Consider the following 72,089-nt stretch of genomic DNA (forward strand, 5'->3'; position numbering starts at 1 on the left):
CACAATTTTTAGCAACCAATAATGCTGCTGTTACTCATTATCCGAGGCCGCAACTTTGGCATATCAGGTATATTGGTTGAACATCGATGTACAAAATACTGAATGTATAGAAGCTGAGGTCTGATCTCATATTGTGGTCTGCGCTCCAAAAAGAATTGTTTTGCACAGCCAATGTTGCCTTTTCTCTTTACTGTTTTGCTCTGCACAGTTTCTCTCTGGACAACTACTGTATTGTATTTATTGGATCCAATGTATATTTAATTGAAATGCATTCAATACAAGTCCTACATGTTGAAAATAAGCATGGGCGAATTTTGCGAATCTCGCGTTCGCGAATTTTGCGGATTTGCGAACTCGCAATCCGCAAAATCCGTGAATTCTCGCGAATTTGCGGATTTTTTTTTGTGTTTGCGCGGGTTTCTGCCAGTTCGCAAGGGTTTTGTACACTTTCGCAAATTGCGAACTTACCTGTCGGGTCGTAAGTTTCGCGAACTTGTTGTTTCTACGTGTCCAGCCTGTTTGGGACACTCTTCTTCATCACTGCCACTCTCTGTCACCACTGCCACTCTCTGACTACTCATGCCACCCTCTGGCCCACCCATGCCACCCTCTGTTTCATCACAGCACCCTCTGGTTGTCCAGTCAGTGTACATTATTGTGGCAACGCAAGCACACCTTCCCTGCCTCAAGTGACCTGAATTAATTTGGGGCTGATTAATGTGTCACAGAATATTTTTTTAGCTGGCACCTGCTTCCTTAGTGCTTCCTGATTAGTGATCTTTTGCACTTGCTAAGTGCTTTCATTGTTGCAAAATTAGTTACAACACCTGCCCTGCCCCAACTGACAATAATGAATTAGGGGCTGATTAATGGATTTGAACTTCCAGCCTGGCTCCTGCTTGTCTCCCTTAGCTGTAATTCAGGACCTTTGTGGCATATGTGTAACTATTCTGAGGTTCAGAGCAGGGTCACATAATAGTTGCAACTGGCAACTGAACTCTGGAGGGGCCCCTCAGGAAGCACTACAGGAAATGGCTACTAATGATGAGCCTGAACTTTTGAACCTGGTAAGTAGTTTCAGTTTTGCTAAGATCGTATTTCTGCAATTTTGCACTTATTCTCGGGGCGCGAAGTTGTACTGGGAAGCCGCGAACTCACGCGAACAGTGCGAGCAGTGCGAGCAAATCCTCTGCTCGCGGATTTGCGGATTTTGCGGGAGATTCGCGAATCTCGCGGATTGCGAATTTACCGAAAATCCGCAAAATCCGCGAGCGAAACGGATTTTCCGCCCATGCTTAGTTGAAAAGCATTTCTTTTGCACCGGTTTCCTAGGGCCATAGAAAGTATGTCCGCCATGCTGAGTAGTGCACTACAGATGAACATTTAAAGTATAAGGAGCCCTCAAGAGGGGCTATCGCCTTACACCGCTTCTAACCAATGTGCTGTACACCTGCACAGGATCGTAACATGAATTTCGGACCCCATTCATTAGGCCGAGCATTCAAGACCTCTTTTATGTACTTTAGTATATATACAGTACTGGATAGTGGTATTGATCATAGGGAAGGCGCCCCTGGAAATATTCACTAATTGTTTTTTTGGTGCTAGTATTTCTGCTGTTCTAAAATGAGGAGAGAATCACCCACCTCTGCTAATTTCTGCAGTCTCGGATGCAACACAAATATACATAAAGTTCCCTAGCACACGACAATAGTATAATGTAACAGTAGTATATTAAGTCTTTAATCTTTTTTTAGTTCTTTGTCTTTATCCTTCTTTAATCTCAGATTGTGCGACTGTTCCAAAGCCCAAATGCCAACACATGCTTCGTCGTCTCTGTATTTTAGTACATACGACTTTTTCATGGCTACTTAAGAGATAGATCACAGACACTATTATTGTATTTAAACCATTAGCATGGCTGTAAGACATTGCACCCTAGTGCCTCCACCGTGACACTTAATATTCCTTAAGGTGCCCATCATCATATTGTCTGTTCATCTTCAGCAGGTTATTTTATGCTACACAATCTCAATATTTTAGTTGTAGTCTTTCTATGCAATTTATTCACAAGAAAATCTCCCATGTATTATGTGTGATGATAGTGCTATATTGTGACTATTCATCATTCAACCTGTAAACACAAGGTGCTGATCCTATCCAAGATTTAATCCTTCACGCGTGAGTGCCCTGCCACCCAAACATGTTCTAAAAGTGGGAAAGTAACGCACGAACCTCAGTAGGCTTGTTTTTAGTGCTTACTGTGAAGTAAGAGGAACAACAAGAGAAACAACATGAAACTGGATGGATTTGTGAGACACCTTAATGACAATGAGTTCAATATTAAGTTTACTTACAAAAACAGCAAAGATAAGATCTCATTCCCGGACACAGAACTGTACATTAGACATGGCAAAATACACAGCCGATTATATCGGAAGGCCAAATCATACAATGCTGTACTGCACACTTTAAGTGCTCACTCCTCACATCAAATTAAAGCATTCCCATATGGAGAGCCAGGAGAAATTGCAGCCATGACCCTGAGTTTGAGGAGTGTGCCAAGGATATGCTGGCACGTTTCAGAAGGAGAGGGTATGATGGTCAGTTGTTGAATTCAGCAAGATCACGGATTGGTAAAATTAAGAGACTAGAAACTTTAAAAGAAGTAACTTAACTACACAAAAAGAATAAGGATATCAAGATAAGGATGATAACTAATTACAACACATTGTCAAAAGTACTTCTCAGGAGTCTGAACAGACACTGGCACATTTTAAGGGTTAAATACTACAAAGAGGGGGCCCAAGGGAAAAATATTTATAGACCAACCAAATTTGAATCCCCAAATGCCCAACAAAAGATGGTGGTCTCACAATGTGCATCTGTATCGGGAGTATAATTAGTATATTGCTGTACCTTATGTCGGTCTCTAAATCAGAACAGTGAAAAGAACGTGAAAAACAAAGACACTATGGAGAAAGCGGCTATTATCAGCAGAACTCTAGGATATTTTGTTATCCCATCATTGCACACAGCTGCGTGCCCAGTGTCATCATCTGGGTTATACTAAACAACTCTGTTGCGCTCTCTCATCAGCAATCGAGAGAAGCTCCGGCAGTAGTTGTGTCCTCTTGTAGTAGGTCACAAGGGAGAGAAGCAAGATGGGAAAAATAGTTTGTTCCAAACTTACAGTGGAAAGGCAGTGCATAAAGTGAAAGGTGTGAATTAAAATCAGATATACTCCTGAAGTTCCTAATATATCTATTGGCTCAATCTATGTTCAACTGAGTATTCCAAATTAAAATCAGAACGTGCAGATAAAGGACAGTTATAACTTATTCACTTTCTATGTGGTCAACATGTTTCAGCCTTTATGGACAATGTTCCTCTGGCTTTTGTCAGGACCTAGATAAATGTAATGTCACTGCAACTTCGAATAAAGAATACATACATACTTCATATCCAGTTACGAACTCTTGGAACAAGTATGGAAATTGATGAAAATCTAAAGAAAAATAAATACAAATACAAAAAAATAATAAAATAATCTCCGCAATCATCATTGTTTATGCCAAAATGTCTCTTAATAAAGACATATCATTAAAGAATGAAAAAATGAAATGCTTACCGATACTTGTTCAGATATGAGTCTCACCTCTCTCAGATCCCGCTCGAGTGTATATATATATGAGGACCCGCTCTGAAAAGTAATATGTCTTATATGCAGACTCTCTCTAGTGTTACAGGCTTTAAAAATTCAGCCTTCTCTCTTTTGTGATCCAATCCGCCTCAAGACAATCGTCCTTCAACCTAAAACACGCGTGGGAGGCAGCAGTCCGCCTATGCGTTTGTTTGTACTTGATAAGTAACATAGACCTAATCTTTAGGCATATCTACATAAAAAACATGATGTTTCCAATAAATCTTGTCTAAGGGTTGTAAGACAACAAGCTTTGTTATCTACACACATAGTATATTCCGTGTGCAAAAAGATGTCATGTTGTGTTAAACCAGTCTCTTATCTTAAGTATAGCTCGCCTGGTGTAAGTGCGGCTGCATAAAAACACACAACTGAAACATTAGATTAGGTTCATCTCGAAGCCGGAAATGCGCAAGCCGGAAAACATAACTTCATCGGGTTCAGTATATCTGAGCTACGAAGTATCAGCTGGTATCTATAAGCTCTGTATAGCCATATAGCAGAAAAACAATGCTTAAGCCCCAAGGTGGGTTTGAGTCTTAAACAACAAACAAATGCTAATAGCGTCTCACGCACTCATTCAACACAGTGCCCGATCTCTCATGGGTCAGCGCTGAAGTCTTAAACAGTAAGCATATAATCCTAACGTATTACCCACTCATTCGACACACTACCAGATATCTCATGGGGCAACGCTTACCTATCCGTCGGTACCTCTGCGCCAAGACTCTTGCGGGGTGGAGGTGGCTCAGCAGAGAGGCCGACATGTTTAAAAGGGGTCTATAACAGGTGTCCCTCGTTAGTCTGCAATGTGGCGCGTGGAAGTGACATCACCATCTAAGAACTCCCATTTTGACTCGAGACTTTTAGGATATGTGTTTTTTTTTTATATTGTTAAGTCTATTTTGATTATCGTCATTGTGAAACATATAATGAATAAAATAGTGAAAAAATAGTGAAAAAAGTGTAGACAGAGTGTAGTCATTTATATACGGATCTTTAAATAAATGACTGCCCTTCACTGTAAACAATTCCAAATGGTGAAATAAATCGAGTATTCTGATATAAAAAGTCCCATTTTGGCCGGAGATTCATGGGATGTGTAGTTTGAGTATCTATTTATTAGGTATTAACAGTGAGACATACATCAGACTCCATACACAAAGTGTGCTTTTTTTCTATAGCGCTTTCTAAGTAAATAATTTACCTTCACTGTAAGCACTTCAAATGAGGAAAAGGAAATAACGAAGGTGTCTAGTGAACTGCAAATCAGTTTCATACATGCTAATCTATCAAAACGGCTGTCCTGTCTGTCTGTGTTGAATCTACTCCGAGGGTTCATATCATATCTCTGCTAGTAGCAATTATATTTGGGACAGTAGTTACCGATCTAATGTAGCGACTACTTATTGTCATCAATATGCTATCTATCTGGGTACAGTCTACTTAGAATATTAACTCCATATGGCTGTAAAGGCGAATATGTTATATGTTCATCGTATTATTTTGGAAAGGTGTTTAGGTCTTATAGGTAGTTAGAAACAGCCTCAACTCGGTTGTATATATAAGTTAACAACATTAGGCTCGAATCTCGCTGTGATAATCACGTGCTCGTAGTTAAAAGGTACTGGGACTTCAAAAACGCAAGTCACGTGGAGGTGTACAACAGAGAGACTGCAGAAGGCATGTTTTCCTGCTTAGTCCACCACAAGGCCATTTTTTTCATTGCCGAGGTGCTGGTCACCTTGTCGTCGAACGACCCGTGAATCTGTTTCTATTGGATGTCCAGCTGCTCCTGAAGAGGATGCATCCTCAATCTGCAGTGTGGAATTAGAGGAATGCATGAAGAAATCACCCCCAGAAGATATTTGTAGCGGCGTACTGAGAGACACCTTCTTCTTTGTGAGTCTAGCGCCATGGTCTGCAATTTTTCCTGCCTCTCCAAGGTTGGGAAAACTTTCTTGAGATCTGAGTTCAGAATGGCTCCCAGGAAGCGTGCTGTCCTGGACGGGACCAGAGACGACTTCTCCTTTTTTAAAGTGAGACCTAAATTCAAAAACAGGTTGGTACATGTGTCAACAGCATCCCTCGCGGCCTCCCTGGATGGAGTCTTCAGTAACCAATCATCCAGGTAAGGAAAAACCTGAAAGTGATTCTTCCGTAGAAACGCTGCTACTGGTGCCAGCACCTTTGGGAATATTCTCGGGGCTGAGCGAAGACCAAAGGGTAAAACCCTGAATTGAAAGTGGCTCTTGGCTACTGTAAATCGTAGGAACCTTCTGTGTGCTGGGTGAATCGGAACATGAAAGTACGCATCTTCGAGATCGAGCGTGGCCATGAAATCCCCCGGATTGATAAGACGTAGAATGTCTTGAAGAGAGACCATCCGGAAAGACAGGGAGATGAGATAGGTGTTGAACCCCCTGAGATGTAAAATGGGGCGCCATTTCTCTAGCGTCTCCTTACCAGGAAGAACCTGGAATAGAATCCCTCTCCTCTTTCGACGGAGGGGACCGGCTCAGTAGCACCCTTAAGGAGCATTTGATGAACTTCGAGCCGCAGAAGACGCAGATGTTTTAATGGAATGGAAGCAGGGGGCTTGGATGGAGGGATTTGCGTGAACTCCAAAGTATGGCCCTTTCAAATGATGTTTAGCACCCAACGGTCTGATGTTATCTTGGACCAATTCTGAAGGTATTGTGACACCCTGCCTCCTAATGATGATCTTTCGGAGGTGGGCACAGTAGGAAGAGCCAGGAGGCCGCTATTGTCTCTTGGACGTATCACGTCCTTGGCGAGCCTGCTTCCCTCTGTTATTAGGTCTTGAGAAATTCGAGGACTGCCCTGCCTTTGCTGATAAGGTTGGCGGTACTGTTGTGAACCTGAGCCATATGATGAGTACCTTTGCTGCTGATAAGAGCCTCTATAGTTGGTGCTTTTGCCTCTGGAACCTCTAAAAGGAGCTTTACGGTACTGAAGCGTACCCAGAGAACTTGCTAAGCCCAAGCTACCGCGTTCACAAGAGAAATAAGGATTGGCAGGAGAATGGATGCTTTTCGAAGGCTGGGTGCTACGGTGCAGATGGGTTTCCCCGCATCTCTTAAAATAATGCTTGACAACAAAATGCACAATATTCGATTGGTTCAGGCTGCAGATGAGTTGCTACTGTCTCTAGGCAGTAGGAAGGAGAAGGGGCCAGCTGACTAGGACAATGTGATGATCCATTATCTAAAGGTCTTACAAGTTCTCCTTACAGCATCCCTTACTACTACAGGCTTATGTCTAGGAGGACACGGTAGAGTCAACACACTACAAAAAGAAAAAAAATACACATAAATAGAAAAAGAAAATGTGTTGATTATTTTCTAGCTAAGGCTCGGTAAGGAACTTTGCCAAATCTCCTAGGATGAGATAATAACAACAATAATCACTTGCAAAAAAATATATATATAAAAAGGTGTAAGGCGAGCATAACACGATAAAATATAATTGAGAGGCACTTGTGGTGGGGGCTGGGAAGAGTAGGGGTACTTACTTCCGGAAACTTCCGGATTGTGAGTACAAGAGTTTCTCATGGGAGGGGGGGAGGTTTGGGGGGTCGCTGGGGGGTGAAGGGACGCAATAAAAAGAAAAAAAAATATCCATTCTCGATTGAGCTCCAATCAAAGTACATTTGGGAGTTTTTCCCTATTTCTATGTGGCAGACAAACATGGAATTGTACAAACTGGCAGTTTTCCCTTGTAACATCTATTCCCAGGGATATGAGTAGGCTCAAGATTCTATCCTGGAACGTTAATGGTCTCCGCACCAAACCCTGTGTAAATAAAATTTTGCAGTATCTATGGGACGCTGATGCGGGAATCATTATACTCCAGGAGACACATTTAACTGAGAGTGAAATGCTTGAGCTAATTAAGAAGAACAGGTGGATAGAAACATCAGTCTCTACATCTCAATCGCTGAATATAAGGGGCGTGTCTATTCTGTTCAAAAAACCTATGAACATGAAAATTTTACAGCAGAAGGCAGACTCCGGAGGTAGATGGGCCATTGCAGCAGTTGAGATAGGTGGTACTGTTTTAACATTAGTAGGCTATTACGGGCCTAACTGCGATGACCCTACTACACTAGAATCATTATTTTTACACCTCCTAAGAGTTCCAGAGCCAGTTATAATAACTGGCGATTTTAACATCATTCTGAACCCTTTATTGGACTAGTCCCCTTTCTAGCAGACAGCAGGCCTTTTCTAAATCTAGAAACTGCTTATTAGGTTGTATGAACCAATACGGATACGTCGACATCTGGAGGGTTAGAGAGGGGCAGAGGCAAGGCTTCTCGTTCAGAAACCTCAAATATCGATCAAGGATAGATTTTATCCTAACTAGCCGAGCCTTGGTTGACTCCGTCAAGAGTGTAGACTATATTCCTTCGCACCTCTCCGACCATTCTGCTATGAAGCCGGAACTTGAGTGGGGAGATAAGCCTCCCATCCGATTGTGGTCCTTTGATAGATCTCTTCTTACCTCTACGGAAGATATAGAGTTTATACAATCAGAAACACGCGAGTTTTTCATTACCAATACTGGCACTGCACCAACTGGCATAGTTTGGGATGCTTTTAAGTGTTCATTAAGAGGAATTATTAAGAACAGGACTGCATATAGAAGAAGGCAGTATATGGAAGAGGTGTCTTCTATTGAGACTAGTATGTCAGCAGTTCAGTTAGATATCGATATCTGCAGGGCTGACGACAGCCATGATTTATCTTTGAAACTTGCAGAATTAGATGAACTGAAGAATAAATTGTCATCGTGTCTTGCAGAGATGGGAGGCGAGCAAACTTTCTCATTTTCAATACGGGGAAGGGGCTGGCAGATTGTTGGCCTGGAAAGTTAAATCTGACCGGGTCCGAAATAACATCGACTCGGTTACATCAGATAGAGGCACCTTCACAAGAGACGCAGAAATTAGGGAAACTTTCAAAGACTTTTTCCAATCAATATATCAGGAAGATCTTAGTGTTACATCGAACGATATTATGAGCTGGTTAGAGGATATTTCCCTACCATCCTTGTCATCTGAACAGAGCAGTTTCCTGGAAAAGGAAATAACTAAGGCTGAAGTAGAGCAGGCCATAAAGGGAGCTAAGGGATGCAAGGCCGCAGGAACCGATGGTTTACCGAATGAAATTTACAAAAACCTGATATCAGAGGTGTCTCCAGTTCTGACGGCCTTATTCAACCAAATATTGAGGGAAGGAGATGCCCCCCCCTGCCTCCTGGGATAACGCCTCAATAACACTCATCTTGAAGCCAGGAAAGCCTCCATCTGACTGCGGCTCGTATCGGCCAAAATCAATTCTAAATGCCGAGTACAAAATTTTTGCTACCATACTGGCCAAAAGGCTTGGCCAGGTAGCTCCTGACATTTTGCATCCCAACCAAAAAGGTTTTGTAAAGGGGAGACAGCTATATGAGCTCACTTACAATCTAGTAGGAGCCATAGACGTGGCCACAAAGGAAGCTTTGCCCTTATCGGTTCTCACGTTGGACGCTACCAAGGCCTTCGACAGGGTGAACTGGTTATACCTGTCGGAGGCCCTGCAAAAATTCAACGTCAGGGACAAATTTCGTAGAGCAATTAACCTGCTTTACGGAAGCCCTTCAGCCTCAATTTTGATTAATGGGGGCCTATCTGAGCCATTTTGGGTAACTAGGGGAACGAGACAGGGGTGTCCCCTGTCTCCTTTGCTATTCGACTTATACATAGAGCCATTTGCGCAAAACTTAAGAGATAACACACTGATAAAACCTTTTGTTTTCGGCGATTAGGAAAAAAAAGTGGCACTCTATGCGGATGACATTATGATTTTTTCGACAGATATCAACACTGCGTACCCAGAGGTCATAGACTTAACTCTTAAATTTGGAAAAGTTTCAGGTTACGAGGTGAATGCCTCCAAAACAGAGACAATGTCATGGAATGTCAACTCAATTACTTATAATGAAACATCAGGAGCTCACCTACGGTACCTGGGGATTAATATAGTTAAAGATATAAATCTGATAGCCTCTTCAAATTTTGTTAAAGTAGCTGCGCAGTGCCGAAAACTGATGAGAGACTGGTCACACCTTCCGCTTACCATTCTGGGTAAGGTAAATCTTGTAAAAATGTCTATTCTGCCAAAGGTTTCTTTTTTATTTAATTCAATTCCGCTTTTTTTTATCCCAAATTAATTACTAAACTGCAGAGCACGATTTCTACTTTCATTTGGAACAACAAGAATCCAAGAATCTCTTGGAAAAAGATAAGGCGTCGCAGGGAGAAGGACGGGCTAGCGGGTCCAGATCTCCAGGTTTACGCATGGGCATTTCTGCTTCCACATGCACAAATGTTATTAAAAACACCAACAGAAACAGGCGTAGGTCATATGTTTTCCACTTTCCTGAACTGTGAGTGTGTTGGACAGGGCAGCTTTTTGTTTAAATTTGGAGACCCCAAATTTAAAAAAAAAAAAAAAAATTGAAGGTACTACAGGGGATGGCCAATACGTGGCATAAAGTGAGGCACACGGTCAAACTAGGTTATTACTCAAGTAGAGCCCCTATATGGGATTTACCCGCGCCCCCAGCCTGGGCGGAAGATGTACTAACACTACCACTTAAAGAGGCTGAAATTATTTCCTGGGGCGACCTGTTTATGGATGGATCTCTACTCCCTTGGGATTATTTGGTCAACAAATTTGGGCCTAGACTTTCAAGATTCAAATATATACAAATATCAAGCTGGGCTCAGGTATACGCACACAGCCTTCGCGGAACAGCAGCTTACCCATAGGGGGATGTAGCAAATTAGAGACGTGTCTGCTGGACAATCGCCCTGCAAAGAAGGAGATCTCGCTTTGGTACAATAAGATCTTAGAGGAAGCAGACGGAAAATGTTGCCTCCCAACGCTACTGTGGGCTGACTCAATGCCAGGCATAGACGTAGAAGAACTTTGGTTAACTTCATGCAGGGTGATGTGGGACTTGGTCAAACCAGCCTGGCTCCGAAGGAACCATCTATTTACAATGCATAGGGCCTACTACTCCCCGCAGAGGCTGTCAAAATTCTCCCTGACAGGCCCGGTCTCTTGCCCAAGATGTGGACTAGAGGCAGCATCTGACATTCACATGTTTTACGAATGTCCGCAAATTACTTCATTTTGGGATTCCATAAGTAGCAAACTGTCCTCGCTATTGGACTGTCACATCTCTATTGATCTCGCCCTTGTCATCTTCGGACTGAGCGGTAAATCCCGCAGCGCTGCCTCCAACCTGGTGTTTTATTCCATTCTGGCGGCGCGTAGGGAAATTTGCAGGCACTGGAAGGACGTCTTGCCGCCCACCTTCTACGAATGGCGTTCTTCAATCCTCCAGATCTCAAAACTCGATCTGGCAAGGGGTGGGAACCAGGGTAGGAGAGCTTTTTGGAAACAGCTGGAGCAGTCACGTCGAGCCTGGGGTTTTTTTTTTCCCCAGGTCCTATGATTAATGCAGACATGGCTCACCCTTGGTTCTACGGCAGGATGCCGTGGCGCCCTTGGGGCCCTGGCACCTCGGGCACTATCGACCAACAAAATTGCCCTTACGCTTGAGTTTTCATGGCTTGCTAGTAGGTACTGCTGGGACTTGGCCGCCACCCTCCCCTATGCTATCGCTGCCAGCTGACGCTGAGACAGTACAGAGGCGCAGCCTGATTTCCTGCTCTGTGGCAGTTATTGTTTTGATAGATTGGAGCCATGTATGCAAATGAGGATAACAAAAAAAAAAAAAGGATTGGCTCCCACGAGAGACTCCAGGTTTTTATGGATGTGGACATTGTGTGGCTTGTAAATGGGCGAGTAATGGCAAAAAAGAATTCATGGGCCCAGGAGATAAATGGTATAAGATATATTGGTTCAAATACCATGATAGTGACTGTAATCTATCTCTTATGTAGCCTTGAAAAAGTTGTATGCACTAAAATACAGAGACGACAAAACACGTGTTGGCATTTGGGCTTTGGAACAGTCACACAATCTGAGATTAAAGAAGGATGAAGACAAAGAACTAAAAAAGATTGAAGACTCGCATTTATTTTGCGTCAAGATTTCATTTTCACAATACCTTACTGTACTACTGTTACATTATACTATTGTTGTGTGCTAGGGAACTTTATGTATACTTTTGTATATATGTTTGTACTTTGTGGGCTCTGGAGAGCTGCCCTAGGACTTCTCTGCTTCTGCCTAGGGACTTTTTTCTGTTCAACTGCCTCTAATTAACTATCTTGATAGAAAACGACCAGTAGAGGTCAGTAAAATACCAGAATTGCTTTCTGCTAAGGGACTTTCTCTTTTTTATTCTTCTGGCAACTGCCTCTATTTCACTTTTTTGACGGATAATGACCAGCAGAGGACAGTAAAATACCAGAATCACTTTAGCATTCTTCAGATTCCATAACAGAAAACAACAAGGGTACCCAGTCAGTCAGCAGAGGACCTCGGGTAACTTACGTTATATCTAACAACAGTGGTCCCATGCAAGTTTAGAATAAAGGAATAAACATATAGACACAGTCGAACTATATTTGTTTTAGAGTGATTTGTCCAGCCGGACAGTGATCTCAGAAATTTTTACTATATATAATGAAAAACAGCAATTCTCTTACATTCAGCAAAGAGTGAGACACAAGCCTGTGCCTGCACGCTTACAATTCGGCAAGGTGAAAGGAAAGGGAGAGAAAGAATCTTAGGCAAAAAGTGAGCGATTTCTGTAAAATATAACAATGACAGAAATTCAACCACACCATAAACAGCATATCTCAATGAATATACACATTCATATATGGTGCGACAAGAGGTCGACGACGTTTCGCTGGGGGTCGCGTAACTAGTTAGCATGGAGGAGTCTCGTTCGTTATCGGAATTAACCAGACAAATCGCTCCACCAACTAAGAACGGCCATGCACCACAACCTCACCCGGCCCGGACACGGAAAGGATTGACAGATTGATAGCTCTTTCTCGATTCTGTGGGTGGTGGTGCATGGCCGTTCTTAGTTGGTGGAGCGATTTGTCTGGTTAATTCCGATAACGAACGAGACTCCTCCATGCTAACTAGTTACGCGACCCCCAGCGAAACGTCGTCGACCTCTTGTCGCACCATATATGAATGTGTATATTCATTGAGATATGCTGTTTATGGTGTGGTTGAATTTCTGTCATTGTTATATTTTACAGAAATCACTCACTTTTTGCCTAAGATTCTTTCTCTCCCTTTCCTTTCACCTTGCCGAATTGTAAGTGTGAAGGCACAGGCTTGTGTCTCACTCTTTGCTGAATGTAAGAGAATTGCTGTTTTTCATTATATATAGTAAAAATTTCTGAGATCACTGTCCGGCTGGACAAATCACTCTAAAACAAATATAGTTCGACTGTGTCTATATGTTTATTCCTTTATTCTAAACTTGCATGGGACCACTGTTCTTCAGATTCCAGTCCATAGAAATTGTCCCACGAGCACCGGTAGACAATAATTTTTTCAAATCTTGTTTTTTCAGTGATGTGACCACGAAGGCCCTGATTTTATATTAGAAACAGAGCTTTGGACTATAACATTTCCCTCTGAAAGGCACTATTTCTCTTTATGTGTTCCCATACCTTGCATATCACGCATTTTGGTGCTTACTTTCCCTCCATGTTAAAGAACAGTAGATGTTTTAGCACTCAGGCTAATGAGCTGCATAGCTAAATACATATAACGTCCCAAAGGCGAGATGGATTGCATTGCAAATGCTTGTTTTATCTCCATTTCCGATCCTGATTGTTGAGGCAACCAACAAATTAACATTCCCTTATCAGATATACAACCTTAGAAAAACTCTACACATATCTTTGTTCTCATCCCATCAAAGCTGTTGATTGTAAACAAAAAAAACAGTTCTAGGAACCTTGGCAATGCTTCTTTCGAAATAAATTGTCCTGCACGCCTGAATCATTAATCTGTGTGTAGTTCAAATCAAACTAGTACCTTAATAAAAGAAGCAATGCTAACTAGATACACTGATCACAATAGGTAAATTTTATGTTATTTGTTAAACTTACAACCATCAGCTGTATCTTAAGCTGCCTATGGGTCAGATAAAGATCTGTTTGTCAGGCACAGTGAGATTGAGGCAAAGAAGGGTGGAGCATATAAGGGGGCGACTCTGATTCATAGAAGCATCATTTCTTTCAACTATGCAGAAAATGTGCAGAGTAGAGTAGTGTTTTTGTAACAAATTTCAGAAAACTGAGACGGAGGGGAAAGCCAAGTGGGTTCATACCATTCATATGACTTCTCTGGCCAAGAATTGTTATATTGTTTTGGGTTGTTCAGGTGGGAGTCTTTTGTGTCCCTCATTTCCCATCCTCTTCCTCCAACCCCTAAACACCTCGGCCAACTAAATACCAGAACATACAGGAATATAGTTAAGAATCTTTTGCTAAATATGGACACGAACTTCATGGTTGGCCTAGTTTGGGACCTTTGGAGAGGCCATGGATCAACGTATTACAGTTTATCCAATGGACTCCCTTGATCGTCATCCCCAAACACGGATGAGCCTTCCGCTTAATGTCCTATTCCAAGGATAGTGCCAGGAAAACAATAGAAATGATGAGACTATGGTGGCTTCACGTAAATCATGAATATTATATTGTGCGGGTCATTCTGTATTTTTGTGCAGATTTGCGTAGTCTTTGGGCATCCAGCGCAATGTGTGGTACTTGACATTCAGCCATCCATCCCAGTTGTACTCAGGTGACAGCAGCTTGGTGGGCTTTGTGTGCAGCAGGTAATGATTGAGATGACTCTCCTCCTGAAAGACTGCCTCAATCCCTTTCTCTTTGTCCCTCCGGATGCCCTCCTGGCAGGCCCTTGCAAGCTTTAAGATCTCAGAGACTGTTCCAGCAAAGGTGGCTGCATGATAGTAGTAGTCGCTCTTGCTGGGGTCAACAAAGGCAGCAGATGCAGGATTGGTTTCAAATGACTGCATGAACTTGGGCCAGAGATAGTGGTAGGAGTGGACCTGGGCCACCAAGTCACTCAAAGTTTCAACCCCGTAGCGAGATGTGAACTCTTGGTCCACGTCCATGCAGAAGAGGAAGTTAACCTCACGCTTAGCACGTGGGACCACCAACTCAGCAATATCTCTCATGCGCATCATGCTAATGTCTTGCCAGCGGGCATGTTTCTTGACTTTAATCACTTCCATAGACCTGTTGGGCAGCAAGTAGATTTTGGGAACCAGGGAGGGGTCATCTACCATCACATAGTAGACAACAGGATATCCTGGCATGAAGTAAAGCTCTGCAGTTTCCAGAAAGTGCCCAAGATATCTTTGGATGTACCTGGATAGGAGAGATAAGGATAATAATTAATTGAGGGCTAACCAGCAACGGTGACAGAGAGAGATGAATGTGGCAAGACAGGAGATATACAATTAAAAGATTTTTCCCAATCACATACGTGCCCACCCATGCACCTATTTTCAGTACTAATCCAAACCTCTTTGCCTTTCACTCCCAAAGCACAAAGTTCCACTAAGTTTGCATGAAGTGTGGTCACAGCACTGCCAGTACATCACGCGCCATCAGCTACATGCTTGACCCGACCATCTATGTTGTAACCCATGACAATGCCTACGGATGTTTAAGGTTAAGGTGAAATGTACTGTGGGAGACTACCATCCACAAAGCTCACCTGAAGAAACAGTGAAGTTAACCAGTACCTGGGTACTAGGTAAGAGCACTTTCTTCAAGGAGGCTTCCAACCATGATCCAACAAACAAACACAATTCATGTACAGTCAAAGCCAAGAATGCAGGTGAAACTGAAGACTCATACTGGCCCGGCATTCCCGTTCACAAATCCTAAAATGGGAAAACTATCCTATACTTGGAGTTCAAGAAGATTTACTATTGCAAGTGTTGGCTGGGAATGGGTGTGTTATTTGCCACATCTGGTAAATACTCTCACTGTGGGCGTGATAAAATTCTCCTAAGTTTAAGTTTAAAGTTTAAAGTATTTATTGAGCGCAACATACACCTGAACGGTTTCTTGGCGCTAAAGTGGAAGACAGCCCACTGAGCGGGGACAGTCACTGAGACAGGGCTGGAGAATAGACTATGGACTAGGGAAGAGCCTGAGGGAATAGAAAGGTCTTCAAAGCTTTACGGAAAGCGGAGTAGTCAGTGAGAGACCTAAGATAAAAGGGGAGAGAATTCCAAAACATGGGGGCAAGGATGGAAAATTTTGAGCCACCCTGTTTTTTTTTCCGGTAACGGGGCACATCTAGGAGAAGTTGGGCCGAGGAGCGAAGGTCTCTGCCAGGGACATAAGCCTTGATGGCCGATGATTTAAATGAGGGGGCCAGGCCAGTCCTGGCCTGGAACACCATGCAGCCTAGCTTAAATAGGGCACGCTCCCGCACCGGGAGCCAGTGAAGAGTTTTCAGGAGGGGGGAAGAGTGGTGGAATTTAGGGAGACCAAAGGCAAGACGAGCAGCCTGGTTTTGCACTAATTGCAATTTACGGAGGCTGTACTGTCATCATTGCGGAGGGAAAAAGGAAGCGTAACTTTCCAAAGCATTTTTACAACATTGATTTCCACAAGTCCTTCCTTTTTACAGAACTTTTGCCTGGTAAATAACAACAGTTTATTTATTGGAAAAATCTGTCACGTGGAAATAGCGGCGGTACGATAATTATCACACAGCTTGGAATTCTGATCCCTTTAGCATGTCCTTCAAGAAGATTCATAGTATCAAGTACAGGGCATCATCATGGGTTCAGAGTTTTTTAGCTGTCCAGAAAGGAGGTGCTTCTAAGGGACTAAAGTGCTGTGTGACTTTCTTGTAGTATCTACACCTGGGTTCTCCAAATAGTAGCCGTGAGCTATTGGTAGCACTCCAGTTGCCTGTGAGCAGCTTTCCTGTGGGCAGCTTAGGGAGCTAAATTAGAAGCTTTTGCTTGGTTGAATTAATATGTTTTTTCAACAATCTTTTATTGATAAACAAAACAGTAGGCTTCACAAATCATTCTGCAGTGGTATAATGATGTTATAACATGTGTATTGGCCTTGGTGCCACCCAACACCATTCGTTACATAGACCAGACTTATAGACTAAGCGCTTCTACGGTCATTCGATTCGATTTGCATGGTACACCTGGTTTTCTTTTACCATACGAGTAACCATTTGCATGTCCCATAAGCTGTAACCCCTGTAGGCTCTACAATTGCCCGGTTGAATTAATATATGTATGCCAAAACTGAAAAGCATTTATTTCAAGATGAAAATGTGTGTATTTTCTGAACCCATAAGTTGATGTTTGGAGAAAAATGGTTGACTTTCCAAAATATATTTGCAACTTATATTTGAGTGATAGAAATCAAACTGTGTTGGGGAGACTTATTTCAAATATTATTAAGTAGGTGCTATCAGCATTGCAGCTATGGCTGTTATGTGTTACACAAGGAGAATCACTCCACATTTACAAAGCTTTTGTTGACATCATTTCTAATATATGTGCCTGTGTCAGGCTCCGTCTTCTCTACTTCTTCGGGGCTGTGCTGAAGACCTATAACCTCCCCTACACAACTCCCCCAGAGCCTGAAGTATACACACAGGCGACTAGGACAGTCCCGCAGGGGAGGGAAAGGAAGGGGACAGCGGGGAGGGAGATCTGAAACGAGATCGACAGACCATTAGTAGGTACCCTCCCACACCCATAGACACATTCCTAAACCCTTTCTTTTCCTTCTGTACACTGTATGGAATTACCCCACCTGTAAAGGAAAATACGTTGGACCTGAATCCTAGGGGAAGAGATTCGGGGTGTTGCTAGAGTGTGGTCACCAGCGTCTAAGATATATACAATAACAAACATATAATTCACATTCCCCAATGGATGAAAGAATCATACACACAATACTCATGCATGCCTAACAGTGTTTGTTTTCAATCTTGTTGGCACAACACACCCTCAGGCTTGAACCCCCTGTCTCTCTTCTCCTGTGTTGGGATGAAAATAAGGTATGCAAAAATGGCAGACTTCACATCAGTCTCTGTATTCACAAGGGATATCAACACAATGGAACCAGTAGATTCCTTGGTTCACGAACAGCTAATGCTTCTTAGAAGTTCCAGTCTTTGACTTTGCACAATACAATAATGAAAAATAGTTCGAGCCCCGACTTCCTACTTCATGAAGTTCAACACCCGATAGTGATTTGGCTCAGGTACCTCCCTGCAATGAGACGAACGTTAAGCATCTCCTCCAACAGGGAGTTTGCTAGCCATAGAACGAAATTCCCCACGAGCAGTCACGGGTGAAATCTCCGCTCAATGCAAGTGCGGGAAGTGTCCGACCCAGAACGGGTCACTGGTGATCTCCGCAAATAAGAACAAAGCTGTATCTTACCCGACCGGCTCAATACCAACCATCTTCGTATCCTAGCAGGAATAATCGGCGAAGTCGGCCTCTTTTGTATGCCCTTTACTTCCGCGTCTTGCGTGATCTACGTCAACCACGCAACGTGATCCCGGACATGCCGGGAAATGTAGTCTTCGGTGCCTTTGTTGTCGTTTGTTGCCGTTCTCGGGACATGAAGAGCCTACAGAGAGCCGCGGATACTATAAACATGACAGCCTGATGCACTGAGGTGATTACTGCTGGTAATCTTGAATACGGTGTCCATAGAGTAATATTGTCTCATGTGGTTACTAATACAGCTCAAATAATATTAGTAGCTTGGGAGTATTTTTATTGAAAATAAGTAACTCATATTTGAGAAAAGCTTTGAGACTCCTGATCTAGACACATCAAGAACAACTTTCACTATAGTGGTGAGCCTACGGGGTCATGAGTTTACAAATTACCTCCACTGTGGGTTTAATCGGCCCTTTTCACAACATATATTAGTCAATGTGTAGTAAACTACTCCACAGCAAGAGTTCAGAAAGAGTAGTTTATTTGATAACAGATTACACAGCTGATCATCTGCCCTGCACTTCTGTGTTCAGAGACAGTTGGCTCACCCAGTTGAAGCATAACACTCTAAGTGGAACCAGATGCAATGACATCACAGAACTAATGACAGCACTGACACAGAGAGAGATAGTTAATGCAGTGTAACATCCATTTGAACTAACTAATGCAGTGTAAATAGAATATAACACAATGAACTTCCCTCAGAGCCACCTAACCAACGTAGGTGGCCTTGTAATCCACCAGTGAGTTTCGCTCATGTTGCCAATATGAATACCCATTGGATTCTGCCAATCCACACTGCTCAATACCTTGTTACAACTGATCTCTCAGGTGTTGGAAAGATGCTTAGACTATGAACTCAAACAACATTATGTGGCATGTGCTGTAATAGTCTCATGTCTTGTATACACATCACAATTATTCATAAAGGACCAGTGCTTAATTTGTGCTTATGACTGTCTGCCACATGGTAGTTGTGTCTGCCAATTTTGGTACAAGCACAACAACTTCTGTTTATTAATTAAATTTACATTTCCAATTAGTAGTTTTTGCCTCGATAGCCATTCTTTTGGCTTTGGGAGGCTGTAATTGTATAAATGGTCACACCCTTCAGAGAGTGATAATTAGTAGTGTGTTGGTGCTGTCATTGGCAGTGCTGCCAGGGGCAATGAATGGTGCAAGCTCTAGTGTCCTCCTGTCGAGAGCCCCGACACTATGTTGTTTACACATTAAGCACTGTAAAGGACACCGCCAACCTGGTGGCTACAATATATTGGTACAGATATTTGTACAAGGTCAATAGTGTTTGCAATTTACTATGTTCATTTATTATATTTAATGTTAAAAAGAGGAAAGGACTTAATTAAAAACAGTTTTATTCAACAATAACCACAAAACATCAATTCCAAATTCAAGGACAATTAATCACATAATCACAGTTAAAATTAATAAACCAAAAAAAACGATTTTAACTGGGATTATGTGATTAATTGTCCTTGAATTTGGAATTAATTGTTTGTGATTATTGTTGAATACAAATGTTTTTAATTAAGTCCTTTCCTGTTTTTAATATTAAATACAATAAATGAACTTAGTAAATTGCAAACACTATTGACCTTGTATGAATATCTGTGTCAATATACTGTAGCAGCCAGTTCCTCTGAATAATTGTGGTAGGTATGCAGTTGAATTGAAAATGTGTGATTAGGTGTGCACATAAGTTTATAAACAAATCCCAGAGGACATCTTCTTTGTCATTTTCAGTTTTACCCTAGTCCTTTGGGCGATCAAGGGTTCCTCTCTTTTTTTTTTAAATAGTCTCACTTCTTCCTCCTTTTCCTAGGAAGAGGATCATTCCACGAATTCCCGCTCCCTACCTTATTATATCCCTGTTTCATGGCGCTCCTAATAATGTCCGTATACAGACAACCTACTATTAAACTCAGTTTTTGCTAATGATTTAGCCCTTTATGATGCATTGTCAGTCCTTGCCTTTCCAGCAACCAAAACACTTGTTTTTAGATTTTTGGGTATAAGCAGGTAGCAAGTTGAACAAAAGCAGATAAAGCCCATGTAGTGCTGTACATGGATCTTACAGTAGATGATTCCATGTGTGTGGGCCATGCAGGATAGTGTTCATCTCTTAACCATTTTCACGACCTTCTTGACGGCATACGAGAATGCAGTGGTAAGTGGACGGAGACCATCCGAAAAAGGAAAATCTGCTGCTATCTTTATTGGTCTGGTCAATAATGAGCCTTCCAAAAATGCTTTATTGTTTTATGTCTTGAGTTATTTTTTAATATCCTATTTTAATTGGTTTATTTAATCTTGGGGTGAGGAGCATAAAATCCCCATGCAGGCTATAAGTTTTGCTTGGATCGAGGAAGATGGACCCTAGAGAGGTGATGACAGGCCCTCCCTGCAGGTTGGAAATTGAGGGCACGGCTCTGGATGGGGACAGGAGAGAGAGCGGGAGGAATGTATTGCCCTTCCTGAATGATATGTGGTATTGGGCAGCAATGGGCGGATGAATAATGCTACTTTTTCAGACTTGAGATTTTTTCATGTTTTTTCATGTTTTGTCTTGTTTCATGTTTGACATTTCACTCAAATATGCCTCAGTTCTAAAATGTCTTTCATTTCTTTCAACGTTAGTTTATGTTAAGGCAATTTTATCTTTATCTGCAGATACATTTTGAGATTTGTTTTCTATTCACCTCTACTAGAGTGGTCTTAAATGTCAGATTCTTATTGCTAAACACTGAAAATCATATTGTTTTTGTCAGGTTGCGGCAGGTTCTCTACGCCTTCCATGTGGAATATCAAGGGTTGGAAGATCACCTTGTTAGTAGGAAGCCCATGTCTTGTGTGAGATTGTGGGTAAGGTGACCATGAGGAAGATAAGAGAATGGGAGGTCTTGGACTGGTGGCTCAGGTGTTTACACATGACAATAATGAATCCACATTAGAAAGGAGTATCAGACTTACACTGTGAGATGAGGGATGCTTTTTTTGGAGGCAAGAGTTATAATTCATAGTTCATATCCGTGTACAATCCAAGGGTTAATAGTTTGAAGGAGAGAACTAACAGAATGCAAAAGGAAAAGTTACTTTCTTTTGACTGTCGTTTTCTAAAAAAGGTTTGAAAAATGTAGAATAATTCCTGGCTGCAATGCCAATCCTTGGCAAACACACACATTTTTGTGAACATTTCCAATGAATTAAAATGTCTTTCTTTTAAGTTTTTACAGCGTTTTCTTTAAGAGGGGCTACAGAAAAGACAAAGTAAGCTTGTACCAAGAGTTGTCAGGAAAAATGTAACACTGCTTCTTTCATTTCCCCTCTAATGTGACATGATTGTACTTTGGTTTGGAGAGGTCAGCCTCAAGATATTTTTTTTACCAGTTTCTTTAGTTCAGTAACAAATATGCAATATATATGTGTAACTACATTGCAAGCGACTTCTCTGGAGTCAAAAGATCAGCAGTCTCTACATTGGCAGTACATTTACAGCTCAGGTACGTTCTGCGCCATAAGGGGTTATGGAAATATTTTCCTGACCTCCTGGCTCTGATAGGGGTTCCAAAAGGTATCCCCTTAGTGACAAAAAACAGATGTTCCTGCTGGGTTCTCAGACTGCTGTGCTAGGCTTGCAACTACATCGAGGTCCGCTTGACAACAGTGAACCCTGGTTAAGGAACGGTAAACTCATGGCGCGCTTCATCGCCAGGGCTGCCAATCATGGCAAGATTCATGGGCCTGTATAAGACCTTTCTGTGGGGTTGCAAACCCAGAACCACAGGCCACAAAGACTTAAAACATGCCTGTGAATATTGCTTTGGTTAATGGTCCAATGCCATGAAGATTGCAGAAAATACAATAAGATCCAGAAACGCTAAAAGAAATTAAGAAAGAAAAACTGGGCCTGGCCAGTGGGGGTTGGACGCACAGCCTTCACTGTGCAAGCCCAAATGCAGTGCGTCTTGGAGATTGGCCGCCCCTGGCAAGCTGAGCTCTGGTGGGCTCACACGTCAAATTCAATGGTAATGGCCTTATCCTTGATGTGACAGATTACAAATGAGATTACATGAAGATTACCCTTAACACTATGTTGTGTATGGCAAATGCCAATATGATTCATCATGCAGTTACATGTTTAGTTTTCTGCTGGTTTGTCGAGCTGAGTGCAGTGGAGGAATTTCAGTGTTCATGCAGATCTGACATCAGAGAGGTCAAAATGCTTTTTTTGCTAATAACTAGAATTAATTGTCAGATTTAGACAAAAGTAGAGATACCAGAATTGTGATAAATGTATAAATTGTACATACCCCTGGCTTTTGATCACATGGGATGCTTGCTATTTATGACAAGCTGTAGTTGCACAGCTCTAAAGGCAATGTGCAATAGTGGTTACTCACAGGGTAGGTGTACACAGGCCAGGCCTGAGGCAGTCCAGGCAGTCACCTTTTGCTGGATCATGCAAAACAGGTGGGAGACTATAACATGATAAGGAGACATAATCATTTACCACCAACTTCATAAATCCTCACAACCACCAGTGAAACACTCTTACCTTTCAATTTACATACCACAATTGCTGGGAAATTAGGGTTAACGTTGGTCAAAGTACCTTGAAAAACCTCTTAAATCCACTGTCAAAACTACATTGAAAGATCAGTTTTGTTTACAAAATAAAAGCAAAAAACACCCTGAAATTCTCCAATTATGGTTAACTAAGCAAACCGCAACTCACACACCTTCCATGCTAACCATAACTCACATACCACAGCACAATATTTCTAACAATAACTAAGAGGACTTTTTTCCACATGTTTAAATTACCAGCTCATACACTAAGAGATCATGCAGCATCCACATGCACGTCATTGATGATGGTTTGGTAAGATATCATGTTATGTCACTAATGAGATCACTTATGTCCTTTGTGGGGTCATCTGTTCATCCTGATGTAGAAACTCTCTATGCATTGGGTGGGATGTATTGACTCCTGATGTAGTCCCTTGCAATAGATTTGCATACATCCTCTGAAATTCCTCTGATAAGTAGGGAGCAATAGATTGGTTTGGGTCCTAGAAATTTCCCACAAATTTCATTTATTGAGGATTTGTCAAGGATTTCTCCCACCTCAGTGAGAATTACATAACTCAACAAGTTAGTCCTCCATTTTGTTTTCATATATTAGCAGACCCCTTCTACTCTTTACTGCCCGGAATACCGAGAACTCGAAAATGTCCTGAGAGTAGAGGTTATTCTTAGACCGAATGAAAAGAATTTGTATGGAAATGAAAGGAAAATCCCAGGAAACTGAAGAGATATTTAGCTGTTTGAAAGAAATCCCTGTCTTGAGGAGATTTTCAGCAACAGTGCATAGCCGCAGAAGATCTCATGTCTTAGATATACTAGCACACACAATGGCAGGGCAATTGCTGGACACTCTCTGCACAGATTGTAAGGGGAAGGGTAGTACCTTACATTGGTAGTTCAAAGAAAACATCTGCAAATGGAACCAGATGTCTCAAAGGTCAGAAGTGACCATGGAATCTCTCTGTTTTAGAAAGCGGTCAATAAACTCTAAGATCCCTATTTGATTTTTTTCGACACTGTACTGGTTTAATAACCGAGATCTAAAATGAGTCTCTTCTTGACCTTAAATACACTCCTTTTCCTTGATCTTCATGCACATTTCCTGTATCATACGCTTCATCTGTTGTGATGGAAACCCAGTGATGGTATGTCGGCTGAAACCTGAATTAATTACTGGAGCCCAGAAGAATCACGGTTTTAAACAATCCTTCATCTAATACTATGTCTCTACACATTCTAGAAGAACAGGGAACTGGAGATCATGCAGGACTGGGTCCTGGAGGCAACTACATGGATTTTGTGGCAAAGGAGATTGTTGCTTGACCTCTCCCTCTTCCTTGGGTATGCCCTCTAAACAGGAAGCTTTTCATTTTGGGAATGATCTTCACGCGCCTGGGAAGTAATCCAAGAGTTATGAATATTGAAAGGGCCTAATTTTGGACAAATATGACTGAGCTTCAATGGAGAGTGGTAGCTGAGGAAATAATTTGAGAGTACAGAAATGTGGAGCATTCCAACACTGTGGTGAATCACTTTCTGATAAGTGACTGAGTGCCTCGGTCTAAATGTATTCTGGGGTGGATTAAGAAATTGTGCAACAATTTTAGATTTGGGAGCTGGAAGGAATCTGTACACACTCATTGGTGAGGGTCATATGGCACACTTATCCCCACCGCCTGCCTGTCCCATCCACCTACCTTCAGTTCTGGCCAAACCACCTACCCATGCATCTGGCATTGCAGTTCACCAGTCCTCACCAAATACATGTGCAGCTGACCCAAATGCATACATTTGCACTTGACCCTCAGGGTCTGTCTCCTGTCCTGGCCCCAAACACTCACCTGTGCACCTCAAGAGGTGTTTAAAACTAGCTGTACTGCAACACTTACTTGCCCACTGCAAAGACAGACAATCCGATGACTGTCCCCCGTGCCCGATAGAACTCATCTTCTTGCGCCCGGTTAAAGTTCCCATGCCACACAATGGGGGCGCCCCAGGAAGACACACTAGGCTCATTTGGGAAGCAGCTGCCAAGGAAGCAAGTGAGAAAGAATGAGAAAAGCAAGAGTCAGAATTATGCTAAATCACTGTAGTGATATCACACAATGAAGCTTGGAGTCTGTAGTGATATTAAATTGTGAGATCACAAACCTGTAACGATCTTACAAACAGGCCAGGAGATTAAAAGAACAAACTATCAAGTTGTTGCTCAAGAGATTTTTTTAAATACACTTTTTATTGACTTTCATAAAGTGCAGTCTAAACCTGCGGTCAACACCGTCATAGTAAAACGTATGAATATCCCACCTTTCCTAGTGCCAAATCTCATGACAAACCACCACATCCTGCAACCCCTCCCAGAGGCGTGTCCTCCCTGCGGACACCTGGGGCTCAGACAGTTGCATGTCACTGACTAGGGACGAGGAACTTTGCTTGCATTGTACTAGTTCAGTCCCTCTATATCTCGCCCAAGCCCCTCAGACCTTCCAATGCGCCTCATCCCTGGTGGTCCAGTGGCAGAGCTTTGCTCTTCTGCTGGTCTGCTCTGACTGCCTTCTCTAGCCTTAGCCTGTCTGTGTGTGCCTCGTTTTTGTGCCTTTTCTGTTACCTCTTTACCCTCTGTACCTTTTTTCTCTTTGTGCCTTTATTGTGCCTTTTCTCTTTTTTCCCCCTTGAGCTTTTCTTGTGTCTATTTTCCCTTTCTCTGCCTCCTTATTCACTGCCCGGGTTTCCGCTTCACTCCCTTTCCTGCTGCCCTCATGGCCCCTACCCCCCCCCCTGTGTCTTCCCGCCTCCCAGCTACTCTCCCTCCCCCGACCCCTACTTAATGGCTTGCGCTGCGCGACAGGGTGAGCAAGACCTCTGACCTCCTGGTCAGGGAAACTGTTCTCCCCTCGCTCAGCTCCACCATTGCGCCGCTGCCCCCAGCACCTTCTGCCTTCTAGGTAAAGTGTTCGAGGACCTCCTCCACCTGCAGGCTCCTGCCTGCACTACATCCCTGGTGGTCCAGTGGGAGAGCCTTGCTCTTCTGCTGGTTCACTCTGCCAGCCTTCTGTAGCTTTTGCTTGTCTGTGTGTGCCTCGGTATTGTGCCTTTTCCTGTTGCCTTTTTTCCCTCTGTGCCTTTTTTTAGGTCGAGCCTAGACAGTGCATGCTCTGTCTGGAAGACCTCTTGTAGTCTAATGGACTTATGTCCCGCCTGCTGCCTTTTCATAGCTTAAATGCATTGTCCCTCTTCTTTGCTGCTTCCTAATTGATTCGAGTAGCGAAACCTCATATCCGTTTTTCATAGCACAGCACAGACCAACTACAGCTACCTTCCACTTGAAATCTTAATCTGTTTTCCAGGAGCACTCTTTTGCCTGTTTTCTGCGCGCCACATCTTAACCCCTTAAGTGCTGCCGTCGGCCAACGGTCGTCGCGAGCACTACCTTGCCAGTGCTGCGCACGACCTTTGGCCGACGGGCCAGCATTCGTTCTTAGAACGTTCAGCACTGGGCGCTGAACGTTCGACGCTCCTATGAGGCTAAACTGCAGCCGCTTTACTTTACGGCAGTTGTGTTTAGTGCAATCGGATTTTGTTTTATTCACAAACCTATTGTATGGGGGGAGGGGCATGGCGGTTTGTGTGCATTCCTCCTACTGCTGCGAGGTGGAATGGGCGAAGCCGCAGCTCTTGGTTAATGCGCTGCTCACAGCTTAGTTCATCCCTCCAGTTTGGGGACGTGCTCCTGCTTGAGATGTGCCTTTAGATCGCTCCATTCTCCAAGCTGCTCCTATTGAACATTTGCAGGAGTTAATCTCCTACATTTTTGTAGATAAAGACATTTTTCTACTGTCTATCCGATCCACGCCAAGTGACTTGGGAAACTGGATTCCCTGGAGTGCCAGGCTCTGGGTGCAAAGTGGGGCCCCGTGTGCAGAGTGGCTTTGCACTGCTTTGCGGCTTCTTCCGTGGCCCTTTTAGTTATTTGCAGCTTTTCGTGTTGGGGTATTGTTGGTTAAAGAGACTCCTTTTTTCAGGTAAAGGCAGGTCTCAAGAAATGTGTAGAGTTAACAAATGCTGATGTATTAATATTCAATGTTTTATAGCGAGCTTTGCCTGCTTTTAAGAGGTGCTGCATTATATTGGCCAGGGTGATGTTGTAAGCCCCATATAAAATTCAACGTCATGGTGTTATTTATGTAAGTTTATGTAACTCAGTCATCACTGTCCCCTTCATTCCCAGGACGCAGCCTGTGATCTTAAGCACCGGCTTCTTGCTGCGCAGTGTTTCTGGTGCAAAATGTTCCTTTTGAAATGTATACATTTAAATGGTAGAAAACTGGGCAAAGGTTAAGGCCCTCTTGCTTTTAGGGAGGGTGCTGGGTCATGGTGCTGAGGGGGTCTCACAGGTAAAAGGGAGAAATGTGTGTTTCCTATTCTGACAGTAACCTCCCCCCTCTGAGGGGGGAGACCCTGGCTGGAGGGTGCAGCACCTTTCGCATGGCACGTGAGCAGGGTCACAGCATGTGGCAGAGGGCTTGTTCCAGTCACACTACATCGACCCCCCCAATTTCAGGATGCATATGGCTGTCTTGGGAATGTGTTGTTTACTTACTTCTCAGCTTCCTCTAAGCTAAGTTTCCCAGGCGGAGGCTCTCCAGATAGAGCACTAAAGGCCCCTCTACTGGTTTTCACACTTTGAGGGCGGGGGAGGGACCGCATTTGAATACTGTGACACTGTCACTGCAAGACACTTCGAGAAGAAGGTCACCTTCAAACTCCCTACCCACGCCTACAAATCCCTCAACAACATCGGACCCAAATACCTCAACGAGAGAGTATCCTTCCACATACCCAAGAGGATCCTCCCTCTGCCGACCTTGCCCTGGCAGAGGTCCCCGGCAACCACAGAAACTGGCGGGAGAGCCTTCTCCTACATCGCAGCCAAGAGCTGGAACGAGCTCCCTCTGAACATCAGGAAGGACCTCAAGACCTGGCTCTTTGACTGATCTGGAGCCGCTCCCCTCCCCCACCCTCCCCCCTAGCGCCTTGATTGATTCACGTTCTGCGCCACATCCCCCTCCACCCAAATTCAGCACTCAAGGACATTATCCACGCGTTTCGGTCGCTTTGGAATGTGCATGTTTCACCTTTCTGTTTTCAAACAGATGTCCTATCAAGTTGTAGTACATTTTAGGTGGTTCATTCAAAGGAAAAGCCAGAGCTGGGGACTGCCAATTGTAGAAGTTTCAATCAGTTTAGCTGAAATAACTGTACTGGGCAAAATTCACCCTTCACACAAGATGTGACACCAGGTTTGAGAGGCCATCTGGCTCTGGAGACCCAGTAAGGCCATGACCCAGGGTCTAAGTGCAAAAGCTTAATCACTGTGGTGAAGGTGGCCCCTTAAACTGGTGTCACAGTTGCCTATGACCGAAAGACTGGAAGAGAGGCGTATGGGCTTTACATTTCAAATAGTTGCACGCAGGGCTTTAGGTGGGATGAAAAAACTGGGGGGTTTCTCAAAGGGGCGTGGTCAATGTAATTAAGGGCGTGGCTTAAAAACACATAAGCTAAAAATCTGTTTTTAGCAAAGTGTGCTGCCCGACTTGCATTTTGCTGTTCCGGTCATTGCGTCCAGATATATGATACAACAAATCAAATCATACCTACAAGTCAGGACTATTGGCTTTGTCAATGGTTGCTAGTTGCATAAGATAAATAAGCAGCAACTATGGCTTGAATATAATATTGAAACAAGCATTGGAAATGCAATAGGGCTCACATTAGGAAAGTTTGAGCTATTGGTCTTATAAATGAAATTTTTATTATTTATGTGTTATTTTTTAAAATAGCTAAATTAATAGCCTTGTCATTTACAATGCCAATAGTTATAACTTTCGAAAATGTGACACCTATAGCATTTGTAATGCAACATGTTTTATATTTTCGGGACTTAGATGTATTGATATTACAAATAACAATTGCTTTTAATTTTTTTAAATAAATAATACTTAAATAATGTATTTAATTTGTAATGGCAATAGCTTAAACTTTTGTAAATAACTTTTGGGAAGATTATGTTAAGTGTTTTTATTGTGACGAAAATCCAAGAACAGAAGTGAAATATTAACATCTTTTTGTGATTTGTAATAAAGCTTGGAAGTTTGAAAACAGCTTGAAACATTGAAAGAACATATTTGAACCAGTGATGCTGTGGTGGTGCTGAGTGATGCTGTGGTTTCGCTGAGTGATGCTGTGGTTGCGCTGAGTGATGCTGTAGTTGCGCTGAGTGATGCTGTGGTTGCGCTGAGTGATGCTGTGGTGATGATGAGTGAGGCTGGGGTGGCGCTGAGTGATGCTGGGGTGGCGCTGAGGGATGCTGTGGTACTGCTGAGTGATGCTGTGGTGGTGCTGAGTGGGAGATGGGGAGAGGGAAAAAAAGGAGAGCAGGGAGAGGGAGAGGGTAAAGAGATGGAGAAGGGAGAGAGAGGGGGAAAGAGAGAGGGGAGAGAGAGGGGGAGAGAGAGACGGAGACGGGGAGAGAGGAGAGGGAAGAGAGGGAAAGGGAGAGAGGGAAGTGAGGGAAAGGGAGAGAGGGAAAAGGAGAGAGGATAGAGGGAGAGAGGGAGTGGAAGAAGAGAGGAGGAGGACGATAGCGAAGGACGGAGGGAAGAGAGAGGGGAGGGAGAGAGAGAGGAGAGCAGGCAGAGGGGGAGATGGGGAGAGGGAGAAAAAGGAGAGCAGGTAGAGGGAGAGGGTAAAGAGATGGAGAGAGGAGAGAGAGGGGGAGAGAGGAGAGGGAAGAGAGGGAAAGGGAGAGAGGGAGAGGGAAGTGAGGGAAAGGGAGAGAGGGAAAAGGAGAGAGGGTAGAGGGAGAGAGGGAGGGGAAGAAGAGAGGGGGAGGACGAGAGTGAAGGACGGAGGGGAGAGAGAGGGGAGGGAGAGAGAGAGGAGAGCAGGCAGAGGGGGAGATGGGGAGAGGGGGAAAAAGGAGAGCAGGGAGAGGGTAAAGAGAGGGAGAGAGGAGAGAGAGAGGGGAAGAGGAGAGAGAGAGGGGGAGAGAGGAGAGAGAGAAGGAGACGGGGAGAGAGGAGAGGGAAAAGAGGAAAAGGGAGAGAGGGAAGTGAGGGAAAGGGAGAGAGGGAAAATGAGAGAGGGTAGAGGGAGAGAGGGAGGGGAAGAAGAGAGGGGAGGACGAGAGCGAAGGAGGGAGGGGAGAGAGAGGGGAGGGAGAGAGGGGGGAGAGCAGGCAGAGGGGGAGATGGGGAGAGGGGGAAAAAGGCGAGCAGGGAGAGAGAGAGGGTAAAGAGAGGGAGAGAGGAGAGAGAGAGGGGGAGAGGAGAGAGAGGGGGAGAGAGGAGAGAGAGACAGAGACGGGGAGAGAGGAGAGGGAAGAGAGGAAAAGGGAGAGAGGGAAGTGAGGGAAAGGGAGAGAGGGAAAATGAGAGAGGGTAGAGGGAGAGAGGGAGGGGAAGAAGAGAGTGGGAGGACGAGAGCGAAGGACGGGGGGGAGAGAGAGGGGAGGGATAGAGGGAGGGGAAGAAAGGGGGAGGACGAGAGCGAAGGATGGAGGGGAGAGAGAGGGGAGGGAGAGAGGGAGGGAGAGACAGAGGAGAGCAGGCAGAGGGGGAGATGGGGAGAGGGAGACCAAGAAGCGAGTTCCTCCTGCAAAGTAGCTTGAAAAGCCAGAGCTCGGGGTATGGTGGGTTGAGTCTGCACGGGCACACCATGCCGAGCAGCTGCAGCCCTGGCAGGGCTCTGAGGCAGCGTCTTCTGCCCTGGAGAGACGGCCGGGTGAAATAAGACATAGAACAAGACGGACATGTGGACTGTCAGAACTCCCGTCAGCCTTTGATGTAAAACACATTAAGAGGTATTCGCAGCCCTCATCTGCTTGGAGCTCTGGAATAAGACAAGAGGGTGGGTGCGAGAAGTTCACGGTCTGCTGCTAACATTGCCAAGCACAGGCACAATGAAAGGAAAACAAGGAATGCGAATGCGCGTGTGAAAATGCGCTGAAACTAAAAAAATAAATAATACTAAATTCGTCTAAATCAAGACTCTTGTGGGCGAACTGGCAAAGCCCTTGTGAGTAGACTTGGACATTTCAAACTCTCTATTCATGTTGATGTTTGGATATTTTCGATGGGTGCATAAAAGGAGACACGGCCTGGCGGCCGTTAAACTGAAAGTACGGCCGGCGCTGGGAGGAGAAATGCAGAGCGCACGCTAAGAAGCTTGTTGGAGGGAGGCTGGGCTGCCTTTGATGTGGTAATGTGAGGCAGGCAGGCAGGCGGCTGGTGACATTGTGCAAGCGCTTTTTAGGGCTTGCGCTTGCGCAATGACCTAAAAAGCACATGCACTGCATGGAATCGCCAGTGGAATCGCCAGTGGTTAAACTCTGGATCAGCCACTATAGAGCTTCGCGAGCTATGCGCAAGCGCATCAGCAGGCGAGCCCTAAAAACTTCCACTTAAAGCCCTGGTGACAGCACAACAATGTTGCTGCTCCTGAGTTTCAAATAGAGAAGGGATATCCAGAGAGAAAACGACTCTCATTAAAGGATTTCCCTTCCTCTACAACGCCACCACTTTGGATATCGGTGTGCCTGCTGTCACTGCAGTCTGGGGAAAGAATAGGACCGCCAGTGCCAAGGCACAAAACAGAGCCCGATAGAGACCCGTTTCGAGGCCCGCTTAAAAAACTGCCGGTGCTCAGACCCGGTGAGCCCGGCCCACTTAAAGCCCTGGTTGCACGGAGTATTTTATATACCCTTAAAATATTGCTTCAAATCTTTATGGGATGTCCCAGCACTCTTAAGTGAACGTGGAGTCGCATGCTTTATCAAGCATGTAAATACATAGGGGCCCATAAAACACAGTACCTTATTATTGTACAGTGTTCTGGGATGAAAAAAACACAGATGACGAGACACACTTTCTACATACATTTTTTCAGTCCGCTGGAAAAAGTGAGTCCCTCTGTGGTGCAACGAGGTCGAAGCTTCTATTTGCTCCTGTTTGTACTCCAGCTGATGAGTAGAAGTCTGCCCCTTCATTCTATTATAAATTTGTGAGGTAAATAATATATCATTTTCTTACATGAAGTAGGGGACTTCTATGATACAATCTAAAATAATGTTAAGAACTCTTTTGATGGGTAAGTCAACATTTTCAACCTAATTACCTGCAACAGAAGTATATGGTGAAGTGTTTTAGAAAACTGTCAAACTCGGCAAGGTGGCAAGTTGAATTTAAACAATCTTGACAATTTGCTTGTGAAAGCGATGGGTCTTGAGGGTCTCGTAGGGGCGTGCTTGGGGACGTGGCTTCGAGGCAGATGTTTAAGAATGGTGGCATTTTCTTATTCAATGCAAAAGCGCTCTAGTGTCCTTCGGCCACGTTTTTTTCATATGTGCATGTTGTAATTAGTGTTTTTTGCAGTTTTATATTGTGCGAACTTGGCCAGAGCGCATTGATGCTTTTTACTTGAGAAGCAGAAGTTTTACATGAAAACACCCAGAATAACAGGATGTTGAGCAGAAGCTGGGATTTCAGCTCTGTGTGCCCGTGACATAAAAACAAAATAAAGTATGCTTTCGTGTAGAACTTGCACTACTCATTTAAAGTGCTTTAATACCCTCCTGCCAAGTGTGTGCTATATATAATTGCTAAAAAGTGCTAATTGCGCACTGTACACATGCGCTGAACTTGGCCAAAGGTGTTGGGCGCTGTGACAGTGTATTCCAGTGCATCAGCCTTACACTCTGACAACCATTAAGAAAATGGGGTAACCCATAAGGTATGGACCTGGGCGTTCAATAGTATCAAAACAACAATGGTCCTAGACCTATTGATTATACAAATTGAGTCAAATCAATACTATCCATAGTTCTTTGAGTAGAGCAACCACAATTAGTCTGCTCTATTGTACTTTTTTGTACCACAAAATAAACCTAAACCACCAAATAAAGATTACTTATGATTTATTAGCTTCTTCATCATCTTTCTTGTTTTTTTATGTTTTAACAATTCATTTTATATAACAAACATATCATTTCAAATTGATAAAAACAGAGGTTGCCCAAGAGAGGAAGTGTGCAAAAAGAGGGGGGTGATCAAAAGGAGTGAGACCAAGTGAACGGAAAAGAAAACAAATTGGTGGATAGAAAAATAATTATTCACATGATTTTCAAAAACAATATCAAGCTATAGGCTTAGCTGTATTGGGACCCTGGCTAACGTATTTTCAGTTGTTAATCAAAGCACTTCTTTTATATAGACATGTATCTGAAGGGTGACTTGCACTTAAAAAAGGTCTTTAGTTGGTCCAAGGGTAATTGGGAAATACTGTTGACGTTTCGACTCGTCTTATGCCCCGCAGGTAATTTAAGCCTTGGGATTGCGAGTCTTCATCAGGACTGGAGAACAAAAACGTAGGCAACCAAGGGATAATGTTAACCCTAAGAGGGATAAAATTGGCGGTTATTAACTACGGTGGATAGGTTTTTTCATTTGTTCAGGGCATTTGCCCATGAGAGGTATTATATTCTTACCCTTCGCTAGAGCAAGAGCGAGGAAGTGGTCCTGAATTCCACCTTTCCTTATAATATTCTGTAAAAGAAATAGTGAAGCCCAGAATTAGTCTAGGTCTACACTCTACTCTGTCCACATACATATATTAGAGTAGAAGAAATTGTTTATTTATTTACCCTTGTTTTTTAGATTCCATCATCACCACATCTTTGTAGGGGAGCAATCCTTCATACAGGCACCATGGTAAATATTTACCTGCAATTAATTATGCCAATGTCACTGTGTGATTACCAACATTTTTGAACCAATAAATATTAAGCGACAATTGGACAATGGAATTTAAGATTTACCTTAAAGATTTTATCTTCTAGGTTCTGGGTAGCTCCAGTTGATCAATCCGGTAGCTACAAACGGGGACACAGTGAAGTACCACTTAGCTTGTATTATTTATAACAACAAGAGAGCAGAGTCACATATTTTTAACTTTAAAAACGATGTAGGCATTTACCTTATATGCGCGTTATCCAGTGCATATATTAGGGGTGCCTGTTTCACGAATCAGATTTCTGTGGGGAGGAGAGAGAGAGGCACAAAAAGTTTATCGTCTCTCTCATGTGCGTCCTCCACTAAAACACACTCAGTATGGAGAAGCGTGGCCGGTCTGAAACCGTCTTACCTATCTGCCGATTTCCGGAGTCCTTTGATGCAGCCAAGCCTCACACTGCTAGAGGACGCCGCCGTTACCAATCACGCGCATGCGCGTGTGGTTATACCTATCGGCCTATGAAAAAGCTAGATGTAGAAAGCGGACAACTTTCTCCTGTGGCGAGGAGCACCGTATTGTGCCCTGCCTTCTGTATTCGGACGTCGGATCTGAACAAAAATTAATTAAACATACATTGTGCACATCAGTATTAAATTTAGCGTGTTTTTAGGTAGATCTTAATAATTTTGTATTCGACACTTTTTCGAGCCTGTTGGGTAATTTTTTCCATATCCAAATATAATGAAATGGTCCGTAATGTCATAGGGTGTAGTATTACGGTTCCCTTGCCAAAAATTGTTGACCTCACTGCCGCCTCTCACTGGAATGGATATAGAGAGCGGACTATTTTTGGGACATGCAGCGAAGTGCACTGTTTTATACATTTTTCGGTGGTATTCAGCACAAGATGTATAACGAACTAAGTATACACATTTTTTCAAATTGATAGAAGAATATTTACAATATGCTTCTAGGCCTATTCAGATAAGTTGTACAACTCAAATTACATGTCCAGGATAATAATATTGCCAAGGATGTCAACATCATCGTGGCACCAGGGGAGGCCAAGTCTTATCACAACTGTGTCTCCGTATACATAGATCCAAGAATTAGACCTTCCACACATTTTAGCTCGATAGCCTCGTAGATTGACAATCAGTATATGGATATATGCACATACCAAACTCAAACACAATTGGCTGAATAATATCATGAATTAGCGGTTGGTATGGTTGGAATTACACATAAGTATCGCAAAAGATAATAATTTAATACTTGTCAATCTACGGCAATATTATTATCCTGGACATGTAATTTGAGTTGTACAACTTATCTGAATAGGCCTAGAAGCATATTGTAAATATTCTTCTATCAATTTGAAAAAATGTGTATACTTAGTTCGTTATACATCTTGTGCTGAATACCACCGAAAAATTTATAAAACAGTGCACTTCTCTGCATGTCCCAAAAATAGTCCGCTCTATATATCCATTCCAGTGAGAGGCGGCAGTGAGGTCAACAATTTTTGGCAAGGGAACCGTAATACTACACCCTATGACATTACGGGCCATTTCATTATATTTGGATATGGAAACAATTACCCAACAGGCTCGAAAAAGTGTTGAATACAAAATTATTAAGATCTACCTAAAAACATGCTAAATTTAATACTGACGTGCACAATGTATGTTTGATTAATTTTTGTTCAGATCCGACGTTCGAATACAGAAGGCAGGGCACAATACGGTGCTCCTCGCCACAGGAGAAAGTAGTCCGCTTTCTACATCTAGCTTTTTCATAGGCCGATAGGTATAACCACACGCGCATGCGCGTGATTGGTAACGGCGGCGTCCTCTAGCAGTGTGAGGCTTGGCTGCATCAAAGGACTCCGGAAATCGGCAGATAGGTAAGACGGTTTCAGACCGGCCACGCTTCTCCATACTGAGTGTGTTTTAGTGGAGGACGCACATGAGAGAGACGATAAACTTTTTGTGCCTCTCTCTCTCCTCCCCACAGAAATCTGATTCGTGAAACAGGCACCCCTAATATATGCACTGGATAACGCGCATATAAGGTAAATGCCTACATCGTTTTTAAAGTTAAAAATATGTGACTCTGCTCTCTTGTTGTTATAAATAATACAAGCTAAGTGGTACTTCACTGTGTCCCCGTTTGTAGCTACCGGATTGATCAACTGGAGCTACCCAGAACCTAGAAGATAAAATCTTTAAGGTAAATCTTAAATTCCATTGTCCAATTGTCGCTTAATATTTATTGGTTCAAAAATGTTGGTAATCACACAGTGACATTGGCATAATTAATTGCAGGTAAATATTTACCATGGTGCCTGTATGAAGGATTGCTCCCCTACAAAGATGTGGTGAGGATGGAATCTAAAAAACAAGGGTAAATAAATAAACAATTTCTTCTACTCTAATATATGTATGTGGACAGAGTAGAGTGTAGACCTAGACTAATTCTGGGCTTCACTATTTCTTTTACAGAATATTATAAGGAAAGGTGGAATTCAGGACCACTTCCTCGCTCTTGCTCTAGCGAAGGGTAAGAATATAATACCTCTCATGGGCAAATGCCCTGAACAAATGAAAAAACCTATCCACCGTAGTTAATAACCGCCAATTTTATCTCTCTTAGGGTTAACATTATCCCTTGGTTGCCTACGTTTTTGTTCTCCAGTCCTGATGAAGACTCGCAATCCCAAGGCTTAAATTACCTGCGGGGCATAAGACGAGTCGAAACGTCGACAGTATTTCCCAATTACCCTTGGACCAACTAAAGACCTTTTTTAAGTGCAAGTCACCCTTCAGATACATGTCTATATAAAAGAAGTGCTTTGATTAACAACTGAAAATACGTTGGCCAGGGTCCCAATACAGCTAAGCATATAGCTTGATATTGTTTTTGAAAATCATGTGAATAATTATTTTTCTATCCACCAATTTGTTTTCTTTTCCGTTCACTTGGTCTCACTCCTTTTGATCACCCCCCTCTTTTTGCACACTTCCTCTCTTGGGCAACCTCTGTTTTTATCAATTTGAAATGATATGTTTGTGATATAAAATGAATTGTTAAAACATAAAAAAACAAGAAAGATGATGAAGAAGCTAATAAATCATAAGTAATCTTTATTTGGTGGTTTAGGTTTATTTTGTGGTACAAAAAAGTACAATAGAGCAGACTGATTGTGGTTGCTCTACTCAAAGAACTATGGATAGTATTGATTTGACTCAATTTGTATAATCAATAGGTCTAGGACCATTGTTGTTTTGATACTATTACACTCTGACAACGCAAAAGTTCCAATTTGTGGAGCTCTGCCGATCAGGCCACATATCCTTATTCTTGTCACACCAGCAGCAACCGTGCTGCATGAAATCCCATACCCCAGAGCCCGACCCCAGCTTGCCTCTAGGAGTACCGGTACTCCCTTGACACAAGGAGAAGTTCCAGTACTCTAGGGGAGAAAACTGAGAAGTGGCGGTACTCAGTACCGCTGAGTGCCGGCCCATTTAAAGCACTGTGCTTGAGGCATACTGTACCCCTAGAACCTGACGTCATAATATGGACTGCGGGAAGTGGCCGCAGGGTAATATCACAAACTCATTTTCAGTGGAATTGACAAAGGATGGTTATTACTGAGGTTTTGCTTTTAGAAGCTATTCGGCTGAAAATTCAACCGATTATTTTATTGTGATTTGACTCCCTGAACACTTTTTTTCAGAACTGTGATGTTGAGCACTTGTGCGGTTAGAATGTAATATGGCTGAGATACCCGCCACCCCCTCTCAACACAATCCCCAAAGGAGGGAAACCGGAAACAGTTCTTGAAGTTTTTGGAAGAGGGAGGGAGTGACCCTCCCGGCCGTATTTATTAAAACAAAATTAAAACATTAAATCAACAGTTTCATATTAATGTACAATTTCATTACCACATTGCGATGTTTGGCTAACCTTAACAGATTCTCTAATACAGAGGTTCTCCTAGCCGAACTAACATCCTACAAAACATTTACTTGAAATTTTGAAATTGTACATCCTAACGTTTAAGGGCCAACGGCAAGGTCGTAACCGGTGTCAAGATCCCTAACCAGAAATACCCCCCCCACTTGTGAGGGGCGACAGCACAGAGGCGTACCTCAAGTGCAACTACCAATTTCCCTTGACTTGACGGGGGCACCAATAAAACTCGACGCCACTTAAAGGTCGTTCGAGGACTCGTGTGAGGTATCTAGAAGGTAACGTAGACCCCCCCCAAACCCCACACAACTTACCACATCTGCCGTCGCAGACGTCACTGGCCCCGGGAAATTCCCCAGGAGGGGGCTGTAACCCCTCCTACACAGGAAGGGGCCTTGACCGCCTTTCCTTTTCTTTCGGCGACCCATCCTTAGAAGGGACCGCCTCCCCGTTGAGGGGCCAATGGCCACCTCTCCCGAGCGCTCCCATCCTTGTTGGGTGACGCCCACTCATAGGGATCTTCCAATTAGTGCTCACCGATCATGACCTTACCGCCCGACCAAAATAAATACGACAATGCTAACTAACCTACTAAACTAAAAAGACATTGGCTACTACGACCGTATTAAAAGCATCCTTATAAATGAACACTAAAGCCGAATTTCTTTAATCACAAAACATAAATGAAATAGACCATTCTTTATTACACACTCAAAATCAACACGATAATACCACAACCTGTAAACGAAATTAGAATTATCCATCAACTTTTATTCAAAACAACTGGCTGTCTTCAGGGGCTGGTGGGTGGGTCAAAATTGGCTCTTCGTCCCGTCTCGAGCTCACGTGCAGCGAGGAGGTGCAGCTTCAGAGCACAGGAACAAGAGGATGCCTTCTGGTCTTGCGTCCCCTTTTATCCGTCTTCAGGGCGGGCGTAAACCCGCCCCTGCCTGCCCCAAGGGCGTGGCCAGCCGCGTCAGTGTCTAGGCCAGCCCACTCCAGGGCGGGAAAAAGCGCGCCCCGGCTACGCCGCTTCGGGCATATCAGCCGAGACTCGCTTCCCGCCCAAGATGGCTTCCCGGGGGGATCGTGGTACTCTGCCATACATTCGGGGGGACCGAGTGGTCGCCCCTTTCCATATGGCTGAGATACCCGCCACCCCCTCTCAACACAATCCCCAAAGGAGGGAAACCGGAAACAGTTCTTGAAGTTTTTGGAAGAGGGAGGGAGTGACCCTCCCGGCCGTATTTATTAAAACAAAATTAAAACATTAAATCAACAGTTTCATATTAATGTACAATTTCATTACCACATTGCGATGTTTGGCTAACCTTAACAGATTCTCTAATACAGAGGTTCTCCTAGCCGAACTAACATCCTACAAAACATATACTTGAAATTTTGAAATTGTACATCCTAACGTTTAAGGGCCAACGGCAAGGTCGTAACCGGTGTCAAGATCCCTAACCAGAAATACCCCCCCCACTTGTGAGGGGCGACAGCACAGAGGCGTACCTCAAGTGCAACTACCAATTTCCCTTGACTTGACGGGGGCACCAATAAAACTCGACGCCACTTAAAGGTCGTTCGAGGACTCGTGTGAGGTATCTAGAAGGTAACGTAGACCCCCCCCAAACCCCACACAACTAACCACATCTGCCGTCGCAGACGTCACTGGCCCCGGGAAATTCCCCAGGAGGGGGCTGTAACCCCTCCTACACAGGAAGGGGCCTTGACCGCCTTTCCTTTTCTTTCGGCGACCCATCCTTAGAAGGGACCGCCTCCCCGTTGAGGGGCCAATGGCCACCTGTCCCGAGCGCTCCCATCCGTGTTGGGTGACGCCCACTCATAGGGATCTTCCAATTAGTGCTCACCGATCATGACCTTACCGCCACAGGCCGGATAGTTGACCGGCTATCCGGACCCCCCACAAAGCTCCTACCTAAAGGTCATGTTATAACGTTTTTAACCATGCTAAGAAGTCTCCTATGAGTAACTCATTCCCCACCCGAGACAAATGCACACCATCCCCCAAATACATACTGTCATCATTAATACAGCCATGCGAAATAGAATGCAATGTCCTGGAACGGAACAACCTACTCACTTTGTTATTAAGCTTTCTAACAGAATGATTCAAAGCAGGAACAGAAATAGCCCCCCGCCACACCTTTCGTGGGATCATATGGGACCACGCAATTGTGCACCCCGGAACTCTCCTCGCCAACCAACTTACAGTGGAAAGCATTGCCTCCAGGAGAAGTCGTCTACCGGTGGTGACCAAATCATTGCCCCCTAGATGTACTATGACTATAGACGGCGGTGACCTCGTCCGCCCTAACAAACCCTCGAAGAATGCTTGAAACTGGTCAATACAGAGACCGCCTCTTCCGTAGAAGGACACACTGTACCCGTATTCCCCAGCTACGTGAATCATGTCACCTGCTTTGAATACGTCCGCGGCACGCCTCACGTATGAGTGGCCCACGACCCACACCTCCTTTTTCACAGCCGGTGATGTCTGACCGCTGGCCCGGTGTTGGGTCGACTGCATAGTCCGCCCCGCCTCGTAGGCTTGCGCAACTGAAAACCAAACAAAAACAAGAAGCGTGAGTACATCATTACAGCTTCACAACATGTGCAACCGCACATACCTTTTATAACAATTGGAGGACCAACGCCCCACTCGTTTCACTTGTTCAACATTAAGACCCCTAGCTGTAGCTTCTGTAGCAGCCCCTATCCGAAAGGAATGGGTCCCAAACTCGCCCGGGTTCAAGCCCGCAGCGGCAATTGACATCGCAAGCACCCGCTGAAACTGAAATTTTGTCAGTGGGGTGGCGTCCGCGTGTCTCAACAAGGTCCCCCCCCATGATGCCACCCTTCGTGCTAGGTAGTCTTCTAAACACTTTACCGGACACATGGAGGACCCGGGAATCCTGCGTATGATTATGCAGTCACCCATCCCACCTTGATCGGTCTTGGACCTGACAAAGGAGACAGTCATTGTCTCTCCTCTGATCTGAACGTGTTCCTGGCACAAACCCCCTGTCACATCCTGTTTGTTCCTTGCCACCAGTTCGCTTACCCGCATCGCCCCATGAAATGCCAGCGTAAAAGCGGCTCGGAACAACACTGTCTCAAACTGAAATGAACATGTGGCAGGGAGTGTGGCCAACAACTGGGCCAACCTATCCAAACCTATCGGGCGCCTCTCATCTACTCTGCGACCCTCAAGGCGTTGCCACCCACGCAGCGCTTTCTGTACAACGAAAGACGCTGTCGGGTCCTGGATACCATGAGCCCTGGCAACAAAGGAAATGGCAGCACGATGCCTCTGGGCCGTAGCCACCGATTTCCCAGCCCTACGTAAAGACATCAGAAAATTCACTACCCATTCCTCGTGGCCCCAAAGCCCCTCTCTATCAGTCCCCAAAAAGGCTAAATAGGACCGGAACGCCCCTTCATATGCCTTCCTCGTCCTTGGTGCTAAACTCTCTCCCACGAGGTGACGAAGTTCGGGGCACCGAGAGACCAGAGAGCTTCGGGAAAGGGTGCCGGCTCCGGGTCCGCTGTGGGAAGGAAACCCGAGAAAGCCTGCATATGAAAACGAGACAGTGCATCAGCCGCCTGATTCATTACCCCCGGGACATGTTTTGCTCTGAATAGCACATTCAGTTGCATACACAGTAAAACAATTTCTTTGAGCAGTCTCAAAATCAGTTTACATCGTGCTGCCTGGCTATTGATACACTCGACCACGGTCATATTGTCAGACCAAAATACCACAGAGTGATCTTTGAACCCTTCGGGCCAGGTTCTCAGGGCCACCAAGATGGGGAAAAGTTCCAGGAAAGCAATATTACTTGTCAGTCCATTGTCATGCCACCATGCCGGCCACCTTTGTGCCGACCATTTTGTGCCGAAGATGGCACCAAAACCTATGCTACCTGCCGAATCTGTCCATAGCCCCAGCTCTTCAGAGGACACGGCCGGTTTGTTCCAGACGACTCGACCATTAAAATCCGCCAGAAATGCTAACCAAATGCGCATGTCCTGGCGGACCTCAGCCGATAGTCTCGTGCGATGATGACCCTCCTTTAGGCCGACCATAGCTTGGGCAATTGAACGGGAAAAGGGGCGGGCCATTGGTATAACTCTCAGGGCAAAATTCAACTGTCCCACTAACTGCTGTAATTGATGCAGCGTAACTTTAGATCCACTTATACACATTTGCAGGGCTGCCCTGAACTTCAACACTTTGTCAGCTGGTAAACGAAAACAACCCTCACTGGAGTCTAACTCGATCCCCAGAAACTCGAGGCAAGTCGTAGGACCCACTGTCTTACCTGGCGCCAATGGCACACCAAACTGCTTCATTAACACACAAAATTCGGCCAAGGCCTGGCCACATTCGAGATCCCCGGCTGCCCCAAGGAACAAAAAATCCTCGAGGTAATGCATTACATGTTGGAAACCCGTCTTCTTTGTGAAGACCCATTGTAGAAAACTACTGAATTTCTCGAAATAGGCACAAGATATAGAGCACCCCATCGGCATACACCTATCTATGTAATAATGACCCTGAAACATGAAACCCAGGAGACGCTGGTCGTCTGGGTGTACCGGGAGCAACCGGAACGCTGACTCGATATCTGATTTCGCCATCAGCGCCCCGGGCCCCAGGCGATTCAAAATGGCTACGGCCTCATCGAAGGATGCGTACCGCACTGAACACACTTCCGGGTCTATTGCTTCGTTTACAGAAAGACCACGTGGAGCTGATAAGTTATGAATCAGTCGGAACTCACCCGGGTCCTTCTTGGGGACCACCCCTAAAGGAGAACAAACAAAATTCTGCACCGGGGGTACACTAAACGGGCCGGCGACCCGACCACGAGTAACCTCTTTCCGGATCTTATCCTGTACCACGGTCGTATGCTGCAGGACCGAAAGTTGATTTTTACACTTCTCCACACCCTGAAAGTCCCCTACTGGGATGCGGAAACCATACGAAAACCCGTTCCGCAGCACCCCAGCAGAAGTACGATCCGGGTATTCACTGAGCCAGGGAATCATCGCCAAGGTATCAATCGGGGTAGGTAAAGGCGCCCCTCGGACTATGTTAGACCTGTTTGGCGCCTCCTCTACCCCCGTTATCACCCGTTTTGGCTCTGCACGTGGACTCAGGATGGGACGACCCGCACCCACTACATTCGTGTTTAAATCTACACGATCCCTGGGGCCTAGTACATTTACCTCTGTTGAAATTCCAGCAGAACCCCCTTTTCCCTGCATTGCCGGCAGGTCTCGAGTAATCGTCGGTACCCGTACCTGATCGAAAGGGCGTCCCCGCATATTGGCGGGAGGATTCGCCAACATTACTCCCTACCAATGGCATTTTCAACATACCTGTCTCCTTCATTTTGTCCCATGTCAAAGAATCATAACAATCCCAGGTTAAGCTTTTATTATGCTCTTTAGCCTTTCTAAAAAGATTATCGTAGCAGAACCAATGGTTACCCTGGTGTGATGTCGAGTACCCCATGATTCGCGACTGATAGGTCGGCAACTCGGAAAGCAACTCGGGCCTTCGTTCCCCCAAGATCGACGTAAAAATCCCCCATGCTTTGCCCCAATTGCCAATATTTTCATTCACTTTAAAGGCGGCCATTTTTGCTCGCCAAACACTCGGATGCATGAGGTCCTTCTGGCCTTTAACATGCTCCACCTCATAATGATCAACAAGCAACGAGAAGATGTTCACATATTCCCCCGCCCAAATCTTCTCCTTAATAGCCAAAGGCACATGTTGACCCAACCTTTCTCTACGAGAGGGTGCTGACTCGTCCCTCACAATCGGCAATGGCCGCTTACCTGCACCGGACGCTGCCTCTGCGGTCGTAATCGTCCCTTGTGGCTTGTCGACTACTGCAGCCGGCGCGGACACCTTGGCTGCATCCCGTTTCTCACGCAGTTGCTTCATCAGCGCCTGCGTGTCGACAGCCGTGGCGCCCTCACTACCTTCGCCCAACCACGCTGCAAGTTGTGCTGCCAGCTCGGGCGGCATATCTTCATTGGACACCGGGGTGACCACCACGGGAATCGGATTCCCCTCCACGGGTACTGGGGTTGGCGCTTCGAGCGGGGTACAGGGAACCGGGACGTCTCCCCCAGCCGGTCCCCTCCTTGGCCTCTTGGCTCTTCCTCCTGGAGCTGCTCCGGCCGAAGGACGTTCCGGCCCCCCTTCCCCCTCTCTCTCCGCCACCCGCTTCTTCAGCTCGGTCATCTCCTTCATGAGGACCCGAAGCATCTGTTCAGTCGTCATTCTCTTCCCGCCTTTCTTGGGCATTTCTCCGACAGAGTATCTGTAAGACAACAGAAAGATTACAACGCTCAAAATTGGCTCTTCGTCCCGTCTCGAGCTCACGTGCAGTGAGGAGGTGCAGCTTCAGAGCACAGGAACAAGAGGATGCCTTCTGGTCTTGCGTCCCCTTTTATCCGTCTTCAGGGCGGGCGTAAACCCGCCCCTGCCTGCCCCAAGGGCGTGGCCAGCCGCGTCAGTGTCTAGGCCAGCCCACTCCAGGGCGGGAAAAAGCGCGCCCCGGCTACGCCGCTTCGGGCATACCAGCCGAGACTCGCTTCCCGCCCAAGATGGCTTCCCGGGGGGATCGTGGTACTCTGCCATACGTTCGGGGGGACCGAGTGGTCGCCCCTTTCCAAATATTGTGTTAATTCATAATGTAGTTACTGCACACTTACCTATGGCTGGATGATGATTTATTCTTTTGGCACTGGACAGAACCAAATCAGAAATAAAGAAAAGGCAGGGATACAATTGGGGAATATGTAGTCTGTGCAAAGTGCACACCTCTTCATTTTGGTTTTTGTTACAGTGTTTTGTGGTGTACATTTTATAAATATTTGTGCCTTGTGCATTTCTGCCTCAGATGGGGTTTGGCTCGAAAATGATATTTTTTGCAATGTCAAAATTCTGAGCCTGTTTTAAATGACTCACTGTGACAGCTCCCAGAAGTCTATATTGTTCCATACTGCAATGTGTCCTTATCACCTTCTCTTTGTGTACGCCTCACTTCCTCCTGTTGTCTTTCCTGTGGGTCTGCCGCTCAGAAGTAGGCCAGTATGGCCTTCCATGTGTGCCGAGGGGGGCGATAACCCTCATGACACCGCAGGGAGGGGGCTGGGGCACGCTGTAAAGACCTGAAGTGCTGTTTTATACGGAACCAAAACCCAAAACGAGCACCAATATTGCCAACTACTTTCTACTAGGGTCTGGGATGACCACTCGACCTACTGAGCTAAACAGTAAATTTCAGGACACTTTTTTCAGTCCAGAATAAATCAGTTAACTTTAATCTCAAATTTCATCAGAACATATTCAGAAAAGATTCACATAATTAGAAAACATTGCTTACTTCACTCCACACTTACTCACAACAACAATTCTCGCATTCAAAAACTCTCACTCACTCAACCATACAATCTATACAATACATAAATACACTGTACATCAGTTGATACAGAAAATTATTTACAGCTCAAATTTACACAAAAGACCAGCATAGGAAAAACTTTTCAATTTTAAGCATTTTTTTGTTTTATGCACAACAGTCCTAATGGAGAAGTGTGGTCAATGATTAGAGCGGCAGACCCTGATGCAAAGGTCTAGCCCGGAACCAGGGTTCAATTCCCCGCCTCGGCGGGTCTTGGGCTCAATTTCCTCGGACCTGATAATTCTCGCCTCGGTGCCTATTCCAATCATGGAGTCTCACTCTGCAACTCTGGGCAATAGCTTGCGTAATCTCCACAACGGCCCCCACAATGCTAAGGATGCCTGGCCTCCACCTTGGGGGTGCCCAGGAGTGGACGCCTCACAGAGAAAGCCAGGATGGGTTCCACAGCGGTATTTGTACAAGCGCCTTGAGACCCTTGCGGGTGAGTAGTGCGCTATACAAGTATCAATTTACAATTTTACATTTACAATGCTGTATAAAGAAGGTCTACGCGTTTCGATAACCCTTTGTTTAAGGGAAATCTCATCAGGACCACGTAGCTCAAAGGTGCTCGATTTCTTTGAGTTTGGGCGAAACTTCGCTTTCAGACAGCCTATGGCTCATAGGGAGTGAAATTTGTGGTATGGCGTGTTCCAAAATCCAGCGTTTGGATGAGAAAGGGCGGGCAGAGTGTCCCGCCTCTGTTGTTCAATCGATGTAGCAGTTCATATGTTCACGCCATAAGTCTCCGTGTCTGACACGGGGCTTATGGCCTGGATTTTGGAACATGCCATACCACAAATTTCACTTACTATGAGCCATAGGCTGTCCTTCCTCCAAGGGCTCGGGCTCCGGCGGCACGCGTTGAGTCTGGAACTCGTGCGTCTGTGAGTGTGCAGAAGGGTGTGAAGAGGGCAGTGAAAGAGGTGGTGAGTGCGCACGTGGATGTGGAGCCGGTGCTTGAGTTGGATTATGGTGATGAGAGTGAGGAGCTGGAAGAAGGGGAGGTGCGGTTTGACGCAGATGGCTTAGGGGGCGCGGCGGACAACGGCGCACTTGGTGTCTTGCAGGCCCAGACAGCGACGAAGACCAAGGCCAAGACGGCGGCGGTCCAGGTGGCGCCGCCCAGAGGAAGGCCCAGGGAGCGGATCACGGAAGTCACAGGTGAGGGTTCCTGGTGGGCAGCCTGGGATGACGGTCCCCAAAGTGGGAGAAAGAGGACGTGTAGGTCGGTGGGTGTGGGGGATGGTTCAGTTCGGGAGTCGGAGAAGCCATCGGGCAGTCCACCTGGGGAAGGTGGGAAGGTGGACGGTAAGTCAGTGACTACGGGGGTACAAATGGACAAAGGGGATGGTAAGGAGGAGAAAGGGTTGAAGGTACCGAAGAAACTCCCCTATATGGGTTTGGCGATGCCCTTGGGTTCGCATCTTTCAGAAAAGGTCAGGGCATGGATTTGGAGGCACGAATTCGTGGATGTGTTCAAGTTGCTGCATAGGGAGGTGCATGCCAAGGAGGGTTCGAAAGAGGAGGAGTGGGAGCTGACAAGGCGACCCAGGGTACCAGTGACAATGGAGAACCGGATTTCTGCATTTTTGATTATGCCAGTATTTACTGTGAGAGGTATCTGGATAGGGCGGTTGCATTGTTTAAATACATGGACATCATTCGCAAGGCTCAGATGCAGTTTGGGGGTTTCGCCTGGTTGAGTTATGACGAAGAATTCAGGGCACGGGTTAGTGCGGATCCAGAGAAGAATTGGGGGGAGGTAGACCAGAAGCTCTGGGTAAAGTGGATGGCATCCACGCACTCCACTGCCTCGACACACACAGCCAGCAGTTTGCTGGTAGTGTATCGGTCCTTTCCGCCGCGTCCCGCCCAAGGCGTGGCGGGAGGAGGTACGGTGCCCAACACCCTCGTCTCTGGTCAGCCGAACAAGCCAAGGGGATATTCGACGGGGGCTTGCTGGAGCTACAGCAAGGGATACTGCTCCAGATATCCCTGTAAGTTTAAACACGAATGCTCCAAATGCGGCGGGAAATATGCCCTCACTCAGTGCCTCACGCTTGTCACTCCCTCAGAGCAATGGCGGAACGCCAGGGGACGAGGCCACCCTGGTCAGAAGGGCGCCTACACCGGTTAGGGTGGAGGCGATGGCCCCGTGGCTCTCGTGCTACCCGGACCAGGAGGCGGCATCGCAGCTTTTCTGGGGTTTCACGGAGGGCTTTCGGTGGGCTATCAGGGTCCCAGGGTGCGTCGGTTGGCGGACAATTTGAGATCAGCGAAGGAGTTGCCTGGCGTGGTGTCTGCCAAGTTGAAGAAGGAGGTTGAGGAAGGAAGGGTAGCTGGCCCGTTTACTAATTGGCCTTTGGAAGATCTGATCATTTCTCCACTGGGGGTGGTGCCGAAGAAGGAGGAGGGGGAGTTTCGGATGATTCACCATCTCTCTTGGCCGGAGGGCCAGTCAGTGAACGACTTTATTGCGGAGGAGGATTCGAGGGTACTCTATGCTTCAGTGGACAACGCGATCCGTTTGGTGCGAGTGTTCGGGCGGGGGCTGAATTGGTGAAATGTGACATCAAGTCGGCCTTCCGTCTGCTGCCTATACATCCGGCGGATTTTTAGCTCCTGGGAATGCAGTTTGGGGGGGCCATCTACGTGGACAAGGTTTTGCCCATGGGGTGCGCCATCTCTTGTGCCTTGTTTGAACTCTTTAGTACTTTTCTGCAATGGGCTATGGTGAGAATTAGTGGGTGCCGTGAGGTCACTCACTACTTGGATGATTTACTCTTCCTGGGGAGGGCGGATTCTGGTGATTGCCGCAGGGCCCTGTCGCGATTCCAGGAGATGGCTTCCCACTTCGGGGTTCCTCTGGCGCCGTAGAAAATGGCTGGTCCCAGCTGTTGCCTTACGTTTCTGGGGATTGAGCTGGACTCGGTACAGTGGCTGGCGCTCCTTCCAGGGGCTAAGGTGGCTGAAATTTTGTCCTGTTTGATGTGGGCGATTGAAGAAAAACGGATCCCTTTGAGAGCGGTGCAGAAACTCTTGGGCTTCTTGAACTTTGCGTGTCGAGTGGTGAGAGCAGGGCGGACGTTCTGTAGGCGGCTCGGCATGGCCATGTCACGGGCGGTAGTCCCACACCACAGAGTCAGGATTTCCGTGGGTGTTCGGGCTGATTTGAGGACCTGGATTGCATTCCTGACTGATTTCAACGGTGTGCCCCTGGATTTTGATGCTTAGAGGGCGGTCTGGCAATGCCAAATTTTCTCTGATGCAGCCGGGGCGGCGGGGTTTGGCATTTTCTGGGACGGGAGATGGTGCCGGCTCACTGGCTCAAACAAGGGAGGAGCATTGCTTTTCTGGAATTCTTTCCTTTATTGGTAGCACTGGAGGTGTGGGGGACGGAATTTCGGAACAGATCTGTGCTCTTCCATGTTGACAATATGACGGTGGTGGACCTGGTGAATCAACAGAGAGCTAGGGACCTGAGAGTGCTGCAACTGTTGCGGAGATTCATGTTGGCTTGTCTGCTTCTGAATGTGGTGTTTCGGGCAAAGCATGTCCCTGGGGCGAATAATGGCATTGCGGATGCTTTGTCTCGTTCGCAGTGGCAGCGGTTCCGGCACCTGGCACCGGGAGCGGATATATGCAAGACCGAGCTGCCGGACGGCATCTGGGCCTTGGGGGAGTGAGGATGATTGGCCTGGTGGAGCATTCTGTTGCAGAGACCACAAGGAGGACGTATCGTCTGACATGGTCAGAATTTGGTGCTTTCATGGGTTGGAGTCAGGAATCTGGTATGGGTGACAAATCTGTGGTGGAACAGGGAGTGAAGAGTTTTGTGCTGTGTTGCATTGACAAGGGTTTGACTGCGGCTACGATTTCCGGTAAATTGGCAGGGATCTCCTTTTACTGTGCTTTGTTTCTGGGATTTGATCCAACTAAAGATGTGATTGTGAGCAGAATGCTACGGGGTTGGGGTAGGGAATGTAGGAATGGGGGGGGCAGACTGCGGGAGGCAGTTATATTTGAACTACTGGTCCGGTTGGTTGGGGTGTTGCCGGAATGCTGCTACGACCTTTTTGAGGCTGGCCTCTTTCATTTGTGTATGGTGTGGATGTTTTTTGGGGCGTTTAGGGTGTCTGAACTGTTGGGTACGAGGAAGATGGCTGGCAGGTTGTTTGAGGAGATTCGGGTGGATGAGGGGCGCCTGGGGATTTGGTTGCGGGCTCGAAGACTGATCAGTTGGGTAGGGGTAAATTGGTGTGGCTGAATGAGACGGATGATGGGGCAGTCTGCCCGGTGGCTGAGTGGCGGACTTTCCTGGGGATGGCACGTGTGTCGGATGGTGAGATTTTCTGTCATGCATCGGGCGCGCGAATGACGGCTGGCCAGTTGTTGGCAGTGTTGCGCAAGGCCTTGGGTTGATTGGGTTTGGATGCGTCTGGCTTTGGGACTCACTCCTTTCGGATTGGGGCTGCGACAGCTGCGGCCCGTTTGGGGTGGTCCTGGGACAGGATTAGGCGGATTGGACGGTGGAAGTCACGATGTTGTGAGCGTTATGTGAGAAAATGAGACGGTCCTAGGTAGTCAGTTGGTTGGGACGTGGGGTTTGCGTTTCTGTGCTAACATCTTTCTCTTCGTAGGTTGCGTGGGTGGACCGGGGACTAAGACGTGACCTGGAATGTTGGGCACTCCTTCGTGCACTGGGTGTCTAAGTATGCGGAACAACAGGTGTACGGCCGTAACCTGGGACTGAAAGGACACTTGCATGAGGTACAATGGTGGGGAAAAGGAGGCATGCGATGGGGGGCACTACTGCCCTGGCTCGCGAAGATGATTCAGCAAAGAGGATACCCGGATTTGTTGATTATCCATCTGGGAGAAAATGACTTGGTACAGCTGTCAGGTTTGGCGCTTTTACAGCTGATGCAGAGGGATCTGGAGGTATTGAAGTCTAAGCTTGCAGGGACTTGCATTGCCTGGACAGAGCTGGTCCCCAGGAAAGTATGGAGAGGGGCAATGAGGCATGGGGCAATTGAGAAGGCACGAAGGAAACTCAATAGGGCAATGAGACTTTTTTGCGGGGACAAGGACATCAAAGTGATCTCACACGGAGGAATTCGACTGGAGGAGCCTTTAGTTTTTAGGGATGACGGAGTGCACCTGTCACGTTTGGGAAACGCCTATTACATGATGGAAATGAGCGATGTGGTGAGCAAGTTGTGGAATGAGGCGATCTGGTGTTGCAGGGAGTGAGTGTGGACGGTGTGCCTGGTGTGTGGGACAGCAGAACCAGGGGTGGGGGGGTGGGGCAAGGAACCACCCTACAGGGGGTTCCCAGGTTGGCGGTGCTTTGAAGGGACAGGGGGGTCAAGAGCGGGCACACCCATCCCTGGGGGAGGGAGTTTGAAAGGCGGAGAGAGGCATGACTGGAAGGACAAAAGGAGAGGGCTGGATGACAGGTGATTGGTGGATATGAATAATGTACGGTATGGGGCATGTAGTGGTTTGTGATGAGGTGGAAAGGGTGAAGTGTATGACAAGTGAAGTGTGAGTGGGGGTTTTGATGTTACTTATCTGTTGATGTTTATTGTTATGTAGAGATTACGCAACCTGGTCTAATAAAATGGCCTTTTATGCTGACACACTACGTGGTCTGTTTATTGCACGATGCCGGGCCCCCGGGGAAGCACAGTCGTAGACTAGTCTTCCCCCGGGGTCTTTCGCGCACTGATAGGACAGGCAGGGGAAGGGGATGAGTTAGGGGGTGGGTATAAGGCGCAGGGGAGGAAGGGAACTTCCTCTTCCTGCGCCTGGCACCATCGGGATGGCTAGCGAAAGGCCTCCCACCCGCCCAGCAGTTTGGGGTGTGGTTTTGGGTCGGCTTATGGCGTTGCCAGTTTAGGCCAGAGCTGCGCTAGGTGGTACTTTGAAGGGACAGGGGGGTCAAGAGCGGGCACACCCATCCCTTGGGGGTAGTTCGAATGGTGGATAGAGGCATGACTGGAAGGACACAAGGAGCGGGCTGGATGACAGGTGATTGGTGGATATGAATAAGGTACGGTATGGGGCATGTAGTGGTTTGTGATGAGGTGGAACGGGTGAAGCATATGAGAAATGAAGTGTGAGTGGGGGTTTTGATGTTACTTATCTGTTGATGTTTATTGTTATGTAAAGATTACGCAGCCTGGTCTAATAAAATGGCCTTTTACGCTGACACACTGCGTGGTCTGTTTATTGCGCGATGGTTGGTGACTAATAAATAGTCGAGCAACCTGCGAGTCAAAATCATATTGAAACTATTTTACAAGTAACATTTTAAATGAGGCTGAAAAAAAATACTATTTTGATTTTGCTAGTTGGTTCGAGGGAGAAGCTTTCCACGCAGGCGCAGTTGTCGTTTCTTGGAAAAAGCTTCCCGTAGACAGCCTGCAGCTTTGGATTTCCTGCAGTTTATCATAGTTCTAAGTATGTCTCATGTTTTGAGCCTGTGTGTAGGTGGCACGAAAGTTGGTTTGTTGAGAAACTGGCTGCTGGTGTGTTTTTCATAAGGCGAGCTTTTATATCTACGGATTAGTAGAAGGACGGAGCTCGTTGGTAGAGGAAGCTTTAAAGATGACGGGGAGTAATCGGAGGGAAGGGGTGTTTACCTGCATCGTGTTTACTGCCAGTTTTACCTCGAAGAGAAGGAGCCGATGATTGGGCAACACTAGTTATATACATAGCTGTCAGTTTTAGGACTTGAAGACCACGAGAAGCATGTTACGGTGTCATTTATTCAATTCACTTGTGATTGAGCTGCAGTCCTTTTTTTGTGGCAACCGAAGGGTGCGTCGGTCTGCAAATCAGCCCGTCAAGCTGATGGGAATGCAGCTGCCAGTGTCCCCCGCAGGGGGACATCAGCAGGGCAGCCCTCTAGTGCCTACTAGTCGGAGCCCCCCCGGTCCCCTAGGAGGGAGAGGCTCTCGGCGGCCTTACCAGCCCCTCCCCGTGGGTGGTTGCACCAATGACGTGCGTCCAGGGGAGGAGACGCCAGGTCAACCTATTTTCCGGTCGTCCTGCTGCCTGCCTGCGAGTACAGTAAGAGTATCTCTGCGGCAGACTAGTACAGTAAGGGTACCTCTGCCTGGCACAGTAGGGGTGCCAGAGCCAAAGACCTGGAGCCGCGCGGAGGTTCCGGGAAAACTGTACGGCGCCCCGTTAGTCCTTCGGGCGGTTGGGGGCCTGACCAACCCGGGGTGTGCCATATCATGCTCCGCCCTGAAAAGGGCGGGGGTATAAGACATGATCACGTGATCCGGAAGGGCCTCTACAAAGGTGCTGCACTGTCCGGGCGTCGACCTACCGTGCCGGCTGGCTCATTACGGGGGCGGGGCAGCAAGGGGCTGCCTGCCCTGGATCGCCCGTAAGATAACCCACAAAACTGCATACTTTTGTTGTATGTAAATAAACCTGCAGCAGTTCTTTTCCCATAAGCAATGTGTCCGGTGTAATCATTATGGGGGCAAATGCAAAATGTTGGGGGGGAGCGGATAACGGTGTTGGCACTAAAGACAAGCATTTGCAATGTAATAGGTCTCGCATTTACGCAAGTTTAAGCCATTGGCATTGTAATTGACAATGCCTTTTATTTATGTTTTTAAAAAAAAAAAAAACCTAAATAAAATGCATTGTCATTTATAATGCCAATAGCTCAAACTCGCGTAAATGTGAGACCTATTGCATTGCAAATGCTTGTCTCTTTGTCCCTTTATTATGCCTCATTTTTTTTTCTCCCCTGTGCCTTTATTGCTGCTTTTTTCCCTTTCTCTGCCTCCTTTTTCACTGCCCAGTTTTCCGTTTCACTCCCTTCCCCACCGCTACTGACCCCGTGGCCTCTCCCCCCTGCATCTTCTCGCCCCACAGCTGCTCTCCCTCCCCTGACCCCTATTTAACAGTGGCCGCTGTGCCAAAGGCAAGCCCGTCCGTGACCAGCGCCAAGGACCCTGGTCCTCCAATCTGCCGCTGCTATGACTTAGCAACCCTCCAAGCTCTCAACCCCGGAAGAAACAAGAACTGCCAGCTCACGACACCGAACACGACTCAAGGCCAGCTCTCCTGCCGACACTGCCACCGCACCTTCACCCACGTCCAGACCCCCACTGCTACCGCCAACCCACCGGACACCAGTGCACCCAAACCCCTGAACTGCATCCTCCTCAATGTGCGCTCCCTGCAGAGACATGCAGTAGAAATCTGGGACCTCCTCAACACCCTCTCGCCCTACGTCACCTTCCTCACAGAGACCTGGACCAATGCTAGCTCTGCACCTGACTTCGCAACCGTCATCTCCGACGGGTACAAGATCAAGAGGATGGACCTCCCCAACCACCCTGGAGGTGGACTCTGCATCATACACAAAACACTCCTTCAGACTACAGCCAGCACAAATGACTCCTCATCCCCCATGGAACACCTCCATTTCCAGATCCAGATCAACCCCAGAAGGACTCTACGCTGCACCCTCACCTACAGACCTCCCGGACCGCGTCCCACGTTCACCACTACCATCGCCGACCTTATCGCGCCCCACGCCCTGGCATTCACAGACTACGTACTTCTTGGAGACCTGAATTTCCACCTCAACAACTTCAGCGACCCTAACTCCACCGCCCTCCTGGATAACCTCGACAACATCGGACTGAGACAGCTCGTCACCACCCCAACCCACAAGGCAGGACACTCCCTCGACCCAATCTTCGCAGGAGGAAACAACATTTGCTTCAGCCACACCACTCAACACCTCTGAACTGACCACCACTGCGTCCACTTCTTCTCGAAACCTACAGCACAAAACCCCATACCACACCGCTGCACAGGAACTGGAGCAAGATCACCGAAGAACACCCTAACTCTGCCCTCAAACGTGCTCCTCCACCCACCATGACCAAGCCAACTCTGCAGCCATTGAACTCCACAGATGGATCACTGACTGAGCAAACACACTCTCTCCCCCCTCCAGAATTCCAACAGACAATGCACCACGAAAGCTACCTGGTTCACCACCGACTTCAGAGAATACAAGTGCATGTGCCGCCACGGATGACCATGTCATGAATGATGTAATATGTGACATCATCAGCAGTGGATTGCGGGTGCGCGAAATATAGTTAGTACAACTAACTATATAGGAGCAATTTCAATGGTTTTTTAAATGCGAATTCCTAACTATATAAGGCCTGAAACCTATGGTTTTTTAAGTGAATTTGCAAGGTTTTTAAAATGCAAATTCCTAACTATATATGGCCTGAAACCTATGGTTTTTTAAGTGAATTTGCAAGGTTTTTTAAATGCTTATTCCTAACTATATAAGGCCTGAAACCTATGGTTTTTTTAGTGAATTTGCAAGATTTTTTAAATGCTAATTCCTAACTATATCAGGCGTGAAACCTATATTTTTTTTCAATAAATTTCAAAGGTTTTGTAAATGCTAATTCTATTAGCGGATAACGTTTATATATGCTATTATCCTTCTAGGACCACCTGAGCAGCCATCTTGTTTCTCAGGAGAAGTGAGGCACAAGAGAGCACAAAACAAGAGTGGGAAATGCAAAAAGGGGGCAGGGTAGAGACCCCCTGAACCCCTAGCCCTTCTCAGGGGGTCACAGAAGGACCACCAAGTGCAAAAAATGTTTATTTTTCTTTTAAATCGCGGGGTACGCGCACGGTACGCGCACCCTGCGTTTTTTGGTTTTTTTTGCCCTTGGGGTCCTTTTGGGACCCCCTGAGAAGGGCTAGAGGGTTGGGGGGTCTCTACCCTGCCCCCTTTTCGTGTTTTCCACTCTTGTTTTGGGCTCTCTTGTGCCTCAGTCCTCCTGAAAAATAAAATGGTGGCTTGCACATTTTGGAATGTTGACAGTCGACTGCCAGCCAATCAGAAACTGGCCCGTGCACGTAAGGTTACGTGCACGTACGCGTACGGTACGCTTACGGTGCGCGTACGGTGAGCGCATATATATATACAATTTGCTCAAATTCAGTTTTCTCAACAACTACTGGAAGGATTTTCACCAAATATAGATAAGGCACTACTACATCTGCATACCAGGCCCTACCATGTTGCCAAGTTTGGTGTAATTCCATTCAGCCGTTCGGGCTGTAGCCTTTTCTAAAGGTCCCTATGGAAATTAACATGGGGAAAACACGTTTTGGGACCCCCCTTTTGGCCCCCGCTTGACAAATCCCCCTGAAATTTTCAGGGAAGGAGCGGAGCGGAGCTGGCCAAAATTCTGGAAAATTACAAACAGATTCCTCAATCAGCGCCAAAGTTATTCCCAATAGAATGTTGAGCGAATACAGATATATAATTTGCTCAAATTCAATTTTCTCAACACCTACTGGAGGTATTTTCACCAAATATAGAAAAGGCACTACTGCATACCTGTCCCTATCATTTTGCCAAGTTTGGTGTAATTCCGTTCAGCCGTTCGGGCTGTAGCCGTGTTTAAAGGTCCCATAGAAAATGCCATTTGAAAAATTTCAAATTCAATTTTCTCAAAAACTACTGGAGGGTTTACACCAAACATAGAAAAGGCACTGCTGCATACCAGTCCCTACCATTTTGCCAAATCTGGTGGAATTCCGCTCAGATGTTCGAGCTATAGCCTTTTCAGAATGTCCCTATGGAAATTAATATGGGGAAAACATGTTTAGGACCCCCTTTGTTCTCGGCCCCTGCTTGACGAATCCCCCCGAAACTTTCAGGGAAGAACCGGAGCGCAGCGAGGCAAATTTAAGGAAAATTACAGGCAGATCCCTCAATCGGTGCCAAAGTTATTCCCAATAGAATGTTCGGAATTTCCTATGGTAACTAGGTCTACCTACTGGCTATTGCCAGTAGGTAATCTATATATATATATATATATATATATAGATATATATATATATATATATATATATATATATATATATATCAAAACCACACTCCCTTCCTGATTGAAGAAAGTAGAGCACCCACTGGTTTACAGGTAAGTTGCCCGTTATTGTGAACATATATATATGTATTCAAACTGATGCAGTGCTTCTTCCGTTCTTTCAGCTAATGGTAGTTGGAGCGTGTGTCGGTGAAGCCCACCGAACATCAGTTGTTTAGCAACAACAAAGTAAGAACGCTCACTCAGGGGATCAGGATCAAGGGGACTGTGCACTCCGAAACGCGTAACTGGATGAAAAACTTAGCTCACTAACTGATCCCCTGAGTGAGTGTTCTTACTTTGATGTTGCTAAAAAAAATATCTATATCTATATCTCTCTCTCTCTCTCTATATATATATATATATATATATATCCAAAACCAAAGTATACACCGCGCGTAGCAATCACAGCCGGCACAGATACACCAAGCACGGACCAAGTTTTTCGGCATTCAGATCTTTATTCGCCTGTCGATTTCATGACGTTTCGGCACCCCTGTGCCTTGCTCACATGACAGCGAAAGTGAGTGAAAGTAACTTATTTAAAGTGCAAGTGCTCAATATTGATTGGATGAAAAAACACACCAATGGGAATGAACAACATATTGTAAAGGGGGACAATAACTGTAAAATACAGTGGCAAAACAGAATAACACTTAAATGAAATGTGTTATTGTGTTGATATATATATAAAAACATAATACCTATAAAATATATACATACTATACATGCCTGTAAAGATGCCCACATATAAACACTACAAGCTATAATGTCAAAGGGATATTTTTGTTAAGTGCATCTGATTATAAATTATCAAGCTAAAACACTTATATTAAAATACCTCATTTGCAACATATTCATAAATTGATAACAGGACCAGAATAATCGGTCCCTATGACAATGTAAATACAGTGCATCTATTAAGTTTATAATGTCTGTCCTGTGTCCAACCCTAATACATTCTCGTGTTGTTTAATATTAACATCCACTAGTGATATTGCTTTATCATCTCTAACCACCTTACAAAAATAGATAAATTTGACTTAATACTAATTATTCTATCCACATCTATTACCAAAAGTGACGTGTGCTCAAAAATAATTCTTATAATTTTTATGTAGTCTTTTTCTCAGAGATTTTTATTCATTCCATTTCTCCCTATTTAAATTCAGAACTGCTGAAGAAATTAATAGACCCTATCGTTACACTAACTTATTTAACTGAGCCCAGTTAAATACATGTTTATCAATACTTGTCACTGGCGGAAGACACATGATCAATGCAGGATATGTCAACTAAACATCATACAAAAAGACCTCATAATGTTGGTGCGTTACTACAAAAGTTCTATATGGGTGGTTTTGTGTGGACAATTTTACAAACTTAAATCTTGCTACGCCCATGCAGAAACAATTGCCTTACATGTTTAATCCATATTGTATAGCTGACTGTAGGCAAATGAAAAATCATATAATACGGATAAGTCCTCCACACATACTAGAGGCTAAACCTCAATGATGGAGACATTTTGGGGTGTCCACAACAGGAGCTGTTGAATAAAACAACAAGAGGAGTATTCATTAGATCTACAAAGAATACCAGCTTCTACCATGAGACATCATATACATCATATACATCCTATACACTCAAAGGCAAGGCTACTCTCTATGATTATTTGTTTCAGAGACACTGTGATTTAATTTAATGTAAACAGGTGTATATGTCTTCCGTCACATTAAGACCTCCTGGGTGTTTACTGTTTAGTTGCAGTATATATCTTGTCTCAAATTTTCTCAATTTTGCCTCTCGGTTCCCACCCCTTCTGCTGGCCAACACAGAATCTACCACAAAGTATTTGAGATCTTTATTGTCACTATTGTGGTGGGTCTTAAAATGCCGTGCAACCGGATAAGTATTATCCTGGGTTGATATAGCACGTAAATGTTGGAGTATACGTCTGTGTACAGGTAACTTTGTGCTGCCCACATACTGTAGTGGGCATGTACACTCCAAAATATATACGGCAAAATCCGTTTTATACGTGAGGGTTTTCGTGATATTATGTTCCTTGTTACAGAACCCATCACGATAACTGGTACGATTGATTCCATGTGTGCATGCTTTGCACGAACTACATTTATGGAATCCTCCCTTATTTTGGAACCATACTGTTTTGGCAATGACCTCACGTCCAGTGTCCACTAGTCTGTCTCGCATATTGGGAGCCCTGCTGAAAGTGATGTTTGCCCGTTTCGGAAGATTGTGTCCTATTATAGGGTCTTGCAACACTATGGGCCAGCTTTTATTGATGATTTTTCTAACCTCTTTATGGTTGGAGCTATAACCAATTATATAATATATATATATATATATATATATTTATATATATATATATATATATATATATATATATATATATATATATTATTCAACAAGAGTTTGACCCTTTTAGAAGAACCCACACAGAGAGGAACTGCTTCTTCGTATTTAATTTGCATGACACAGCGCAGATCTCAATGTATAAATTCACCAATTATGCACCCCCAGTGGGTCTGGAAAGTTTTCACCAGCAGGCTCAGGGAGGCTATCAACTTTGCTGGACTATATCTCTTTGATCTGCGCTGTGTCATGCAAATTAAATACGAAGAAGCAGTTCCTCTCTGTGTGGGTTCTTCTAAAAGGGTCAAACTCTTGTTGAATAATGTTTTGCGGCCAGTCCCGGTCGCGGAGGAACCCTGCCACTCATGGGTGGACCGAGCTGCAGTCAACCGACTTCAGCAACTAAAGGGCAGAAAGGTCGTGTTTGCTGAAATTACAAACAGCGCAGGAAAAAGGAAAACTTTCCGGACCCACTGGGGGTGCATAATTGGTGAATTTATACATTGAGACTGGCAGCTCACTTGAGATTTATTGAAACTACGAACACCAGCAGGCTCAGGGAGAGCCGACGCCCACTGGGGCAGGTGTTCTTAATTATAAAGACGGATGCCGGTAGCAGTGTTGTTTGCAAGCCTCTGATGAAATGCGACAAGCAGCATGAAACGCGTCAGGCTAGCAACTTTGCTGGACTGTATCTCTTTGATCTGCGCTGTGTCATGCAAATTAAATACGAAGAAGCAGTTCCTCTCTGTGTGGGTTCTTCTAAAAGGGTCAAACTCTTGTTGAATAATATATATATATATATATATATATGTTAATATATATACCAAACCACACTCCCTTACTGATTGAAGAAAGTAGAGCACACACGGGTTTCCAGGTAAGCTGCCCTTTATTGTGAACCATCAGCATGACGCATTTCGTTTCTTCAAACTTCCTCAGATGCCGCAAAATTTGCAAATTGGTTCTCCAGCCCACCTTTTAAAGCAAAATTCCCCTCTACAATTGGCTGAGGCATTACTGACACATTCACACGGGGAATAGCCCGAACTCAGAAATCTAAGATCGTGCGGAGCAGACACCTTAACTTAAGTACTGACCACAGTGGGCGGTGTCTGCTCCTTTCCCCAGTGCGTGCCTTGATCTTTTTGCTCACCAAGCCACCCCAGTTCAGAAATGGCCATATGCAAATCAGTCTTGACCCTGTGCCTCATGGGAACAGGGTCAAGACTGATTTGCACTGATTTGCATATGTTTTGCATATGGCCATGTCTGAACTGGGCTGGCTTGGTGAGCAAAGTAACAATGGATTAAACCCAGATCTGTGACTACGGGTGAATGTTTTGCCATTGTGCAACATTCCGTCCATCATCATCTGTGTTTTGCTATTCACCCTATGTGGGAAGGGTATGCCCAGATGTGGGTCCTGTGCTCACTACACCACTGGAGTCAAGCTATCCTGGCTGAAGACGGCTGATAGCCAAAAACCGGTCCTAGGATGCTTGATTCCGGTCCAGGGAAGACATGCTTGGCAGTTCGGGCTGGACTGTTCCCATGAGGCACAGGGTCAAGACTGATTTGCATATGGCGATGTGTTAACTGGGGTGTCTTGGTGAGCAAAATGACAATGGATTAAACCCAGATCTGTGACTGGGGGTGAATGTTTTGCCATTGTGCAACATTCCGTCCATCATCTTGTGTGTTTTGCTATTCAACCTATGTGGGAAGGGTATGCCCAGACGTGGGTCCCGTGCTCACTATGCCACTGGAGTCAGGCTATCCTGGCTGAAGACGGCTGATAGCAAGAAACCGGTCCTAGGCAGCTTAATTCCAGTCCAGGGAAGGCATGGCTTGGCAGTTCGGGCTGGACTGTTCCCATGAGGCACACTGTCAAGACTGATTTGCATATGGCCATGTCTAAACTGGGGTGTCTTGGTGAGCAAAATAACAATGGATTAAACCCAGATCTGTGAATGAGGGTGAATGTGTTGCCATTGTGCAACATTCAATCCATCATCTTGTGTTTTTTGGTACTCAGGAGATGGGCATTAAGCAACACTCTTTCAAATTGGCTTCTTTTACTGTCCTTTGTAAATGGCTACTTCTCATTGGTTAATATGGTCACTAGTCCCTCCATTTTTTCTGCTGTAACCTCCCATGAGGACTGCCCCTCTTACATGTGGTGTTACTCGGCCTGTTATTTATTAATTTCTGAGGACTCTTATTTTAGTTCAGGCTCAGAAACAAACTTGCTCGCTGTGCTCATAATTATTACCATCTGCTGTTTCTGGTCCTTGGCTACAGCTCTACCCTTCACCCCTCACTGCTTGCCCACCCCCTAACCACTTCTCTGAGGTCTGTTTGTTTGTTTCTTTTAAGTTGTCTTTCCCCACCTCCAATACTGCTTTACCGCCTCTCCGAGATTGCAGTTTTTTTTTGTTAAATTTGTAGATCCCGGGCAGGAGATTAAGGGCTTTTCTAAGAATCACTGAATGTTGAGTTCATTCCGAGACTCGAAGACTGGTCCCCAGCTCCAGAGTCGGCAGCTCTGATTGCTGAGCCCCATCCTCTCCCTCTGGCAACAGCACAATATTATATATATACTGGCAGCCCGTACCGTCGTTGTCCGGGTATGAATTGCTGCCGGCCAGTAGTATATTGTTTTGTAGGATTTTGTTTTGATAGCATTTCTTATCTGTGACAGGCCTGTGAAACGCTCCGATTCACAGTGCACTGCTGATGCACTTAAGAGTGCGCATTCAGTAGTGTGTGAACTCGAGTTTCCCTACTTTATTTTTCCTTGCAATATTATATAGCGCAAACTCGACAACATGGCATGAGCACAATTTACATTACAGAAGAACGCATTCATTTGTGGTAGGCACGAGGAGACAAAGCGATTTGCCTGGAATCACAGGATGTTGAGCTGATGCCGAGATTCGAACGTAGCTCCTCAGCTCTAAAGTTCGCAATTCTAGAACTTGTGGCGGGAGGTGTGTCTAAAAGTGTATGTCAGTGCTGGTCATCAATGAGAGAGACCTGTTCATTTTTCAAATGGGTGGTGAAAAAATATGAGTATGTTGCTGGAGATGTGGGCCGCCGTGCCACCAATGTACTTACCGGGGGAGGGTAAACACCCATTATTCTGCAACTTTCTTTCCGCATACCATCACTCCCCATACTTTCATTACGTACCATGACTCCGCGATGCCATTATAACGCATGGCATTACATTTTATATGCTTTTACCACGCATACATTTACAACGAAATTCGTTGTAAATGCATGAATGGTAAATGCATGTTTTTTAAAAAATGTTTAGGTAAGGTAAGTATGGGTATAGGGGTATATGTTTTGGGGTACTGAGGTATATGTTTTGGGGTGTTTGGGTATTTTAAGGGTTCAGATATAGTTTCGGGTTCTGGGGTACAGGGGTATTTTTAGGGTTATGGGGTAGGTTTGGGTTTTGGGGTACAGGGGTATTTTAAGGGTTCAGGGCTAGGTTTGGGTTTTGGGGTACAGGGGTATTTTAGGTTCAGGGGTAGGTTTGGCTTTGGGGTACAGTGGTATTTTTAGGGTTCAGGGCTAGGTTTGGGTTTTGAGGTACAGGGGTATTTATAGGGTTTAGGGATAGGTTTGGGTTTTGGGGTACAGGTTACAGGGTATATTTATCGGGTTAAGATGGGTTAGTGTTTAAGGCTGTTGGGGTATTTTGAGGGGTAAGGGTGGGTTATGATTATGGGATGCAGGGGTATTTAAAGGGAGCAGGGTGGGATTAGCACACGATATGAGACATGGCATGAAGGGCGGAACGTACCATACGCCCCCAGCATTTGTCACGCCCCCAGCACACGCCCACAGCACAACGCAGACACGCCCACAAGGGACTACTTTGCTGGCATGGTTCTTTTACCTTTTAAATGTATATGGTGGGCGTCTGCATAGCCTATGTCCTTTTGCTGCAACTGCCCTTTCCAACGCTGTATTGAGTGTTGTGATTGGTGCTGTGGTTCCTGAGATTACCCGCCTCAAAGGTTTGGGCTCTCTCTTTATTATATTAGTATAGATATATATCGGCTTGTTATGCAATCACGTTCCAATAGAAACTACACTCAGGCAAATTAATGTTAATAACCAAAGCTAGAAAAACAATTAAGGCGTTCTTACGTTGGTTATTAACATTTCTCCATTTCAAATAGCCCGTGTGTAGTTTCTATTGTGCAAATTAGTATTTACTAAATGCCTACTATTTCATAACCTTGGGAAAATTATATTCTACAATCTCAAGTGCTGTGCGGATATATTTTATGTTTACTTTAATAAAATGGCCGCTGACGTCTCCTGCCGTCTGATCGCAATGTTGCTGGTCCTTGCTAGGCGTAGGGTGGCCATGTGTTGGGGTCGCAGGGTGGCCATGTGTTGGGGTTGCAGGCCGGCTCCCAAGGCTGAGAGTTGGCTGGAGGATGCCTCTCAGTGCCAAACTCTCCTGTTGGAGTTCGGGGATTTAATGCCTGCTAGGTCCCGACCTGTTGACATCTGGGGCTCTTTGATTACCTACCTTCTTTCCCATTCGCACCCCAGTGGCACTGCCTCTCCCGTGCTCCGCACCGGCCTTGGACCCGCGGCAGCCGCCGGTGCTGGTCAGTGACTGCCTCTCCCCCCTGCAGTTGATGCTCCCTCCCCTTATTCCTTAGCCCAGTGGTTCCTAAACTTTTTTGACCTGTGGCTCCCTTGACCTAATTGGCAGTTGGCCGTGGCTCCCCACCATTTTTTTACCGGTGGGCGGGTTGGGATGTAAGCCCGATCTCAGGAGTACTTCCTGTTGTCTTCCGTAAATTAATTGGGATGCAATGAAGAATGAAGGTATTATAATCATATTTGTAACAAAATAAAAATATAAGTTGTTTAATAAAATCTTGTTAAGTGAGAAACATTACAAGATTAATAGCGCACACACACTTTGAAACTACGGCTATGTACAAACCAAGTAGAGAGGCTGCTATTGCTGGAAAGAAAACATGGAGTCCCATTTATGAAAGGAAACATAAAAATAAGGACAGAGATTTACTTCTCCAACTGAAGGTATTTTTAGGCTGATTTTGTATTCACCAACATTCCAAGAAGAGGGCATGCAAAGCTGCGGCAGTGGAAAGTTTCCAGGCATACCACTGGCGATACGCAGTTAGGCACCAAGCAATCTCAATCAAATGCCATACCGATCTTCTGCCCAACCTCCGTTTTTTACTTGAACTACATTTTACACCCGTGTTTTACATGATCTGGTCAGTATTTAAAATCTAGTTCAAGTAAAATACGGAGGTAGGGCAGAAGATCGGCATGGCATTTGATTCATAGTAGTATAGTTGCATCCTTTTGGTAACACTGGTGCTGATAGACACTTTGCCCCATCTCCATCTCCTTTACCTTTAAAATGTAGCAGTCAAAAAACTTGGGATCACAGAACACTTTGTACATGCATTCCCAGAGCTCTGTCTCATGTTACCTCTTTCGACACCAGCAATCTAGGATTTGGAGTGTTTAAAAGGCAAAGCAACATCTAAATATTTTAGTTCCTAAAATTATCTTGCAGAGTAACCTAAATTGAGGACTGTCAGGAAAGGCAAAAAGAGTCTGCAGAAAGAAAACAGAATCTGTGAGAAGTTGGCCTGATATGTGATGCTCACTAATTCTAGTGATCACCTTGTATCATGCCAAGCAACCCTTATGATGATCGGTTGTAAGTCAACCTTATAGACCAGTTATCCTAGTGGTAACGTGGACAAAGCAGTCTTAGGCTAAACTCTGAAAGGCATGTAAAGCCAGCTGTATTACCATACACAACCCCCCTTGAATACCAGATGAAAGGACACCACACAGATATATATTGAAAATATATACATATATTTATTAACTACAAATATCCCCTGAACTCTTTATGAGCACAGAAGCACAAGCGTTAAACAAAACACAGTTTAAAATACACAAAAGATGTACAATATGGATGAGCCCTAGGGGCCACCTAAACCATATACTAAGAAAGTGGTATAAGAGATACCAATTTAAAAGGAAACAGGCCTAGGGCCTTGGGAATCGCTGGAGCTGTTCGGGACTAGCAGTGACTAAGTCGGGAAAGGCCAGCGGGACTCGGGTGCAGTGTTTAAAGTGCAAGCACTCACCAATGCAAAGTCTACGGTGCGTAAAAGTTGCAAAGTTAGATAGTTAGGAACCTTCCGAGTGACCTAGAAAGCTGAAACTTGAGACACAGGCGCTAGAGGTGGGTACCAGTGTGGGAACACCGGCGTTGCTGAGTTACCTCACCCACAGGAAGCGGGTGCATAGGGTCGAAGTAGTGTTGGGTTTCTTCACGCTGGTCGATGTTGCTTGGAGCTGAAAATGCTGCAGGCGGCTCGATGTGAAGAGTTCCGGTGGGTCCAAGGGTGGATCTGAAGTTGTGAAGACCTGAAAGTAGAGGGGACAATGTTCAAAGTCACTAGCCAGTGACTACCGTGGAACCAGATTGGAACCAGGTGATGTCGGGTGCAAACAGGCATTGAGGTGTAGCTTCTCTCTGCAGCCACGTGAACACCGGGGGTTGAGGACGTCCAGGAGTCGGTCACGAGCTGTCCCACGCAGGCTTCTTACTGTTGGCGGTGTCGGCAACTTGATTGGAGCAAACAGGCCTTGGCTAATGCAAGCCACGCAGGAATCAAAAAAGGCTTATCACTCGGACCAGCAAGGTCAGAGCGGGTGCTCCATTCTACAGGAGCGAGGGCAAGACTGGAGCAACTAGACCCGCAGTGTAGTTTGTCGGTTTTGTCGCCAAGATGGCCACTGACCATGTGGCTAGTCGCCGGGATGGCGCGTCGAGTGGCACAATGCAAAAGGGCCCCACGCAGATCGTGGAGATGCTGGGGGGCTGATCTTTGGTGCAAGGGCTGCTCGGTGGTGGGGGTTCTCAGTCCCCAAAGCACAACATCGAGGGTGCCTCTGATACTGCGCAGTCAGCTTTTCAAGTGTCTTCCAAGAGGTCCGGTCCCACGTCTCTCGGTGCCTCCACGAGTCCCTTCTTTGCAGGGACTGTGGATCGGCCTGTGAAAAGTCTGGGAGTATGAGTCTTGTCAGGCTCTGGGCTCGGGCTCCGGCGGGAGGCGGCGGCAAAGCAGACGTTGAGTTGCTGGTTGGTGCCTGTGTTCACAGGGTGGCCACTCCTAGGCCACAAGGGAGATGCTCTTCAGTCTTCTGTGCAGCAGAATGTCGAAGTCCAGTCGTCTTCTTCGTTTAAAGTTGATTCAGGATGATCTGAGGTGCTCTGGCACTGCTCCCACTCTTATTCCCAATCTGAGGGGTGGATCACCTGCTAGGTCCCTCCTCTGGGTGGGACCAGGAAGGGGGCCGGTTACACCCCCTTTCCTTTGTCCAGCTCCTCGCCAGGCCTGGGTCTGGAAAGTCCCAGGACCGGTTTGGACTGGCTTATGCACGGGGACACCTTGTGTGCCCCGGGCATGTCTCAATCTATTCAGCCCTGTCCTACCCAATACACAAAATCCTGTCTGGGGTGGTGCTCGCACCTCCCAAGGCAGGAAACCCTTTGCCCAAGCCTCCCTCGCTGGAAGGACTCCCAGCAGCAGGAGGTCAGACTTGTGTCTGTGGTGGCAGCATCCATTTTGTGATGCTGAGGCTCTGGTTAACTTTAACCGGGGTTAAGGCTACACACATGTCGTGTCCCTCTAGAAGGGTGGAATGCTATCCCCGTCGACAGAACTGTTGAGGGGATAGTATTCTAAATCGTATGACACCTTACTTGACATGTTTTGATAAAGCCAAACCAAAGTTAGCATACAACCGCGAGGATTATAATGCACTTAAGAGTATATGGTATGGCAATATCCCGGAACAGCCAAGGGAGCTGTTCCCGACAGCTGAAGACAGGCTCAGCTCATGCTAGAGCACCATCTCACATGTAACCACGCACTCTGCCCCCAGGATTGCAGGGGCCGTCCATAGGAATGGCTTACAGGTTAACATGTGTCCAGTTAAGGTTAGATATAGGGATACTATATCTAAGCAAGAGGTGATTACACCAACTTACCCCAGCTGAGTGATCAGCCAGTTGTGTCAAATATGGAGGCCAGGCCAGGGGTGGCACAATACCTGCTGCAGCCCCTGGTCGGCCTTGGAAACACCTATGCCCTGGGTACCTAGGGTACACTGTTACAGGGGCCAATAAGGTGAACCAGTTCCAATTCGTAATGCACCTAGGGTGCATTGGCAGTAATTTAGAGAGAGAACAGCAGGCTGTGGGTCTGATTAGCAGCCCACAGCCACATTAAGTCATAAACCAGTGAAGCAAAAAGCAAAAATTTGGGGTGACCATAGGATAGCAGACCCTACTCTCCTACAGTATCCATCACATCCAACATTACCAAAGGTTTGCACCTTTTTCGCTGAGGAGGGGAATACTAAGGAAATACCAATTTTAGACCTGAATGTACTGTTTGAGTCACATAGTAATATGTTATCAATATGTACTGCTCAACCATGACAGCCAAAACTACTTCTATCATGTCATTTCCAATAAATGCTAGGGGAGCCAAATGTGCATCTGTACGCTGTTTGGATCTGAGGGGAACATCATGCCTGCTTTCTGAGTCTTTTACAAGCTCCGTGGAGCCTGCCTTTTTACACTACAAATAATGCAGGTAATACAGGTGCAAAACGGAGGTTGGGCAGAAGATCCGCATGTCATTTGATTAATAATTAATGACAATCAAATGCCATGCCGATCTTCTGTCCAAACTCCGTTTTACCCACCTTCACTTTCTCTGCAGAGCATCCAACATATACTTCCTTAAGGGTCTGTAAAGAAGTGCGCCGTACACGGGACCTTCGGGCAAACGGGTGTTTTTAATCAATGCAAAGCAATGTGGCAGATTACATAGAAATCCTGATGCGTTTCGGCTGAAGTTGCAGCCTTGTTCACAGGTAAGCTTTCAACAGATTGTGGCGTTCTCCTGCGTGGTTACATGCGCCTTTTAAAGACTACCAATTCCAATGTAGTCTCTGAAGAAACCCACAGCAGACCCCTCCGAACTTAAGAACTACCGCCCCATCTCACGGCTCCCATTCCCTGCCAAAGTCATTGAGAAAGCCGTCAACAGTCAGTTCGCCGCCTTCCTTGAATCCAACAATTCCCTCGACCCCTCACAATCCGGCTTCCGGGCCAAACACAGCACCGAAACCGCCCTCATCGCAGCTACAGACGACATCCGAATGCTACTGGACAACGGAGAAACAGTTGCCCTCATCCTACTTGACCTCTCCGCCACCTTCGATACAGTCTGCCATAGAACCCTCATACAACGCCTCAGCAACGTCGGAATACAAGGAAAAGCTCTGGACTGGATCATCTCGTTCATCGCCGGGAGAACCCAGAGAGTCCGCCTTCCCCCATTCAAATCAGACGCCACCGCAGTCATCTGCGGCGTACCACAAGGATCTTCACTCAGTCCCACCCTCTTCAACGTTTACATGAGCCCCCTCGCATCCATCGCACGACAACACAACCTCAACATCATCTCCTATGCAGACGACACCCAGCTGATCCTCTCCCTCACCAAAGACCCAAACACCGCCAAAACCAATCTACACAAAGGAATGAAAGAAGTAGCCGAATGGATGAAGAACAGCCGCTTAAAACTAAACTCGGACAAAACGGAAGTCCTCATCTTAGGATGATCCCCCTCTGCCTGGGACGACTCATGGTGGCCACCGGCCCTGGGTACAGCATCCATAACTACAGATCACGCACGTAACCTGTGCTTCATCCTGGACTCCTCCCTCTCGATGACCAGACAAGTCAACGCCGTCTCATCTTCATGCTTCAACATCCTTCGCATGCTCAAAAAATCTTCCGTTGGATCCCCACCGAAACAAGAAAGACAGTCACCCACGCACTGGTCACTAGCCGACTGGATTATGGAAATACCCTCTACGCCAGAACCACAGCCAAACTCCAGAAAAAACTCCAACGCATCCAAAACGCCTCAGCCAGACTCATACTGGACATCCCCCGTCAAGCCCACATTTCCGGTCACCTGAAAGACCTCCACTGGCTACCCGTCAACAAGAGAATATCGTTCCGTCTCCTCACCCACGCACACAAAGCCCTCTACCACACAGGACCCGAATGCCTCAACACACGAATGTCCTTCTACACACCTACTCGCCAACTACGATCATCCAATCAAGCTCTCGCCGCAATTCCGTGAATCCATAGATCCACCATGGGAGGAAGGTCCTTCTCCTACTTAGCAGCCAAAACCTGAAATTCTCTCCCCACTCACCTCCGCCTTACACAGAACCACCTCTCCTTCAGAAAGCATCTGAAAACCTGGCTATTCGATAAGTAATGCTCACACCCTCCCTCAAGCGCCTTGAGACCCTCTGGGTGAGTAGTGCGCTATACAAATTCTTGAACTTGAACTTGAACATACTACAATCCCAGAATTATACACGTTTCTAATTTCAGTTCCATTTATCGTGCAATTCATTTTCCCATTCATATAGTTTTTCGGGAACATTGCAGTCTGTAAACGGTGCTAAAATTAAAAAGGTGCATTCTGGGGATTGTAGTATGCAGAGACTACATTTGAATCTGGTAGTCTTTAAAAGGCGCGCATAAACCTGTGGTGAACGCCACAATCCGTTAATAGCTTACCTGTGAAAAAGGCTGCAACTAGAGTCGAAACGCGTCAGGATTTCTATGCAATCTGCCACATTGCTTTGTATTGATTAAAAACACACATTTGCCCGAAGGTCCGGTGTACGACACACTTCTTTACAGATCGTGAAGGAAGTATATGTTGGATATATATATATATATATATATATATATATATATATATATATATATATATCTGTGGTGCTTGTCGTTGAAAGCACAAAGTGGTGCCCCCTCGCCTAAGACACTGTTCCTGGTTCGGGGAGAGAGCAGCAGCATGCTGCCGAGTTGGACGGAGTCAGGAGATGCCTTTGCTACCATGGTCCCTGTGGCGGTGGATGAGCGGACTCACGGGCTGGCAAAAGCTGGGGCATCACGGTATGCACAGACCAATCACTGCATTGGAGTTCGCGATGTGAGACTGTGACCATTCAACACTCTTCGTGTGGGACCCTCACTGACTAAATGGGACTTCAAGCACCAGCATGCTTAGGGAATACTGCCCACAGAGGAAACAAGCATTAGAAATGCAATAGGTCTCGCAGCATTAGAGTTAGTGCTTTTAGAATTGTTTATGGGTTTTTTTGTAAATCTTTAGCATGAGGTTGAGGGTGAGTGAGGGTGAGTGAGGCTGAGGGGTTGAGGGTGAGTGAGGGTGAGGCTGAGGGGTTGAGGGTGAGTGAGGGTGAGGCTGAGGGGTTGAGGGTGAGTGAGGGTGAGGCTGAGGGGTTGAGGGTGAGTGAGGGTGAGGCTGAGGGGTTGAGGGTGAGTGAGGGTGAGTGAGGGTGAGTGAGGGTGAGTGAGGGTGAGTGAGGGTGAGTGAGGGTGAGTGAGGGTGAGTGAGGGTGAGTGAGGGTGAGTGAGGGTGAGTGAGGGTGAGTGAGGGGTTGAGGGTGAGTGAGGGTGAGTGAGGGGTTGAGGGTGAGTGAGGGTGAGTGAGGGTGAGTGAGGGTGAGGCTGAGGGGTTGAGGGTGAGTGAGGGTGAGTGAGGGTGAGTGAGGGTGAGGCTGAGGGGTTGAGGGTGAGTGAGGGTGAGTGAGGGTGAGTGAGGGTGAGTGAGGGTGAGGCTGAGGGGTTGAGGGTGAGTGAGGGTGAGTGAGGGTGAGTGAGGGTGAGTGAGGGTGAGTGAGGGTGAGTGAGGGTGAGTGAGGGTGAGTGAGGGTGAGTGAGGGTGAGAGGGTGAGTGAGGGTGAGTGAGGGTGGGTGAGGGGTTGAGGGTGAGTGAGGATGAGTGAGAGTGAGGGTGAGTGAGGGGTTGAGGGTGAGGGGTTGAGGGTGAGTGAGGGGTTGAGGGTGAGTGAGGGGTTGAGGGTGAGTGAGGGTGAGTGAGGGGTTGAGGGTGAGTGAGGGGTTGAGGGGGAGGGGTCGAGGGGGAGGGGTTGAGGGTGAGTGAGGGTGAGTGAGTGAGAGTGAGGGGTTGAGGGTGAGTGAGGGTGAGGGTTTGAGGGTGAGGGTTTGAGGGTGAGGGGTTGAGGGTGAGGGGTTGAGGGTGAGGGGTTGAGGGTGAGGGAGTGAGGGTGAGGGGTTGAGGGTGAGGGGTTGAGGGTGAGGGGTTGAGGGTGAAGGTGAGGGTGAGGGTGAGGGTGAGTGAGGGTGAGGGGTTGAGGGTGAGTGAGGGGTTGAGGGTGAGTGAGGGGTTGAGGGTGAGTGAGGGGTTGAGGGTGAGTGAGGTTTTGGTTCCCCAGTCCTGCCCTGACAATCAACACTTTACTTTGGGGCAGAAGATCTGTTCGAAGTCTCCTCTGGGTGGGGTGATGAACAGCTGCTTGGCTACACAAAAACACACCCGAAAGAAGCAGTATTCAAATATTCCTGGAATTTCGCGATTCTGTAGCAAATACCAGGATAAATAAAACTGCCAAATGCCAACATTTCCCAGAGAACCTCCTGATTACAGCAAAATGTAACTTTGTATTATGTGGGTAGACTTCAAAAGCCACACAAATTAAAAGAGCAGACTAACTTGCACAACAGCCGGTAACAGCATTTCACCCGAGCTTACATGCGTGAAGAGATATTTACAAACAAGGAGGCGGATCAAGAAAGAAGAGAAACACCTGACCTCTTCAAAAGAGCTGGACAAAGCAGAACTGATGGAACATAAAGAAATTACTGTGGAAATAGTAAAAGGCGCTTTAGGCGGAGATGTGCAAATTACAACGTTAAAATTATCAGAACTTGACCTCGTGTGAGTGTGTACCACGACAATCGACAACACGACAAATGCACTTGCAGGGAGGGGAGGAGGCGGCAATGTGGCAGGAGACTTTAGAAACCAACTCAGCCCTGTGCTTTACCTCATAGTAAAGCAAAAAGCAAACAGCAAAAAATGCGTGAGCAAACGCAGTTCAACCTCAAATCCGAACAAGAAAGGGTGGAGGGGGCAGGGGAGGAGGGGTCCGGGGAGGAGGGAAGGGCCAGAGGGACTTGATGGGAGTGGTGGGGAGGAGGGGGAGGGTATAGAGAGAGAGAGAGGAGGAGAGACAGGACAGGGGGAAGCAGCAGAGACACGGCGGGTAAAATAAACAAATAACACGGCGGGCAGGGGAGGGGGCGGAGAGGAGAAATGCGACACGGAGGGAAGGGGAGGGGGCGGAGCGGGGAGGGGGCGGAGAGGGGAGAGGTGCGACATCAGTGTGCATCACACCCTGCAGGTTATAGCGAGAGTGTGGGGTGAATTTAGGAGAAAGAACCAAGTGTGCTTTTATGGCTCGCTGAACGAATCCAGGGTAGACCATCATGTTGTGTCGGCACAATGGAGTCTGCAGATTATAGACCTGGGTAGTGAGCGAGGAGACCCCTGGTGAGGAGGAGACTCTGTCGGATGTTTAACTGTCGAGGTTTTGCATTGGTTTGGGTCCGCAATTTCAATGAGGAATCTGAATGCTCTG

At 46.0% G+C, this 72,089-nt stretch overlaps 1 protein-coding gene across 1 annotated transcript; it reads right to left on the reverse strand.

Annotated features, from left to right (window-relative positions):
• Positions 1-13,184: 13,184 nt before the first annotated feature.
• LOC147659084 (N-acetyllactosaminide alpha-1,3-galactosyltransferase-like) lies at positions 13,185-57,617 on the reverse strand. The gene is made up of 3 exons (XM_086951982.1): positions 57,522-57,617; positions 24,757-24,894; positions 13,185-15,119 (listed from the first exon to the last, which is right to left on the reverse strand). Exon 3 carries the CDS (start codon positions 15,065-15,067, stop codon positions 14,435-14,437), a length of 633 nt encoding a protein of 210 aa, XP_086808108.1. The 5' UTR covers positions 15,068-15,119; positions 24,757-24,894; positions 57,522-57,617; the 3' UTR covers positions 13,185-14,434.
• Between the last annotated feature and the right edge of the window lie 14,472 nt (positions 57,618-72,089).

Source organism: Lissotriton vulgaris, unplaced genomic scaffold (assembly GCF_964263255.1).
Source record: "Lissotriton vulgaris unplaced genomic scaffold, aLisVul1.2 SCAFFOLD_3986, whole genome shotgun sequence".
Lineage (NCBI taxonomy): Eukaryota > Metazoa > Chordata > Amphibia > Caudata > Salamandridae > Lissotriton > Lissotriton vulgaris.

Excerpts from the sequence above, each read along its gene's own strand:
- LOC147659084 (XM_086951982.1), bottom strand. The coding sequence starts at position 15,067 with ATGCCAGGATATCCTGTTGTCTACTATGTGATGGTAGATGACCCCTCC.